At 51.3% G+C, this 70,847-nt stretch overlaps 1 protein-coding gene and 1 long non-coding RNA gene across 3 annotated transcripts; both read right to left on the bottom strand.

Moving 5' to 3' along the window:
* Positions 1-11,326: 11,326 nt before the first annotated feature.
* EFNA3 (ephrin A3) lies at positions 11,327-69,547 on the bottom strand. 2 transcript variants are annotated; one of them, XM_081841305.1, is made up of 5 exons: positions 69,061-69,547; positions 18,099-18,388; positions 14,471-14,536; positions 12,520-12,597; positions 11,327-11,571 (listed from the first exon to the last, which is right to left on the bottom strand). In XM_081841305.1, the coding sequence occupies exons 1-5, from the start codon at positions 69,507-69,509 to the stop codon at positions 11,450-11,452; spliced, it is 1,005 nt and encodes a 334-aa protein (XP_081697431.1). In that variant the 5' UTR covers positions 69,510-69,547; the 3' UTR covers positions 11,327-11,449. The 2 variants fall into 2 exon arrangements, with proteins under 2 accessions (XP_081697431.1, XP_081697432.1); XM_081841306.1 differs by lacking the exon at positions 12,520-12,597.
* On the bottom strand, positions 64,270-66,665 carry LOC309330181. The gene is made up of 2 exons (XR_014151351.1): positions 65,199-66,665; positions 64,270-64,500 (listed from the first exon to the last, which is right to left on the bottom strand). It is a non-coding gene; the product is annotated as an uncharacterized lncRNA (long non-coding RNA).
* Positions 69,548-70,847: the final 1,300 nt, after the last annotated feature.

Below are 70,847 nucleotides of genomic sequence, written 5' to 3'. Positions count from 1 at the left end.
GCAGGCCGCAGTAAGCCGATTCCCCCTTGGCAACACACTGGAGAAGAGGCAACCTTCGCAAACCTCCCTCTCCTCCTGCCCTTGCAAGTTTCGAACTGCCACAGGGAGCAGCGGCCAGAGCACATGCTTTGCGCCTCAGGTGGTAGGACTCAGGAAAGAGGACAGGTCCTGGGTTCGAGGGCCTTCCCGGCAAAGTAGGCTCTGGGAGGGTCCTCCGCTACGGTCTTGAGAAGAGCTCCGATGAATCAGGCCAGAGGCCTGTTCTGGTCTTAGCATCTGTTCCCACAATGGCCAACTCATTAGGAGCCCGCAAACAGGACCTGAGCTCCACAGAAACCCTCTTCTTGCAGTTCCCAGCCACTGGCTTCCAGAAGCACATCGCTGCCTCCAAACAGGGTCATTAGAAAACTAGCCGTTGTGGCTACGAGCCATTAATCTAGTCCAGATCTTCGCCGGGGGAGGACGTGGGGAAGGCTTCCTCAAAATTTGTGAGCTGGAGGCAGCAGTGCTACATCAAGCATATGAACATAAGAACATTGAAGATGGAGCAAGTTTCTTTTCCCCCCTCCTGCTTGAACCCGTGGCTTCAAGTCGCAAGAAAAGAGATTCCGACTAAACATTGGGAAGAGCTTTCTGACAGCAAGAGCTGTTCAACAGGAATGGTCTCCCTTGGGAGGTGGCGGACTCTCCTTCCTTGGAGGTTTTGAAGCAGAGGTTGGATGGCCGTCTGATGCCTTAGTTGAGACTCCTGCATTGCAGGGGGTCCCTTCCAACTCTACCGTTCTATGATTCTACGACAGTGGAGGGAGGACATAGCCATTGTTCCTAGTAGCCATTAGCAGCCTGATCCTCAGTGGATTTGTCTAGTACAGTGGTACCTCAGGTTAAGAACTTAATTCATTCTGGAGGTCCGTTCTTAACCTGAAACTGTTCTTAACCTGAAGCACCACTTTAGCTAATGGGGCCTCCAGCTGCCACCACACCACAGCTGCGCATTTTCTGTTCTCATCCTGAAGCAAAGTTCTTAACCCGAGGTACTATTTCTGGATTAGCGATGTCTATAACCTGAAGCGTCTGTAACCCGAGGTACCACTGTAGTCCTTTTTCTATTTCCATGCCCTATTCCGAGGCACAAACTTTTCCAGACTTTGCAAATCCCAAGCACGTGGTGACACTCCTTTCCCTTACTTCCTTCTCTCGTCCAGAAACACACCAGCTCCATCCGTTAGGCCATGGGTAGGCAAACTAAGGTCTGGGGGCCGGATCTGACCCAATCGCCTTCTAAATCCGTCCTGTGCATGGCTCAGGAATCAGTGTGTTTTTACATGAGTAGAATGTGTCCTTTTATTTAAAATGCGTCTCTGGGTTATTTGTGGGGCCTGCCTTGTGTTTTTACATGAGTAGAATGTGTGCTTTTATTTAAAATGAATCTCTGGGTTATTTGTGGGGCCTGCCTGGTGTTTTTACATGAGTAGAATGTGTGCTTTTATTTAAAATGAATCTCTGGGTTATTTGTGGGGCCTGCCTGGTGTTTTTACATGAGTAGAATGTGTGCTTTTATTTAAAATGAATCTCTGGGTTATTTGTGGGGCATAGGAATTTGTTCATTTTTTATTTTATTTTTCAAAATATAATTTCCCCCTCCACAGTCTGAGGGACAGTGGACCGGCCCCCTGCTGAAAAAGTTTGCTGACCCCTGCGCTAGGCATTACAGTCCCAGTTTTGAAAGCAAACAAATGTTTTCTCTTTCTGGTGCCACCTTCCTGAACCTAGGCATGTCAACGCCCCCCCCCCACTGGACCCCGTAGACTCCCCTTCCCTTCCCTCGAGCTGCCAAAAGGCATTCGTGCAACCTCTCTAGAGTTTTCTTCACACAGTGACCTTCTATAAAAGCAAACAGATAACAAGAGTTTATGGCCGGGGTTTTCACTCCCAAGGCTTTTTCCGCACGTCCCGCATGTAAGAAGAAGAAAACACGTAAGGCGGAAGGGGATCACTTTATTCCGGCTAAGTTCCCAGAAATTAAGACATAATTTCCCCCTTTGCAGGGCAGAAAGGATTTAACCAGTAGGTCATAATCTAGGGGGTAGGGCCGTGGAGGAGGGTAGCCTTGGAAACCCCCTTCTGTCTCTTCCCCCCAACCCCCAGAACTGTTTTAAATCCCTACACCAGGGATCTGCTGAACCCAGGGCTCACTTGTGTTCTTTGTCCAGGGGCAGGTGAGGGAATAATAGTGCCATGGAGCATGCACAGAATGCTCCCTTGCCAATAAAAACATAGATGTTCTGCAGTGGGGGAAACGATTTCCCCCATGTCTATGGGCATCCAGTGTGGCTTTCTGCAGTCCCAGTACCTCTTGCTTTTATGCCCCCTCGCCTGTCTGTTGTACCAGGTTCAAGGTTTCCGTGCTCATGACCGAAGTTTGACATCGCTCGAGTCCTCTTTCCCCATCTTAAGGGTGTCCAATAAAAGAGATCCAAACTGAGTTTCGATTGGTTAGCTGATGAAATACACTGACTGTCCAACTCTCGCCATTCCTGACCATTGGCCAAGCTGGCTGAGGCTGATGGGAGTTGCAGGGTCCAGCCACATTTGTCCTTTGCTGGACTAAAAGGGGGGGGGGGAATTATTTCATTTTAGATTAGACTTTGGTGTGTGGCAGCAGCTGCCATCTTGGGAGAGGCATTCCTCTTTAAAAAGGGCAGAACTGGCTGCAAAATTGGTGGTTCAAGGAACAAGGCCACTGACCTGCTGGAGCCACACGCTGGGGTGACCCACATATATCACATCGAAAGCTACCTTTTGAGTAGGTCCCAAGGACCCAGGGATCCATGACAAATGGCTAAAAGTTGCCATTGGAGCTGCTCAGTGGTCACCAAGTAATGTGCCCATTTTACACATGAGGAATGCTGAGGCTGAGAGATGCACAGCCCCCGTTTTTAGCCTGGAAAAGGCAGTAGTCCTTTCTGTCTATCTATCAGCTCTCCAACTATTTGTCTCCCAGGCCTAGAACAGCCTCTCTTTGCTCACAGTGCTGCCACGAAGGTACTTTCTGCAGACGAATTGGGATCTGACTGTGTCTGATCTCTCCTGCTTCCCGGCGCTTGTAAACCAAGCAAGATTTAGCACTTTAAAATGCATACAGTTTTAAAGTACTTCTTCCGGTATTGGGAAAGGCATAATAGGATTGGATCTTGTTGCTGGAGTGAGAAAAATGATTTATGGAGAGGTTTGGATCGATGGAGGGTCAGTTGATGAAAATAATCTGGGCTCCTGTAATTTTTCTCTCCTGTTAACACCTGTGCTTGGCTTCTTTGCGTATCACACAGCAAACCCAGCTCTCCAAATGCTAATTTTAAATTTTAAATTTTAAAATGCTAATTTGGAGAAGTGGAGGAAGGGCAATAGGGAGAGGAACCCAAGCCAGCATAGCCAGTAGTCAGGGATGATGGTAGTTGTAGTTCTGCAACATCTGGAGGGCAACAGTCCCTACCCATCTCCTACACCAATCATGTCCTAGCCAATCAGGGATCACATATTAAATGCATGGAAAGCAGGCATGGGGGAGTTGGTTGCCCTTCCAGATGTTCCTGGACGTCCACCTCCCATCAGCCCCAGCCAGCATAGCCAACGGCAGGGGATGATGGGAGTCGTTGCTCTGCCCAGTATACCTGAAGGAGCGTCTCCACCCCCATCGTTCTGCCTGGATGCTGAGGTCCAGCTCTGAGGGCCTTCTGGCGGTTCCCTCATTACGAGAAGCAAAGCTACAGGGAACCAGGCAGAGGGCCTTCTCGGTAGTGGCGCCCGCCCTGTGGAACGCCCTCCCATCAGATGACAAAGAGATAAACAACTACCTGACATTCAGAAGACATCTTAAGGCAGCCCTATTCAGGGAAGTTTTTAATGTATGACATATTAGTGTATTTTTGGTTTTTGTGGAAGCCGCCCAGAGTGGCTGGGGAAACCCAGCCAGATGGGCGGGGTACAAATAAAAAATTATTATTATTATTATTATTATTATTATTATTGCTCAGCAATGGTCAGAGGGCTGCAAGTGTCTCACTCCTGTCCTAGACCAACCATGTCCCAACCAATCAGGGATCACATATTAAACACACCTACAGAGGTGTAAAGCAGGGATGAGGAGCACATGGCTCTCGTGATACTGCTGGGCTCCCACTTCCCACCAGCCCCACTCAGGCAGTGTGGCCAGTGGCCAGGGATGATGGGAGTTGTAGTTCATCTGTGGCTTGAAGGTCCGGGCAGGTTCCTCCATCCCTGTGCGAAGACCACAGCAGGCCGGCACACACATACCCTAGAGAACAAGGGAGCAGTGCCAGCTTGGAGGCAGAGCAAGGGTGAGGCGAGACTTTACTCTATCGTAGCATTGTCAACAGAGTCACCAGGGGAGGAGTGAGATTTCTGCGTACGTGCACCTGCCCAGAGCAAGTACACAAATAGCCAAGGAGTAGTAAGGAGCATGTTTGCGTTGAGCTTGTAGTCGCAAGGGCAAGGATCTCGTGATCAACTTACTTTATAGCTCACAGGGAGTGAGGGCATTGCCCGGGTGAGTTGGCGGGCACAGGGGTTGTCACGCGGGCAGGTGGCTGGGCAAAGGGCACAGCAGCCCAACAAGGGCCCTGGCATGAAGCCAGGGCGCTTTGCAATTGGGTTCGAGTAGCTCTCGGGCTCGGAACATGGGCAAGAGCACTGCTGAGCATGTACAGAGGTCTCTCCCTTCTCTTGGGGAGAACACAGCCTCCCATTTCCCCAGAGACTGAAAGGGGCTCCTGAGTCCCACTGAACAAACCCGCCTGGGCTCACCTTAATGACTCTCCCCGACTCTCTCCACAATCCATTGCCTGGTCCTGGCTGGAGGTGGAAGGACCTGTCCATTTCAGGTTTTTTCAGATTTTCCCATTTTAAAGTTAGCTTTTCGTGTTTCTGCAGAAATTAGTGGGTTAAGAAAAAACCCTTATGAAAACTCGTCAGCGTTTTAATGTGAATTCCTCCTGATAAGCACATATGTGGTCATGGGTTTGAGTCCCACACTGGGTGAAAGATTCCTGCACTCCAGAGTTGGATTAATTACCCTCATGGTCCCTTCCAACTTGACAAATCTAGGATTCTATTATTTCTATGTGTAGATGCGGTTTTGAATTGGGTACCCATTTTTTTGCAAGCGGTCTTTGGTAATATACCGTATTTTTCGCTCTATAAGACGCACCAGACCACAAGAGGCACCTAGTTTTTGGAGGAGGAAAAAGAAAAAAAATATTCTGAATCTCAGAAGCCAGAACAGCAACAGGGGTCGCTGCGCAGTGAAAGCAGCAATCCCTCTTGCTGTTCTGGCTTCTGTGATAGCTGCGCAGCCTGCATTCGCCCCATAAGACGCACACACATTTCCCCTTACTTTTTAGGAGGGAAAAAGTGAGTCTTATAGAGCAAAAAATACAGTAATTCAGTCCTGATGTATTATTTTCACAAATAGATTCCTTTTATGTACAATTTTCCCTAATATGATGCATTTTTGTGGGGTGGGTGGGTGGGAAATGTTGGTTTGAAACCTGTGTCACAAAATCTGGATGCCCGAATTCTGCTTTGCATATTGTTTTGGGAGGTTTGGATTTGGTAGCGTTGCCTTTCATCGAATTAGGTAATTGTAGATGTGGAAGAGACCCCAAGGGTCATCTAGTCTAACCCCATGCTGTGGTGCAGGAATCACAGCTTCCACCTTCCCTTAAATGCAGGCCGAACCAATTCACTCCCTGATCCCTTTCCCTGATGACCATTTTTTGCCCAGGATGGAGACGTTCTGGGGCAGAGACTCCGTCTGCATCGCCTTACACCTTAAGGTTCTCTCCTACGCAAATGAGAGAACTCTTTACGGTTGAACCCTAGAGAGTTAAAAGCAGTCCTTTGAGGCCTCTCACATCCAAAGGAGCCACACCCACAGACTCAGACACAGCCAAGTTGGCGGGCAGAGACTTTGCCCCATGCCAAGGCTAGCGATTTCCCCCTCTTTTCCAGGCGGGGGATTCTGGGGGAGCCAGGAGAAGATTGGGGGCCGTCCCCTTCCTCTCTGCAAGAGGCTTTCCTCCCCTCTCCCCCCCCCCCGGCCCCTATCCCCTGCCACCAGGTCTGTGGGAAGGAAGCAGCCTCCTCACCCCCACTTCTGCTGACAAGACCCGTCCAGCCTGTTTGCCAGCTTCTCCCTCCCAGGGCAGGCTCTGACATGGCAGCACCCTGTGCATAAACCCAACAGTCACCTGGCCAGGCAGAAAGAGAACACAATGGCGCAGCTTTGCAGCTTAAGTGCATGTGCGGGGAAGTCCCGGGTTCGAATCTCGGTGCTCCTGCGACCTCAAGGTGGGATAAAGCATTTCGTGTAGCATCCTGCAGTCACAGTGGTCAGCAGGGCAAACAAGCAGGACTCGAACCAGAAACTGGCACTCAGGAGGCATCCTGCCTCCAGCAGTGGAGGGAGAACTTAGCCATCCCTCTCCTCCATGAATTTGTCTAATCCTCAGCAATGCTTCTGAATAGCGGTTGCAGGAGAAAGGGCTCTTGTGCTCTCATTCTGTTTGCAGGTTTCCCATAGGTATCTGGGTGGCCACTGTGAGAACAGGATGCTTGACCAAATGGGCTGTTGGCCTGATCCAGCAGGCTCTGATGTTCGTACATGTTGTTGTGTATGCAGTCAAACCAGCAGCCCACACACAGGTAAAGGTAAAGGGACCTCTGACTCGTGACCAACTCTGGGGTTGTGGCGCTCATCTTGCTTTATTGGCCGAGGGGGCCGGCGTACAGCTTCCGGGTCATGTGGCCAGCAGGACTAAGCCACTTCTGGCGAACTAGAGCAACGCACAGAAACACTGTTTACCTTCCCACTGGAGTGGTACCTATTTATCTACTTGCACTTTGACGTGCTTTCGAACTGCTAGGTTGGCAGGAGCAGGGACTGAGCAACGGGAGCTCACCACTGTAGCGGGGATTTGAACCACCGACCTTCTGATCGGCAAGTTCTAGGCTCTGTGGTTTAACCCACAGCGCCACCCACGTCCCTTACCCCACACACAGAGGTAGGGATTTAAGGAGCCAGACATTTCCATCACAGCCAGTACTGCTTCTCTTCTACCTTGGCCAAACCCTACGCTGTCCGTCTTGCTGCCTGTTGGGGCCAAAGCTGATGCAGTTAATTTTGTAGTGAGTTAATAAATTGACTTTGGTGCCTGGAAGGGAAACATCAAAAGTAACGCAGGCAGTAACACGATTATTTACGTACGGTTTGTGTTGTAAAGAAGCAAGAAGCAGCAGCAGCAGCAGCAATGGTAGTGAATACTGGCTTAGGCAGTTTGTGCTCCTGACCTCGGACGAATGTGTGGGTCACAGCAGTTTCAATTCCTGTTTCTGATGGAGCTTTCCAACACCCCTGGCTTGCAAGGGACCCCAAAGGTGGCAGAAATAGGAAGTCTTTATGTTGGGGGGGGGGAAATGGGACAAAAATTGTATGGGAACGGGGATACACCCCAAATTTTCTATGAGGAATAAGAGGCAGAGTGTTCAGGAAAAAAACATGGGTGCATGTGGATAACGGTTGGAGAGGGGGAACAAAACAAAGTGTCTGGAATCCTGAACACTGCAACATTTTGTTACAGTTCCGCTTCTAAGGTTCTTTATTATACAGTGGTACCTCGGGTGGTGCTGTGGGTTAAACCACAGAGCCTAGGGCTTGCCAATCATAAGGTTGGCGGTTCGAATCCCCACGACGGGGTGAGCTCCCGTTGCTCGGTCCCTGCTCCTGCCAACCTAGCAGTTTGAAAGCACGTCAAAGTGCAAGTAGATAAATAGGTACCGCTCTGGCGGGAAGGTAAACGGCGTTTCCGTGCGCTGCTCTGGTTCGCCAGAAGCGGCTTAGTCATGCTGGCCACATGACCCAGAAGCTGTACACTGGCTCCCTCGGCCAATAAAGCGAGATGATTGCCACAACCCCAGTCGTTTATGACTGGACCTAATGGTCAGGGTTCACTTTACCTTTACCTGGGTTACAGACACTTCAGGTTTCAGACTCCACTAACCCAGAAATAGTACCTCTGGTTAAGAACTTTGCTTCAGGATGAGAACAGAAATTGTGCGGAGGCGGCACGGAGGCCCCGTTAGTTAAAGTGGTACCTCAGGTTAAGAACAGTTTCAGGTTAAGAACGGACCTCCGGAACGAATTAAGTTCTTAACCCGAGGTACCACTGTATTTGCAAACAACAAGGACAGGTCTCTGCCACAAGGAACTTACAATCTAGAAACTGCTTCAGAACATGGGAGTCAAACAGAATAGCTGGGGAGCATGTGTGTGTAAAGATCAGAGACTGTGTTTAGGGGTGATTAGCATATGCCTGCAGATGGTAACGGTTGCCATTGTTTGTGTGGGGGAGCAACTTCACCCCCTAAAGTCTGAGCGATGGTCGTGCAATTAGGTGATTCAAGATGGGCACCCGAGGACTTTCTAGGTCCTCCCCCCCCCCCCCCGCTGTCTGGGCAGCCAGAATCCTTCCAGACTGTGACTCACTCAAGGGGAGGCGGGCGGATGAGGTGTCACTCTGCCCTTTGTGTCTAAGCCTCGGAGGAGCACCCTGACCTCTGGCTGAGCCCCAGAAGGAAAGAACTCAGTTTTCTAGTGGGAGCAGCAGTGAGCTGTTGGAAGGCGAGAGCGCTGGGGGTTCACTGCAGCTGGCGCAGGAGCCTTAGAGCAAGGAAGAGGGGACCCCTTTTCTCTTCTGCTCCTCCTGTAGGGTGAAAATCTCACAGGGTCTGCAGAAAACTGGGAAAGTGGGCAGAGCTTGTCCGATCTCTGTCCCCCTCCTCTGCAGGCTGCATGAAATCGAAGCATATGGAATTATTCCAAGCAAAAAACATTTCAGCCTGATTTGGGGGGCATAATTTCTTGGGGTCAGAAGGGTAGAGCATCATTACAAAGAAGGCTTTCTGACTTCTCTCCCGGCCCCGCCTCCCAAACTTGGATGGCTTTAAGAGGATTATACAAATTTGTGGCAAAGGCTAATGATGGCTACTAGACACGGTGGCCAGGCTCCCCGCTCTCAGACGCGTCGCACACCTCCGAATACCAGCTGCCGGGAATCAAAGGCGGGGCGAGTTCCTGGGGCGCTCAGGACTTGCCCAATGGAAGCCCAATGGCTTTCTTGTTGGCCATTTCAAGAAACTGCAGTGGATCAATGGCTACTAGCTAAAATAGCTATGCTTCTGCTACTAGTGATGTATGGAAGTGAGAGCTGGACCATAAAGAAGGCTGATCGCAGAAGAATGGATGCTGTTGAGTTATGATGCTGGAGGAGACTCTGGAGAGTCCCATGGACTGCAAGAAGATCAAACCTCTCCATTCTGAAGGAAATCAGCCCTGAGTGCCCACTGGAAGGACAGATCGTGAAGCTGAGGCTCCAATACTTTGGCCACCTCATGAGAAGAGAAGACTCCCTGGAAAAGACCCTGATGTTGGGAAAGATGGAGGGCAGAAGGAGAAGGGGAGGACAGAGGATGAGATGGTGGGACAGTGTTCTCAAAGCTGCCAACATGAGTTTGACCAAACTGCGGGAGGCAGTGGAAGACAGGAGTGCCTGGCGTGCTCTGGTCCAGGGCGTCACAAAGCGTCGGACACGACTAAACGACTAAATAACAACCTCTGCTACCTATCATCTCTCTCGCTTGCTGACAATCAAAAGAGAAGAAAGCTCAGGTCCTGTTTTCAGGTTTTCTGGAGGCACCTGACTGGGCACTGTGAAAACGGGATTTTGGACTAGCCAGGCTGTTCTTCCAGGATCAGACAAATTCACGGAGGACAGAGTTATGTTCTGCCTTTTTTGTCAGAGGCAGTGATGGTTCTCAATACTCGTTGCTGGAATCCACAGGAGGGGAGAGCGCTTTTGTGTTTGAATTCTGCTTGCAGGTTCCCCACAATTGTCTAGTTGGGAGAACAAGATGTTGGATCTAGAGGGGCCACTGGCCTGATCCAGCTGGGCTTTTCTATTCAGTGGGTCTCCTCTGAGTAGGAGCAGGAGTAACAGCCTTTGCGAAACCACCGCAAGGTGACGGCGCAGGGAAAAGACAACTATCTTTATATGTATTTTTTTTTCTCCACCTTTTATTTCATTTTTTTTTAATAGACTAAGAGCAAGTATATGAAAATCACCAGCCAAAGCTCTCATGGGGTGGGGGAGGAAGGGGGCACCAAAAAAAAAAAGAAAAAGAAAAAAAAAGGGAGAACCCTACCCCCACCTCGCCACCCCCAAAGTTCCTTTGCTTGTTTTTTTGTCCGTGTAGTTGGTTGGTTGGTTGGTTGTTTTTTTGCCCCCGGGAACGAAAAAAAAGTGTCCGTGCATTTTGCATAGGTTTGGTCTTCACAGAAGACAAAGGGAAGAATCGCGCCCCCACCCCACCCAAAAAAACCTAAAAAACAAAACCCCAAAAGACTCTGGCTTAGACAGGCGGGCCGGTGCCCGCCCCGTGCCCACCCCACTACATGATCAGTTTTTTTTAATATAATCTATAGACACGGATAATAGAGCCTCTCTCTCTGTACAGGACACATAAAGAGATATGTACAGGTAACCCCCCCCCTCGGGTTGAGGGCTAGGAAATCACACACCCCCACCCTACACGCACCCTCCAGCTTGAGAGTCACCAGGAAGACAGTGTATTTTGCTGCCGCCGCCACCTATCTCTGGGGTGGGCATTCCTGGGGCACAGTGCCCGCACCCCCTACGCAGGGCGCACAACTCTCCTTTGCAAAAGTTTTCTCAGGCCGTGCAAAACACTCCCCGTGTCCTGACCTGAGCCATTTTTTAAAAGTTCCTGAAGGTGGTTCTGTTTCTCCAGATGCCTTTTTTCTTTTTCTTTTTTTTTGCAGTGAGGGCATTGGAAAAGGCGGGCAGGTTGCCTATTGCTGCGGTCCTCAAAAGCGACTGGGAGCCCGGCAGGAGGAGGGAAATGCCATATTCTGGTTTTTTTTCTTCTCCGGGACACCAAAACAAAACCCTGGCCGCCCCTCCAAAAGTCTGCAGGAGAGGGAGGGCCTGCTCTGAAATACCCGCCATTCCCCTCACACACATGAGCAGCCCCAGTGAGCGGCAGACCGGGGGGGGGGGGAGAAAAATCGGAAGCGGATAACCCCCCGCCACTGGTGGGGAGGAGCAGGAGCAGGAAGAAGGGGCAGCACAGCCAGAAAGGTCAGTCGTCCTCCATCTTGGGGCCTTTCCTCCTCTGCATCACCTCAAGCTGCCTCCCTTTGGAATTGTATTTCTTTTGATATATAGATTAAAAAAAAGGTCTGGTGTTTTCTCTCTTTTTCTTGTCCTCAGAAACAAACCGGGCAGGGCCGCTGGCACAGGCTGGGTCGGTGAGCTTGAGTCGGGGCCCCTCTCCTGCGGCGACTCGCGGGCGGCTAGGAGGCCAGCAGGGTCATGAGGAAGAGGGCAGCAGCCACCGCCAAGGGTAAGTGTTCCCGCTTCGGACTCGTCCCGCTGATGCTTTTCTCCAGCTTAGGCATCTCGGGGTTAAAATTATCTGGAAGGGGGGAGAAAAAGAGAGAGAAAGAGAGAGAAAAGGGGAAGATTGGACTCTAGCAAGGAGTTGGGCACCCTCTCCCCTCCCCTGGCAAGTGCCTCCTGCTCAAAGCGCCTTCAAGATGGCGGGCAGCAAAGGATTCTGGGTATCAGGGAGGAAGACGGCTGCTACCCCACAGCTCAAGGGTCAGGGACCCTCTTCCTGCGGTGAGTGCCTCCTGCTGAAAGCACCTTCAAGATGGCGGGCAGCAAAGGATTCTGGGTATCAGGGAGGAAGACGGCTGCTACCCCATAGCTCAAGAATCAGGGACCCTCTTCCTGTGGCGAGTGCCTCCTGCTCAAAGCTCCTTCAAGATGGCAGGCAGCAAAGGATTCTGGGTATCAGGGAGGAAGACGGCTGCTACCCCACAGCTCAAGGGTCAGGGACCCTCTTCCTGCGGTGAGTGCCTCCTGCTGAAAGCACCTTCAAGATGGCGGGCAGCAAAGGATTCTGGGTATCAGGGAGGAAGACGGCTGCTACCCCATAGCTCAAGAATCAGGGACCCTCTTCCTGTGGCGAGTGCCTCCTGCTCAAAGCTCCTTCAAGATGGCGGGCAGCAAAGGATTCTGGGTATCACAGAGGAAGACGGCTGCTACCCCATAGCTCAAGGGTCAGCGACCCTCTTCCTGCGGTGAGTTCCTCCTGCTCAAAGCACCTTCAAGATGGCGGGCAGCAAAGGATTCTGGGTGTATTGGGGAAGGAGACGGCAGCTATGCCACAACTAGAGGGCTTTATTACCCAGTCCAGGACAGATAGAATTCTGGAGAAGTTCTTGCCCTTTTTCCAGCAAGTGGAGGGGGGCACTGCCAACAGGGAGGGGCTGGTGTTTTGCTGAGTCTCCGGGAGAAAAACAAGCGCCCTCTGCCGCCCCCACCCCAGCAGAGAGAGAGCACTGTGGGCATCACTCACCCAAGTCCTCGATCTTCACCTCAGGCCCTATAGTGAACTGCGGGAGGGTCGGAACCGCTTTCTCCCCAGAATGCGACGCTGTGGGCAGGAGAGGGTGGGGGGGAAGAGGGTTATGCCCAGGGGGGAGAGAGGACGGCGACCAGGCCCCAAACCCCACCGCCCCTATGTTGTGGTTTTCACCCACCCCACCCCAGTGAAGCTTGCTGCCCCCCAACCCTGGCACCAAGGAACTCCCAAACAAGCCAGGTGCCCCTTGTATGTGGTTGGGGGGGGGGGTGAGATGTCAATTGAGGCCACTGGGTCACGTGACACACAACGTAGGTTTTTGGGGGGAGAAAATGGAGCATGCACCAGGAGCGCTGTGGGTGTGTCAGAAATGATGAACAGCACCTTGTAGGGAGTGGAGTATTATGGGGTGCACAAAGAGCACAAATCTGTCACTGAGTTTCTTTTTGCTAAGCCATAGTGTGGATTATCATTAGCGGGCTGTTAAGCCTTAGTGTCCTTTTCAAATCGACGCCATCAGAACATAGGCAGCGGCCCTATTGAGAATCAGACCAATTGGTCCACCTGGCTCAATACTGTCTACACTGGCTGGCAGCAGTTCTGTAGCATTTCAGATGGGACATTCCCAGCCCTTCTTGGAGATGCTGAGGACTGAGCCTAAGATCTTCTGCATGCAAGGCAGGTGCTCTACTGCTGACCTCCTCTTAAATATAATAGTATTGTTCTAGTCCTCATGGTTTTGACCAAACGGCTGCTGTAGGAATGTATGGCACTGCCTTATTCTGATTCTTAGTCCATCTAGCTCAGGGATCTCTGCGCTGACTGGGGCTGATGGGAGTTGCAGTCCAAAAATAGCTGGAAGGCCCCAGATTATGGGATGGAGACACAGAGGCATGGCTGGTGCTGAGTGCCCTCTGGTGCTCACTGCGCCTATCCCCCCCCCCCCGAAATTATTCATGGTGCTCTGTGTCGGAAACGCTTTGGGTATTTTGATAGATAAGCCAGTGTGTAAATACGTAATACAGCAACCGTATCATTGCATGGAAGTATTGGGTAAATGGCATAGGCTGTGTAGAACGCGATTAATAAATTAACAGCGACGATAAATGTTATGAAATATTCAACGGATTTATGCACTTATTTAAACAGCCAGAGGTCAGTCTCACAGGCCACAGGGAAGGAGGGGCTGTTTGTCACTGGAAAGTGAGGAGAGACAACTGCCGCCGGGGTTTGTCTGCTCTCTCCGAACGCGCCCCCTGCGCCGAATGAGAGAAAAGTAAACATTACGAAATCCCCTTTTCATCTGGGCATGCCGGTGACCTTTCCTTCTGTTGCACCTCCATTTCACCACATGGGGGCGTGTTAGCAAGAGAGAGCGCAACCATGAGGACTAGCAGCTTGCTTTTGAAGGGGGGCGGGAGCAGCAGGTAAAATTTCTAAGAAGTATCTACACAGCGCCCTGTCCAAGAGGGCTTGCAATTCGCTTTGGAAAATAAAAACAGCACAATGATAATGAAGATTCTCAGCATGCTTTGCTTAGCACCAGGTTCTGTGGTGCAATTGCAGAAAGCATGGAAACACAAACAGAGTGAGAAAAAGTCGGCTGCTTGGAACCTCTGCAGGCTTTTGCACCCCAGATAATCCTTGCTCCCTTTGGTCAGGCACAGATATCTAGAGCAGCACAGAAGAAGAAAAATGAGGGGCTTGTATCCACTTCTCAGAGTAGACCCATTAACTTGAATGAGCATGACCATTTTTCCTAACAGGTCTACACTGAGTCGAACTTGGCTGGATGCAACGCAGTTGTGTGTTTGCATGGGATGAACGTGCTCAGAGCGTTTGGGACAAGGGATGTGTCTCGCGCACACAGGGGGTGACGGGGGTGCCCCAGGGAGGTGGGGGTGCCAGGTGGGGGATCAAAAGAGAAAAGGAGCCGGGCACTCACGGGAGGCGCAGCAGACAAAGACCTTCATTCGGAGGCAGGCCCGGCGGTGGTTGTGCGTTGGAGTCGCTGGAAAGGAACAGAAAGCAACATCAGAAGAGGCCGCTGGATCAGGCCAAAGGCCCATCCAGTCCTGGATCCTGCTCCCCCATTGGCCAGCTGGATGCCCCAATGGGAAGCCTGCAATCTACTGTTCAGTGGTAGACTGCCGTAGGACATGGAGGTTCTGCTCTGAACTGCTGTGACATCAGAAGAGCCCTGCTGGATCAGGCCCAGTGGCCCATCCAGTGCAGGATCCTATTACCCAGCTAGTTGTGGGGGGGGGGGCATTTTTTTCTACCTGCTTTCTTAAGAAAGAAAGGAAGAGGTATATTTGCAGAATAGGCACCCACACACCCAACAAATTCATAGGGCGGGAGTTCTATTAGCTAAGTCAAAAGGAACCTCCTTGGGCAAAGGCAGTCTATCTGAGACTGACCCTGCAGGCAGAAATCTCCCTGCCCCTGTCCAGGGCAGACAATACCGAGCTGGACGGGCCAACAGTCCGACTGCTTGGTTTATAAGGCGGCTTCCTATTTAAATCAGCCCTTCCTCCAGAATCTTGAGGCCTAGCATCTCGCTTTTATTTTGAGGGGAAGGGCACAGCTCAGCGACAGAGCACTTGCTTTGCATCCAGAAGGTGGAATCCCCAATGACATCCCCAGTAGGGCTGGAGAGGCACTGCAAGACAACGACTGGACTTAGATGGAGCAATATTTTGCATCTGTGTCAGCCAGCAGCTCCATGCTGCCCCCACCCCTTGAGGGGGGGCGCCTTGGCTGTTGCCCAACAGCCCGGATTTCTGGCGCTGGTCCCAGAAACGCACCTTCCACCTGCTGACATTCTGCAGATGAGAATCAGGGCAGCCAGCCTTGTTTACTTGATCCGTATCTGTTTGCACCCCGGAAGGATCACGGCCTGAACTAACCAACCCCCACCTTTGCCCGTTCCTCAAGGCTCCCCCCCCCTGCTCCTTGGCCGCCTTCGGGATCCGGCCCCTTGGCAAGGGACCCCTCCGCCTTTCAACGCAAGGAGGAAGCATTAGCAAATTGATCAACACGGTCCTCCGTCTCTCCTTCCCTTTAAAGAAGGCGAGGAGCGTAATCTCTAGTAAAAGGTTTAATCTCGTGCTCGGATCTGGTTGTACTCATTATAGACGTGCTCAGCAACATTTGCTGGCTGGATAGGCAGGGGGATTTTTTGAGGGGGGTGGGAGGAGAAGGGAAAGAGTCCACTGGCAAACTTGGGTCTTCTAGTTGGCCCGCTGGCTACAGCTACAAAAGCCAGTGTGTTGCAGAGGTTGAGAAAATGAGAGGGGGAAACAACCTATTTGATTATTCCATTTGCATTCCACTTTTTCTCTTATGTACAGTGGTGTCTCGCAAGACGAAAAGAATCCGTTCCGCGATTCTCTTCGTCTTGCGGTTTTTTCGTCTTGCGAAGCAAGCCCATTGACGGCTTAGCGGATTAGCGCTATTAGCGGCTTTTAACAGCTTTTAGCGGCTTATCGGCTTAGCGGATAAGCGGCTTAGTGACTTAGAAAAAGGGGGGGGAGGGAAAAAAAGTCGGAAAAACTCGCAAGACATTTCGTCTTGTGAAGCAAGCCCATAGGGAAATTCGTTTTGCGAAGCGCCTCCAAAACGGAAAACCCTTTCGTCTAGCGGGTTTTTCATCTTGTGAGGCATTCGTCTTGCGGGGCACCACTGTACACACATAAACTGGGATAGCTCTGCTGGTAGAGCACGAGACTCAATCTCACGGTTGCAGGTTCGAGCCCCACGGTGGACAAACGATTCCTGCATTGCAGGCAGTTGGATCCTTGTGGTCCCTCCCACCTCTACAATTCTAATGATTCTTTCCCTTTTCCATTTCATCCTCATTTCCATTTCAACTCTCTGAGGCAGGTTAGAGAGAGAGGGACTGGCCCCACGTCGCCCAGTGGGCTTCATAGCCGAGTGGAGATTTGAACCCTGATCTCCCAGGTCCTAGCCCAGCACTCGAACTGGTACTGTTGGCCTCCCAGCAGCCAGCCCAACCAATCATTAGGGATAATGGGAGTTATAGTCCAAGACTGGACCTGGAGGGCCACAACGTTCCTATCTCTATACCAGACACACATCCCAACCAATCAGGGACCACATATTTAATGAACTTAAGAGAGGTGTTAAACAGGGATGGAGAACCTTTGGCCCTCCAGATGCGGCTGGTCTCCAATGCCCATCAGCCCCAGCCAATGTGGCCAATGGTCAGGGACGATGGGAACTGTAGCCCAACAATGTTCTTGGGCTCCAGCTCCCATTAGGCAGCTAACAGATCCTTCCCTCCACCCATTCACGCTGGAGTCACCCTGTCCCATATCATGTGATTCTCAAGGTGTAGATTGGGCCTGAGCAAAGCTGCGCCCGAGTTTAGCCAGGGCTGCCCCCTGGTGGACCCTAGAAATACATGCGACCACTTAGTCCTGCCAGGTGACACGAGGAGTAAGAGGTGTGGAGGGCAGAGGAAATGTGTGCGTATGCATCTGAAAGGAAGGATTTCCTTTCAAAAATTGGTCAGGTGGAGCAGAGAATCAGCTGTCTTTAACTATCTTGACCTTTCAGCAGCCTTAATGGGAGATAGAGGCCTCATCTGCCCCAGACATTTATAGCACTATGATGCCACTTTAGATAGTCATGGCTTCCTTCAAGGATTCCTGGGAACCAAACCTTATTCAAGGGGCTAAGAGTCTTTAGGAGTGCTTTAATTTTAAGGCACAGATGCGGCCAAAGCATTTAAGATTGTTGGATTAGGACTGGGGAGGCCCTGGTTTAAATCTCCACTCAGCCACCGAGCTCACTGGGTGACCTTGGGCCAGCCACACTCTCTCTCAGTCTCAACCCTAACACCCCTTGCTGGGTTGTCGTGAGAATGGGGGGAAAGCAGGGTTGGAAAACTGTGTGCATCCTCAAGCTTCTCAGAGGAATGGTGAGATATAAACACAAATCAATCGACTCTACTGTCTACTCAAATCAGGAGCGGGAGATTAGACACAAGACCTTCTGCATGCAAAGCAGGTACTCTGCTACCAAAAAAAGATTCTAGTCCTCATTGTTCTGGATAAAAAGTTCACTTAAACAGGGACACAAGAAGCTGCCTTATCCTGAGTCAGACCACTGGTGCATCTAGCTCAGAAGATGAAGGGAACTGAACCCAAATCCTTTACCATTGAGTTTATGGGCCCTTTTCCAAAGACTTCCCGTGTTCACAAGATGTTTCCCTCTACTGAATAAGCCCTCTGCACCATCAATCTCATCCCTGTCTAGTCTTCTTCAACCATGGGCCCCCGGCCGATGTTTTGGACCTCAGCTGGCGCTGATGGGACTTGCAACCCAAAACCTCAGCCAGGCCCCAGTGCAAGAAGACTACTTCGGTTCTGACTAGCTGGGAGCTCTCCCAAACCCTTCAAGCCTCAGAAACAGGTCCTTCCGATCACTTGCTAACAGAGACCCTTTTCTCCCTCAACGGATGGTGTCAGGGACGGAACTCAGCCCCACCCCTGCACCCCACCCCTTGCATTTAAGGACTAGGGGACGGTTGCATCTCAAAGACTCACAGATGTAGTAATACTCGTGTCCGGCGTGGAACTCGTAGCCCAGCGAGAAGGCGCTGTAGCGCTGGAACTTCTCCGAGAACTTGATGGGGCTGTGGGGAGCGTGGGGCCGGTTGCACTCCCAGCGCTTGAAGCCCTGGCTGATGTTGCACGTCCGGTAGCCCTCGTGGTTCACCATGTAGAGGATGTACTGCTCCATGCGCCCCTCGGGCACAGAGGCGTTGTAGTGCGGGCAGTAGATGTCCAGGTAGTCGTTGACGTTCACCTGGACCGTGTAGCCTTCGCGACGCAAGCTGGGAAGGAGAAGGAGAAAGGGGGGGGGGAGAGTCAGGATTGGTCCCAAGCAAGCAAGCAAGCAAACAAACAAACCACAATTCACCTTTTCACCCCTTGCTTTTTCCTGTAAGACCTATTGCAGTCGGTCTACAGGCTCATCACAGCTATCTGCCAATCACCCATTCCCACCACCCTTCTGAGTAATACCCCTCCCCACCTTCTCACTATATAGAAGGGTCTGGAAACTTCTGTTTCAGTGTATCTGAAGAAGTGTGCATGCACACGAAAGCTCATACCAAGAACTGACTTAGTTGGTCTTTAAGGTGCTACTGGAAGGAATTTGTTTTGTTTTCACAATTCCTCAGTTTGTGGAAGGAGCATTCACACACGTGTGTCATTTTCAGATCCTGCACACAGGCGGAAATATTATTATTAAAATAATAGGAATCCAAAATAGGATATCCAAAATACTCCGAATCAGCAAAACGCAGCCAATATTAGAATTATAGAGTTGGGAGGGACCAATGAATTTAGATTCATTCATTTCGACAGGTCTGTGCTGAGTAGCTGGATACAACCCATGGTTGTTGTTATTATTATTGGCAATAATAATCTATGAATTATTAATAGTTAATAATGTCACTTTTCCATTGCCTCTCAAATGCCAACAACACAGTGACTAATTAATTATTCAATTTATCTCCTCCTTCCACCCAAAGGAGCCCAGCCGTTGGATAGCTCAGTTGCTACAGTATGAGACTCTTAATCTCAGGGTTGCGGGTTCAAACCCCACATTGAGCGAAAGATTCCTGCATTTGCAGGGGGGTTGGACTAGATGACCCTCGTGGTCCCTTCCGACTCTGCAATTCTATGTTTCTGCAAACGACAAAGCAGCAAATAAACCCAATTTAAAATAAGCACACCTTACAAAATCATGTAAAAATGATTAGGGGTGATGAAGAACATCAGATGTGGTATGCACTTTTTGGGGGGGCCGGGGGGAGGTGGAGAGGAGAGAGAAAACGCAAGGCTGCTACATGCAGGTTGTGGCTCCCTCCTGAAAGGTACCTGCTGTCTTAGATAACAAAGCACAGTCACAGCCCAAGTTTAAATTCATATAAAAACTGATCAATGTATTTAAAAGTGTTAATACATTTGCACAGGGACTACAGTCTGCCTCAATACCTTTGAATGTAAAAGCAAGGAAATGGGTATAAATGCCAGTACTTGACAACTGCACCCCCAGCCCAAAGGACCCCCCCCCCATCAACAGCAAGGAGTTTGGGGTTCTCCCAACGCCCAAGATTGGGATGAAGTTCCAAGAGGCGACCACTAGAGGCCGCAGAACGCAACCTGGCACCTTTTCCACCAGTTCGGGATGAGCTTGCCATTCATTTCAACGAAACACGTCCGCTGGGCCCTCCCAATACAAACAGCACCCCCAGAATCAGAGCCGTGTCTGCCCCAATTCCCTGCAGGAGCAGAGAATACAGTACTGGGGGTGCAGCACTCTGAAATCCCTCACCATGTTTGAGGTTGGAAGGGACTCCCAGCCCCATCTAGTCCAACCATCTGCGCTGCAGGAATCACAGCTAAGGAATCCCTGACACACGGCCACCAAGCTCTGCCTATGAAGGAGCACTTTCCGAGTGAGTCCGCTCCAATGTTACATAGTCCCACTCAGAGCAGGGCTAGAATTTGTCCCCCAGGCCCCTCTGTTTGTCCCTTGAATAATGGGGGTGGAGACGCTCCTTCAGGTATACTGGGCAGAGGCTGTTTAGGGCAGGCACAGGCAAACTCCGGCCCTCCAGATGTTTGGGACTACAATTCCCATCACCTCTAGCTAACAGGACCAGTGGTCAGGGATGATGGGAATTGTACTCCCAAACATCTGGAGAGCCGGCGTTTGCCTATGCCCGGTTTAGGGCTTTAAAAGTCAGCACCAACACTTTGGATTGTGCTCGGAAACGTACTGGGAGCCAATGTAGGTCTCTCAGGACCGGTGTTATGTGGTCCCGGCGGCCACTCCCAGTCCCCAGTCTGGCTGCTGCATTCTGGATTAGTTGTAGTTCCCGGGTCACCTTCAAAGGTAGCCCCACATAGAGTGCATTGCAGTAGTCCAAGCGGGAGATAACCAGAGCATGCACCACTCTGGCGAGACAGTCGGCGGGCAGGGAGGGTCTCAGCCTGCATACCAGATGGAGCTGGTAGACAGCTGCCCTGGACACAGAACTGACCTCCATGGACAGCTGTGAGTCCAAAATAAACCCTAGACTGCACACTTGGGAGGTGGTAACAACAACAACAACAACAAGGCACCTTTGAAGGTAAAATTGAAATCTGTTCCTCCACGCACTTTTCCCTCTGTCTTCGCCTACCACCAGCATGTGGCCCTCAGTAAGGAAAAGGCCTCCTTTGCTTTCAGACCCTCAGGACTAAAGAGCGTGGGGACATCATCTGACGCAACAGCAGAGGCCTGATGGGTGCCTGAACAAGCTTCCTGGTGGCTGGTGGCTGGGGTTGTGTTTGTGTGTGTGTGTGCATGCAGGGTGGAGATTCCGTCTCCCGCACAGCTGGCAAAACCAGAATAAAAAATAATGCAACGGCAGGAGTTATGTAAATGCACTCTCATTTGCACGACTGATACAGGCAAAAAAATTCAGTGCTGTCCTGCTGCGGGGGGGGGGGCGGGGGGGCGAGGAAAGACCCGGGTTCAAATTGCCACTCAGGTGGGTTTTCCTCCAAGCAACTGCTCTCTCTCATTCGGCCTGTCCTACCTCGGAGGGTTGCTGGAAAGCCGAAAAGGGAGAAGGGTTGGGAGACAGAATCATAGAACCGTAGAGATGGAATGGACCCAGGGGTCATCTAGTCCAACCCCCTGCAATGCAGCAATGAAGTACGTCACCCTTGCTTCTCGTTTGAAACAGTTACAGTGCTAGAATAAAAATAAAACGGTGCATTGTTTTCACACCCACACCATACAACGCAAAGCATCATTTATACACTTTTAACAGTTACAGCTCTCCCCCTCCCATGAATCATGGGAACTGTAGTTTGCACCCTCACAGAGCTCCAGCGCCCTTAACAAACGACGCTTCCCACGATTCCTTGGGGAAAGCCTTGTGTGCTTTAAATGAGTGGTGTGAACATTAGAGTGGCATCAGGGATGCTTTCCGCTGTGAGTTCTGCATTTCAGGGGGTTGGATTGGATGAACCTAGGGGGGAGGTCCTTTCCAACTCTTAAAACTCTTGTTGTTGTTGTTTAGTTGTTTAGTCATGTCCGACTCTTCATGACCCCCTGGACCAGAGCACGCCAGGCACTCCTGTCTTCCACTGCCTCCCACAGTTTGGTCAAACTCATGCTGGTAGCTTCGAGAACACTGTCCAACCATCTTGTCCTCTGTCGTCCCCTTCTCCTTGTGCCCTCCGTCTTTCCCAGCATCAGGGTCTTTTCCAGGGAGTCTTCTCTTCTCATGAGGTGGCCAAAGTATTGGAGTCTCAGCTTCATTATCTGTCCTTCCAGTGAGCACTCGGGGCTGATTTCCTTCAGAATGGAGAGGTTTGATCTTCTTGCAGTCCATGGGACTCTCAAGAGTCTCCTCCAGCACCATAATTCAAAAGCATCAATTCTTTGGCGATCAGCCTTCTTTATGGTCCAGCTCTCACTTCCATAAAGCAGCCTTAGTTGGACGCCAGCTGAACTGAAATTCTTCCAAATTTTGCTTGAGGCCAGGGGACAAGCAGTGCTGGGCGGTCATTTTGCAGGATGAGTTTGTATCCGTTTTATAATGGATATATTTTTTAATCAAGCCAGACCCTGCACCTACCATCCAACCCCCTCCCCGTCCCCCCCTCGGCCTGCTCCCAGCTCTGCAGGTTGCCCGTGTATAAATGACAGGAGTCAGCCTAACGCCATCGGGCGTCTAGGGCCACGTTGATTGACACCTTGCGAGATCGGTCTGGACAGCAACAGTCATCTCGATGCGCCTGAAACGGACGCGACCTGCAGATGCCGGGCTGGGAAGACTCTGGTGCCCCTTCCTGAGCCACGAGGTCGTCCGTGTCGTCCCCCCACCCCTCTGCCTCCCCTAGACCCTTCCAATCCTCTCGCTTGAACCCGCGCAAGGCACCCTCCCCATGTTCTCCTTTTCCAAGCTTGTGTCAAACGGAGGGCGCTGAACATCGATTGGCCACAGACACACATGCTGTGCAGATGCGCTCTGCAAATTATTTATGTATTTCTAATTTGCAAAACGCAACTTATGTTAAGACTCCTGGGTGGTGCTGGAGGCGGCAAGGGACTGAGGATGAGAGCCGGTAAGCTGTTGGAATAGGACCTGGGAGAGAGCAGGGTTCGAATCCCCACGCAAAAGGGAAGCATGCTGAGTGACAGCTGCTTAGGCTGGAAGTCCAGATTTTGGGGCAGGAGTCAGTAAACTGTGAGTTGCAGCTTTCGTTCAGAAAGAAAGCAAACTTCTCATCTATATAATCGGCATGTTTGTGGCCTCGGGCCAGTCACTGTCTCTTAGCCTAGCCTACCTGTCAAGGTGGTGGTTGGGAGGAGAGAACCATTTATGCCAACTTGGGTTCCTTAGGGTGTGGTAGGGGAAAGCGGTATATAAAATGCAAGAAAAATAAAAATAAAAATGGAGAGCAATGCAATTTTCTTGGCCCACCAAACATACTGGGGAATAAGTTTCCTACAATGTAGGGGGTTGAACTAGATGACCCTTGTGGTCCCTTCCAACTCTGTGATTCGAGATGTGCAAAGACGCGTGCATATAAGAACAACAACAACAACATTTATACCCTGCACGTCTGGGTTTCCCCAGCCACTCTGGGAACGGCATCCAGGAAAGTGCACACATTGGTGAAAATAAGATATAAAGTTTCCTTGTATTAGAGAAAGCTGCTTGCAGAATTGTATGAGCCAAAACTGCATGCATAAATGTGTTTATCAGGAGAAAGTTACGCAAAAGAAATGAATTGCCAATTGCTGTGGAAATGTGGAGAACTGCATTTAAGATTGGAAAAATTAAGAAAACAAAGCTAAACTGAAATGGACAGATTCATCCATCCAGGCAGGGGAGGGACTCTCTTTATTCCTCCACCTGTAAAAATGATGCCAACATATCCGCATATAATCAGTCAATGTGGACCACAACTCCCATTATCCCTGCCCATTGGCCATGCCGGCTGAGGCTGATGGGGGTTGTAGTCTGAGAACGACGTTGTTGTTGTTGTTGATTCAATTTATATACTGCCCTTTATCCAAAAATCTCAGGGCGGCGTACACAGCGTTAGAAATCCCCCTTGTTCTAGGCGCATTTTGCAATAGGGAATTTCATTAGTGTGATCTGTTTCTGAGCTCTGGGCGCAGTCCTGTGCCTAAGATTTCCGAAAACTGCAGAGTGGAAGGAAAGGAGGACCTTTTTCTGCCTCCCCACTTCCAGCCACTCTCTGAAGACTGGAGAAAAGACCCTCTTAAGAACATTAGTGGCGGGGGTGGGCAGAGGAAGAACTAGACCATGTGAAAGTTCATTCATTTTCAGCTTCGTATTCTTGTTATGAAAAAAAGCGTGCCTAGTTCCGTTGTTGCGCCCATAACCTGGGTTTGTGGTGCCATCTAACACTGGGTGTACACCATTAAGAACATTGTTTTTCACTGCATTGTTGAACTACAACTCCCATCATCCCTGCTTTACACCTCTGCAGGTGCATTTAATATGTGTTCCCTGATTGGTTGGGACATGTGTCAAGGACAGGGGTGAGGAACCTGCGGACCTCTGGATGTTGCTGGACTACAGGCCACAATGGCTGTGGCTGATGGGAGCAGGAACCCAACAATATCCTGTCTTTCAAGGTAATCACAGGCTGGTATCTTGGGGCCACTGCGTGAAGAGATCAGTCCTAAGCACGGGGAAAACACCATATTCAGGACCACCTTTCATGTTGTGATGGTGCACAAAACCAGACTGAAGTATGAACCAGGCCAGCCACTAAAAATCAGATCCTTCTCTGTGTCCCAACCCTCCTTCAGGAGGTGGGTGGCAATCGATTACGGGGCCTTTGTGGTGGTGACCCCCCAAAAGCATCCCCTCCAGAAAGAGCCACCGGTCTCCTACTCATTTTCCCCTTTCCACTCCCCATGTGCTATTTAAATGCTGCTGAGTGTTCTGTTTATAGCCCCATGTGTGTGATTTTAAAGATGGATTTCATTTTTAGTTTTTTTTAATCCCGTATCTAAATTTTACCACAAATTCTATAAGTTGTGCAGCCGCCCAAAAGCCTCGCGAAACAGGAGGAGGAAAGTGGGGTGTGGGGTGGTGGTTGGTGGATTCATTATTTACGTAAAACGCACTGCCAACTCTTGTGATTTGAAGGCAATCCCAGGAATGATTTTTTTCAAGGGGGGAAAAACACACCCACACACTTTCTGCCGAAAGGGAGAAAATTCCAGCAGCCAGAAGGAAGATGTGCCAAAGATAAAGGAGTGTGTGTGTGTGTGTTTGGGGGGTGGGGGTTATGAAGAACTTGAAAAGGGATGCTGAGGAGCGGGGAGGGGGAAAAGCCCTTTAAGCCGCTCTCCAATCTGTTGAAAGACAGGGAGGGAAGAGTTGCAGTCTAGCTCTAAGACAGCTTCCTTGCAAGGATAATGGCCTTACCCACCCAGAGGGCTAGGCTGCTGATGGGGACAGGCTAACTGCAAGCAGCTCACTCTGTTGCAGGATGAATCCCAAGCTCAGTTGGTAGAGCACGAGTCTCGTAATCTCCGGGTTGTGGGTTCGAGCCCCACGTTGGGTAAAATATTCCTGCACTGCAGGGGGTTGGATTAGATGACCCTCAGGGTCCCTTCCAACTCTAGGATTCTGTGAAGCTTAGATCAAACACTCTAAAATGTGGTTAAGGGCTCTTTCCAGGGAGAAGAAAGTTCATCTCTCCCAGCTCACAAGCCCCACTTAAGGTAGCCCGAGAAAGGCTGGAAGGAGAATCTTAATACAGTGGTACCTTGGGTTAAGAACTTAATTTGTTCTGGAGGTCCGATCTTAGCCTGAAACTGTTCTTAACCTGAGGTACCACTTTAGCTAATGGGGCCTCCCGCTGCCACCGTAGCACAATTTCTGTTCTTATCCTGAAGCAAAGTTCTTAACTCGAGGTACTATTTCTGGGTTAGCGGAGTCTGTAACCTGAAGCGTCTGTAACCCGAGGTACCACTGTACGTTTGTGTGGAAAGAGGAATTATTATGCTCAAGACAATCCGTCCTCTACACAATTATTAAGCTTAATAGACAATTTTATTTATTAGATTGAGGCTTCCTCCAAAGGAAGGAAGTGTATCCATGCTAACACAATTAAAACATATCAATCCTGATTCAATTAAAATGTCCACAAGGCAGTTTAGAACAACGTTCAAAACTTCTAAGAGCAATCACCTGGGTCACATTCGTGCCATACATTTAAAGCGCTGCGATACCACTTTAAACAGCCATTGCTTCCCCCAAAGAATCCTGGGAACTGTAGTTTGTGCAGAGAGTTGCTAGGAGGCCCCCCTATTCTTCTCACAGAGCTACAACCCCCAGAGTGGTTTGACAATCGATCCCTCCTCCCAGGGGGAACCTGAGAATTATGGCACTGTTGTGCTATAGGGCCTCCTAACAACTCCAGCAGCACCCATAGCAAACTACAGTTCCCAGAATTCTTTGGTAGGGGAAGCCATGATGGTTTAAAGTGGTATCGTGGTGCTTTCAATGTGAATGTGGCCTCGCTCTCCAGCCAAGAATTTCAGGACTGGCAGGGACAGGATGTTCAATCATCAAACGCCTTGGCAAACAGGAATGTTTTTTACATTTCTCCTCAAAGAAAACAGCGAGGGAGACTGACGCACCTCACCAGGGCAGGTGTTCGTTCCACAAATGGGGCACGGCCACCGAGAAGGCCCCGTCATGGGTCATCGCCAACTGGGGCAAATCATTTCAATAGCAAACTCATGTGGAAAAGTGTCAATGTCCCAGGAAGCTAAAGGGGGCCGGGGGGGGGGAGGGAGGTCCCATCATGTTTAGGGGATCCTCAAGATTTGCAGAATCATAGAATTGTAGAGTTGGAAGGGACTACGAGTGTCATCTAGTCCAACCCCCTGCAAAGCAGGAATAAGCAGATGTCCCATACGGGGCTCGAACCTGCAACCTTGGCGTGACCAGCACCAGGCTCTAACTCACTGAGCTATCCAGGCTGACTGTGGCGATCACACAGAGTTCCCGGACGTTTAACGGTCTATTGATCCCTGTGCCACCACTGTGATTGCTTTCCTGCTGCCACCAACCCGTTTCTCTCGGGTACACAAGGAGTCCAGACAGTTGTTAACATTAAACCAAATAAACAAGTTTATTTTATAAGCATTAACAAGTTTATGGTTTCAGATAATTTTTCTTGTCAGTTTCTTAATCTTAGTTTCTTTACTGGCCTATACCTTCCTAATAACTTCTAACTGATTATCCCAACTGTCTATCTGACTCGTCTTAACAGATTCTCTCACTCTCTCACGTCAAACTATCCCAACCCACAGACTTAACCTCCTTCTCCCTTCTCTAACACCAGATTGACCACACTAACTCTAACTCCTCCCCTTGGGTTCCCACTTGCCTATCACTTCACACTCATTTAACCCTTTCCTTATGACCCAGCATGATGTCACCTAAGAGGGCAAACGCCACACTGACCAAGTACAATTTTTATTTTTAAAAATCCAAGGGGAAAATCCTCCCCTAAGGAAGAAAAAAACACAATGAGAACGGACAGCTGTAGGCTGTTGCAAAATTTGCCCATTTGCAAAACTGGGGGAGGGATGGAATGGAGTACCCTGGCAGAAGGGCATGGCTGGCACCCTTAGGAGGCGGGAAACAGACCCACTTAATTGCATGTGTGTGTATTTTAGTGATGCATCTGTTCTTAAAAGGAATCGGGCCTCCCCTCTGCTTGATCTCGTTTATTTTCCAGGCCAGGAGTTGCAACTCCCAGCCTGGTGCGAACCCAGCCATTTGCTCAATTTGTAAAGCCGAAGTTGACAAGGGGAAGGCACAGGAATGCCGGCTGCGGCCCATCGTCTGTGTGCCCCCCCCCCCCGCGAAATAAATAAATAAATCCCGGCAGCTTGTTTTGCCAGAGCTGGCTGGCAAGGGGGCAGCTGAGTCTCCCCACATGAGCCTCCTCCTGCTGCCAGTGGCCAAATCTCAGGGGGTCGTGTCAGAGAACGCTCAGCTTCACACACCCCTCCCTGTCCGTTTTGCCCCTCCAGGGTGCCAGCTCCTAACAGGGCAAGAGGGATTTCGGCCTTTGGGCAGGCGCCAGGGAGTGCCCAAGGGGGTTGTGCTGTGCCAAAGCTTTCCCATCGGGGCTGCTGCTGTCACCCAGCAAGGGGTGAGTGTGTGAAAAGAGGAAAAAAGCTCACACAAGGGCCGCTGACGCTAATTGCATCCCACTGAGCAATTAAGATAACTTTGCTGACGAGCAAGAGCAAGGGCAGGCGAGAGCAGAGGTGGAGGTGAAGGGTGGGGTCCCTGGCAAAGAGAGGAGCAGGAAAGTGCTCCTCTACCCTCCTCCTCTCGTTTTCCTCTATTGAGGTGTGCTGAGAGAGGGGGGGGGGGAGAAAAACATACACATCTGTACAGAGGTCTGAGCTGAATGGCCACGTTAACGCACACACCATATCTTGAAAGCATGTTTTCACCTCCAAAGAATCCCGGGAGCTACAATTCCCAGCGTTCCCTGTGAAGAGGGACTGACTGCTAAACCAACTCTGGAAATTGCAGCCCTGTGAGGTTCTCTACCTCCAATAGCCAAGGCATGAAACCAGAGCAATACTTCCCCCACCCTCCCACCGTTGAGATGGTATTACCCAGAGACATTTGGGACAGAGAAGGATAGAGAAGGCTATTATTTGCATGACAGCTAAAACCAAACCATTGTGTTCAGGGGCAGTCTAAGACTAAGTAACAGTGCAAGAAACTCAGATATATAAGCTGATCACCAAATGGCACCTTAAAACTCGGTTACCATGACCACCACAACAGAATGTTTTTCTCAGTAAGTTGTATTATTATTATTATTGTTATTATTATTTGCATTTCTATACCGCTTTACATTTTAAAGAAAACATCTCAAGGCAGTTTAAAACATCAGATAAAACAATCCGGATTAAAACAAATGCAAACTTCCAGGAAAATATTTCAGATCTAAGGGACATTTTGCTTTCCCCATATTTATTTACCTCCTTAATTTATAGAGCTGCCCAATAGCAGAAGTACTCTAGGAAAGAAGTGTGGTGTAGTGGCTAGAGCGCCAAGCAGGGTGTGTGGCCGGGGGACAAGGGGCTGCCTGCAGCGCGTTCAAATCTCCGGTTTTTATGCATTTGGGGAGGCACAAACTGACTCTGGCCATTGCCTTCTCTGCCTCAAGGAACCTGCCCAAAACTGGGGGCAACTTGCAGAACGTGCGGGTGCGAGAGAGAGCCTTAGAAAAAGGGGAAAATCTAGTTTTCTGTGTGTGGAGTGCGGAGGAACGGCAGCCAACCCGCCCGTGACGCCCACCCCTTCTTCCCCACTTTCTCCACCACTGCTGGCACTAATCCTGTTACCCGTTAATGCTCTAAAAAGGTGCCCCTGGGGAGCTTCCATTACGCTGATCCTGCACCGCAAGGCCCCTCTGATGTGCTCAGGGGAGGCCCCAGCACTGCCTAATCCTGCCTGATTGGGAGCCCGGGCTTTGATAATCCTGACAGGCTGACAGGCCGCACACCAGCATGCATGCACGGCTCCGCCAATTAATTAGCCACGGTCTCCGCGCAGCACTGAACCGGCGGCACGGAGGGACGTAACCCTTTGCGCCTCCAACGGGGGGGGGGGGCGAGATGCAAGGCGCCAAAATGCCTCTAAAGACCAGGCGCTGGGGACAGATTCCAGGGGGCGGCTGGGCATGAGACACACGCACCCCAATGTGTGTGTAGGTGTGTCTCGTGCCATGGGGGAACTGGCTACGGGCTGCAATGGGGAAGCAGAACCTCCACAACCAGTGGCAGTGTATCTTTGACGGTCAGGGGAAATGCAACATTTGGATGAAAAAAGAGGCTGGATTAAAAGAAGCTTGTCTGGCCAACCCAGCAGAGCAATCCTTCTAAGGAGGGCTGAGATTCTAATTCATAAGCTGCTGAAAAGAGGTGTCTGCCATGGATGCTGAGAATGGAGCTTCCTCGTGCAATGGCAGTCTACCTCCAATGCCAGCTGCCAGGGCTTGGCTGCTGTCTGTGTGCCTGTTTTGTGAAGTTCTCAAGCGCTGGAGGCCTGGGATCCAAAAGAGAACGAGGCTGTTATATACTTCTGGCATGTCTCCTGTTCCCCAGTCTCAGAACCCAAATCTGATGCTCTTATCATGCAATGTAGTTCTGCTCTTGAGAACTTGCACACTGTAGCGGTGGAGACAGTAAGCGGTGAACCTGAAACTCAAGCAATCACATCTCTGCTCTGCTACTGTCTCAGGCCCCGAGGCCAGGCCTCCTTACTAGAAAACCTTGGTATTGATAGCACTCAGAAAGGAGGAAAAGCACTCATTACATGCTCAGGGGGCTCCCCCTCTCTTCTTACTTAGGTAGCCGTGTTTGTCCACTGCCCTGCACCCCAGGAACTGAAACTGATGTAGAAGGCTAATACCAACTGACCTAACAGCGTCATTGTAAGGATTATCAAAATCAAGAACACAAAGCACAGTGGAAGCTCAAAACGACTGCAAGCTAAGTCTGGTGGGATATTCTGCACTGTTGAACTACAACTCCCAACACCCCTGACCATTGGTCCTGCTGGCTGGGACTGATGGGATTTAGAGTCACACCTCTGAGTTCATTTAATATGTGATCCCTGATAGGTTGGGATGTGTGTCCAGTATGCAGTGGGGGAGCCTGTGGCCCTCCAGGTTTTGCTGGACCCCCATCACCTCTAACCACTGACCATGCTGGCTGGGGGTTGATGGGAGTTGCAGTCCGGCAACATCTGGAGGCCCACAGGCTCCCCGTTGCTGCCCAACAACAATTGTTCCGCATGACGTTCGTACATGGACAGTTCACCACGTCCCCGTTCTGTACCCATGCTAGGAAGCCGAGGGCAGGTTCACACACAAACACCCTTCAGCAACTCCCTGCTGGCCCATCGCTTTGCCACTGTCATCTCCTCCAGATTTCCAGCCCAACGAGCAAAAGCGCCTTGTGTGCACATCTTGAAATCGGAGGCCTTGGCAAGAGTGACAGGCAGCCTCTCTCTCCACCTTCCTTTGATGCATGAGGAGGGTCCGCCACACTCTGGCTGGAGGGGCTGCCATTGCCGCCTCTCCAACAAGTCCCGTGCCCAGGGGCAGGACAGCAAAGGACCCTCTTCTGCTGTTTAGAGGAACAAGGGTTTGCAGCTGATGCAAACTGCATCTCAAAAATGGTCCTCCACAAGCATCAAAAGCAGCATCTTTGCCCAGGGATGTGAGGTCTCTGGGGCCCTTCAGATGTGCTCAGACTCCATCTCCCATCAGCCCCCAGCCAGCATGGCCCATGGTCGGGGATGATGGGAACTGGAGTCCCAACAACAGCAGCAGCTGGCGAGCTTTCCCTGAGCTGAGGAGCCTAAAAAGTCCCGGGTTCAAATTTTGCCTCTGTCACAACCTCTCTGGCTGAATAAGCCATTGTCCGACACACACACACACTCACTCTCACACACACTATTAACATCTGGAGAACTGCAGGTTCCTCAGCCCTGCTCGAAGAAGCAGCATGGCTCAGTGGGTAGAGCATGAGACCCTTAATCTCAGGGCCATGGGTTCGAGCCCCATGTTGCGCAAAAGATTCCTGCATTGCAGGGGGTTGGACCAGATGCCCCATTCTGTGATTCAGTGCTGCACGGGAGAGATGCCAGAATGCCTCTCTTTGGAAGAGGTATTCGCTCTCAAGATAGGTGGATACCTCTTAAGGGCTGAGAAGGGAGACCTGCAGTTCTCAGGACAGTGCTGGACCCAAACTTCCAGCAGGGCTAATGGTCAGGGGTGCTGGGAACTGTAGTCCAGCGACATCTGGAGGGCTGCAGGTTTCCCCACACCTGTCCTTGGCACACCTCCCAACCAGTCAGGGATCACACATTCAGCTGCACCTACAGAGGTGGAAAGCAACCATGTCTTAAGACTGCCAGGGTACTTGTATAGAATTCTTTTAAAAGCACACACAGGCCCAGATTCAGGAGGGACCTCATGTTTTCGCCAGGGTACAGGAATCCGCAGCAATAATATGCATGTTCAATATGCATCTCCCCCTCTTTCCTGGTCCCCCCAGGAACCTGCAACGCGGCTTCCATGTTAAGATCTGTTTAAATAATACAGAACGGTGCCCACACAGCTCCCTCTTAAAATTTGGCAACGGGAGCTTTTTGCAATCAATGGCCTATTCTGTAGGCGTTTAAAAATCGATGAACGCTTACCCCCAAAACCCAAGAGGTAGAAGAGGATGAAGGGGAGGCAGAAGAGGGTTTGCAGCTGGAACAAATTCCAGCCTCGCAAGTCCATCTGCACAGGCTGGAGAAACACCGGCGATCGGGGTACAAGTGGGGCTGCTTAGAGCGGCAGGTCTCCAACCTTTACAGATCCAGGACCTGCCTTCAGCCCAGATGTGCATAGAATCACAGAACTGTAGAGTCGGAAGGGACACCCAGGGGTCATCTATCCCAACCCCCGGCAATGCAGGAATCTCAACTAGGTTATCCCTGACAGATGGCCATCCAACCCCTGCTTAAAAACCTCCAAGGAAGTTCTCTCGCACTCTGTGCTTCTCCCCCCACCGTCAGTTTCAGCTCCCCACCTGCTCCTAGATTTCCCCTGCATTAACGCAGGCCTGATGGGTTGCAGAAGACCAGGCCTCATGCCATGCACAGCCCACAGCTTTCACCACCCCAGGTTCCCAGCCTAGGAGAAAGCCACTCTGCTAGTGTTCAGAGGCACCATCCCTGGTTGCTAGGCCTGAGGTGGGGCAGCAAAGACGCAGCTTCCTTGGTCTGCCTGCCCTTTCTCAGGGCTGTGCCAGTTAGGCCCTTTGGAAGTGCGGGCAGCGCCACACAGGAGGCAACGCATTATCCCCCCCCCAACCCCACACACATCAAGGTGCAATGATCCGCCCCAGAGCGAAATGTTCAGCCTTCCATCACCGGCTGCCTTTGAAGTGGTGTGAAAACGGCGTCTTGTGAAAAGGGAAGAGGCCAAGGTGGGACGAGGGAGGGGTCAGCCCTCATTGCGCCAGAGGAGCAGAAAGCGGCTGGCAGAAGGCCGCAAATAAAGTCAGGCGATCCCGCCCCGGACTAGCCCCTCACCGCCACTGCCGCACCCAGCCAAGCGAAATTCCTAAGCCAGCACCTCAAAGGGCAGTGCCCGGATTTCTGCAAGAAGCCTTGGCCAGGCTTCCAGACCTGCCTGGGGCACACGACCAGGAATAATCCCAGGCATTCAAGATCCCTGACAGGTTGGGACCTGCTTGTGTTCATCAGAGAAGCGTACAAAGGTGCTGTCTGTTGGGTCCGGCGGCTCACCCTGTCAAGGCCAGCGTTGTCTTGTCTGGGCTGGCAGGGACTCCCCAGCTTCTCCAGCAGAGGGCAGGCTTTCCCTTTGCCTCCTACCCAAGTTCCCACATCAGGGGCAGGGACACTCTGGTCCACAGGCCTCACTCTCTTGCCCACAGATTTTTTTCCACCAGGCCCTGTCCCTCGCTGGCCAGTGCCCTGCCCCCTGCTTAGAACCATAGGAAGCTGCCTTTTGCCACCAATGGTCATTGAGCTCAGTGCTGTTTGCACTGGCTGGCAGCACCCAGCGAGGCAGGTTAGGCTGAGGGGCTCAGTGAGCTTCATGGCTGAGGGGGCAATTTGCACCTGGGTCTCCTCAAAGACCCATGTGCGTCATGGGTGGCGCTGTGGTCTAAACCACAGAGCCTAGGGCTTGCCAATCAGAAGGTTGGTGGTTCGAATCCCTGCAACGGGGTGAGCTCCCGTTGCTTGGTCCCTGCTCCTGCCAACCTAGCAGTTCGAAAGCAAGTCAAGTGCAAGTAGATAAATAGGTACCACTCCGGCAGGAAGGTAAATGCCATTTCTGTGCGCTGTTCTGGTTATCCAGAAGCGGCTTAGTCATGCTAGCCACATGACCCGGAAGCTGTACGCTGGCTCCCTCGGCCAATAAAGCGAGATGAGCGCCGCAACCCCAGAGTCATCCATGACTGGACCGAATGGTCAAGGGTCCCTTTACCTTTTACCTCCTCAAAGTACCAGGCATATGATGCAGAAGGCCCAGCTTGGCTGCAGTCAGTGTGGGAAAAGGACCCAGGCACTACCTTGAAGCTTGAATTTGTTTTATTATGGATTGCTTTATTTAATCTTTTTGATGTGTTGTAAACTGCTTTGAGTCTTTTCCTTTAGGATATAAAGCGGTATAGAAATGAAATCAACAACAACAGCAGATTTCATGGGGGGTGGGGAATGGCACCTAGACATTCTGTTGTAGCAAACGTAACCTAGGCTACAGGTGCCATTAGGCGATCAGCTTATATATCTGAGTTCCTAACGCTGCTTGGGCTATGCACCCTTTGCTGGGAATAAAGTCGCACTGAGCTCCCTTCTGGATGGGCATGCATAGGATTGCACTTTGTAGCTGATCCAAAGCTGAACGTAAGACTGTGTTTGGGGAGGGGGGACAGCATCCCTCATGCTCAATTGAAATTATATAGTGAGCTCAGATCACTGCTCTCTATCCTCTCGCCAGAGAAAGCTCCTTTTTTGCGCAGGGAAGACGCAGGCCGTAATTCAGCTCAAACACCGCCTCCCTTTTTTGTAAGTGAAGCTGCAGGCAAAATTCAACAGGGACAGCAACCTTTCCCCTCTACCCCAAGTGACGGGAAACATCCCCTGTTGAACCTCTGCCTGCATCCTTACCCTGGTAAGCAAGCAGGTTCCGACCCAGCCGCAAACTTCTACTTGGATGCAAAACAACAGCCAGAGTCCCAACCCTCGCCTCTCCCCATGGCTCAGGAGAGAGAGAGAGAGCGGTGCTGAGGGTGCAAAGCACCCCCCCACAGGGATTGCTTCCTGCAGTGGGACCTATTAGAACTATCAGCAGCCTGGTAAACAGTCTCAGGAATAAACTGAAGTGCTGGAGAGGAGAATAAATTTTTCTCAGGGCTAAAAATCGGAGGCTGAGCAGCGATTTGTCTAAACCAGGGGCAGAGGGGTAACCTGCGGCCCTCTGGATGTTGTTGGGACTCCAAACCCCATCATTCCTAGCCTGCATGGCTGGCGGTCGGGGTGATGGGAGTTGTAGTCCAGCAAAAAAAAAAAAACAGCAGGTCCCACATCACACTTCACCCCATTTCCAGAATTTAAAGGAATCCAACTACAGTGGTGCCCCGCAAGACGAACGCCTCGCAAGACGGAAAACCCGCTAGACGAAAAGGTTTTCCGTTTTGGAGGCGCTTCGCTAAACAAATTTCTCTATGGGGTTGCCTCGCAAGACGAAAAAATATTGCGAGTTCCCGCAGCTTTTTTTCGCCCTTTCCCTAAGCGCTAAGCCGCTTATCAGCTGTTCCGCTGATAAGCCGCTTCTCAGCTGATCGCTAAAAGCCGCTAGACCGCTAATAGCGCTAATCCGCTAAGCTGTCAATGGGCTTGCTTCGCAAGACGAAAAAACCGCTAGACGAAGAGAATCGCGGAACGGATTCTTTTCGTCTTGCGAGGCACCACTATAGTGCCAAACGGGGGGTTGGGTGATTTCCAATGGTTTATGTAAATGAGTCCATTCACATCCATGTGGACTAGAAACTGCCCTTTTCTGTTTTAGGTGAAAGCTGCAGTTTGCCTGCACTTCCTGTTGGGGCAAGGTCCTCAAGTCCACTACTCTACCACACTGAATATCCGGCTGTTGCCACTCATTCTTCCCTTGCAATCTCCCTCTGGGTAGTGGTGGTCACCTGAGGCTCTGGTCCATGTGCCACCTCCAAGGGAGACCCGGAAGGTGGAGAGCACTCCCCCCCAACCCTATTCAATTCTCTCCCCAGGGCATCAACTTCCTCATCACTTCTGGACCACACAATGGCATTTTTATTTTCCCAACCGTTCAGATAGCACAGATCAATTGATGTTATACAGTGGTACCTCTCTGGAGCAAACGCAAGCCGCGTTTGTGCATCTGCGCGGGCGCAGGTTGCGATTCGTCGCTTCTGCGCATGCGAGTGACATCATTTTGAGCGTTTGTGCATGCGGCGAAACCCGGAGGTGATGCGCGCCGTTACTTCCAGGTCACCGCGGAGCGCAACCTGAAAACGCTTAACCCAAAGCTACTTCAACCTGAGGTATGACTGTAGTCTTATGTTTTGGACACGCTGATGCACGTCAGGGGGAAGGGCTCAGGGGCAGGACGCCCCAAGTTCAATCCTCCAGGGAGGGCAGCCTGAAACCCTGGAGAGCTGCTGCCAGTCAGTGCGGACCAGCAGTTCCCAAAAGGGGGTGGCCAGTGGCTACTAGCCACAACGTCTATGTTCTCCCTCCACGCTCGGGGTCAGTGATGTGCCTCCGTTGCCGGGAGCAGCGAGTGGGGAGAGTTGCTCAGGTCCTCTTGCAGGATGATGGAGGAGACGGGACTTTGGCCTGATCCAGCAGGCCTCTTAAGTTATTATGACTCCTCTACACACACACACACACACACACACACACACACACACACACACACTGCAGTGTGGTTCCTTGCGCTTCCGAAAGGACCTTGAGGATGCTGGAGCCACACCTCGACTTCTCCAAAGGAGAGTGCAGCTGCAAACCGCCAACCACCACCCCAGCACCCCCCTCGGGCCAAATCCCCGCCCAGGATGACGCTCGGCTCCTGCCCAGGCGAGTACAACGTGCTGCTGTGCTCAGCCACTTGGATGCTGTGCTGAAAAGGACACCCCTTCCTGCCATAACTCACTTGCGCTGTGGCATCCCTTGGCTCTCGTCCCCGCATGGAGGGATCTTCTCTCCCCCCCCCCAAACCTCTCCCAACTTTGCAGCAGAGCTGGGGAAGGGAAGAGCTCTGTGGGTAGGCGAGGGAGAGGCTCAAGGCCTGGGACCTTCTCTGCACCATCCCACGGGATATGGAAAAAGTATTTTAAATAAAAGACAGAGAGAAAAGAGCTGGGGGCTGGCTACTATGCACCACACATGCCTATCAGTTGTTGGGTGCTATATAGCAGGGTATAGAGGAGGAGCTGATGACAGGCAGAACCTCCATGTTCAGACGCAGTCTACCCCCAAAAGCCGGTTCTCCCCAGATGCAGCTGCTGGGGCCTGCAACTCCCCTCGTCCCTGATTACTGGGTGACACTGCCCAGGTTGAGGGAGGCTGTGTTAGCAGGAGGGCCGTTTCTTTTGTGCCCTTCTTGGGGCAGATGGTTGGCTCCTTTCGGAAAGAAAATACTAGTGACTAGGGGGGACTCCTGCAAGAGGGCGGTCCTAATAAGGCACAGAAATGCCTCTTAAGCTCAACGCAGTGACGGTCAAGCATCCATGTCCAGAGATAGTCTACCATGGAATAAAGGTAAAGGTAAAGACCATTAGGTCCAGTCGTGGATGACACTGGGCTTGCGGCGCTCATCTCGCTTTATCGGTCAAGAGAGCTGGCATTTGTCCACAGACAGCTTTCGGGTCATGTGGCCAGCATGACTAAGCCGCTTCTGGCAAACCAGAGCAACGCACAGAAACGCCGTTTACCTTCCCGCCGGAGTGGTACCGATTTATCTACTTGCCCTTTGACGTGCTTTCGAACTGCTAGGTTGGCAGGAGCAGGGACCGAGCAACGGGAGCTCACCCCGTTGCGGGGATTCGAACCGCCGACCTTCTGATCGGAAAGTCCTAGGCTCTGTGGTTTAACCCACAGCGCCACCCGCGTCCCTCTACCCTGGAATACCGGAGGACAAACAGATGGGGAGGGCACAACATCTGCTTTGTACACAGAAGGTCCAAACCCCAACGGCCCCCCAGGTGGGAGAGAGACTCACTCGGGAACCCTGGAGAGTGGCTGCCAGTCAGAGCAGGCAGTACTGAGCTAGAACGACCAATGGTCTGACTTAGTATATAGCAACCACCTATGTAACTCCTGCGATTTCACGCTCTGCCTGTGAGTTTCCTGGGAGGGGTCTGGAGAGCCCCACCTGGACCCAAGATGCTGGAACCAGGACCCCCCCCCCCAACTACTCAGCAGCAGTTTTCTGTTAGCTTCAGCAGCATCTGGAGGTCTCCCTGCCCCTTCTGCCGGCGCGTGGAGGGTTAAGGCACCGCGGCGGAACAGGAGCGACATCGCTTCTGCACGGCTGGGTTTTTAGAACAGGCGCTTTCAGGGCAGAGGCACCTTCCATCATCCTGTCGGAGCCGGGCAGATGGATTTCCCCTGGCAGAACCGCCAGCGACGAGCGCTGCCCGGGCACGGCGTCCGGCAGCCCAGGAACCCGCCAGTGCCCCCTGAGATCGCTGGCAAGTGGCAGAGGACAGAGGGTGGGGGGGGTGGAAGGAGAGGTGCCAGGGGTAGCCCATCTGCCAGGCGAAAAGAGGGGCTGGTAGGGCAGTGCAGTGGGGACGGCCTGGTGCTCGCTGCGGCGATGGCAGAGGGTGGCCACGTGGCAACAGAGAAAGGGCAGGGCTCGGGGAAGCACTTGGTGGGCGGGAGAGAGAGGATTTTGTACCCAAAATGACACATTGAGGAGAACTGGGCTCTTGGAACAGGCCAAGAAACCTTCTTCCTCAATGCATTCCTGCTCAATGCTACAGCGGCCAATGAAAACGCCTCAGGGAGGGTTACCAGCAGGGCATGATGGGAATATCCTTCCCTCGTTATTAGGCTCAGCATCAGGCAAGACAGAAGCAGGACGTGGGGACTTGTGCTCTCCGGCAGCTCGTGGTTTAGTGGCAGAGCATCCACTTTGCACACAGAAGGTCACAGGTTTGATCTCAGATGTAGGACTAGGAAAGGCTGCTGCCTGGACCCTTGGCGAGCCCCTGCCAGTCAGTGTAGGCTGCACTGGGCTAGATGAGCCCATCGTGTGACTCAGTACGAGGGAGTTTTGGGGAAAAGAACATCTGCTTCACATGCAGAAGGTGCCAAATTCAAACCCCGGAGGTATCTCCGTATAGGACAAGGAGAGACCCTCTCTCTGAAACCAAGGAGAGCTGTTGCCAGTCAGTGGAGATAGTACTGGGCAAGGCAGACCAATGTTGCAAATAGATAAATAAACCCAGTGGCGGTAAGTTCCATAGGCTAAGTGTGCATGAAGAAGAACCTCAGAGTCCCATTTGCCCCTTGAGTTTTGGCAGATGGCTCAAACGCAGGTGAACGCCAAGCAGGCAAGGACAGGCTGGCGTTTAGGCCCTTGCTTAATATTCTGCTCATCCCAGACCTTCCCTGAGGCGTGATCCAGCTATGCTGCTGTATTAAATCTGACCTACTGATTTTGTGAAGTTGTTTTGTACTGGTTTTATGAATGTAATTCTATGGTTGATTTTATGCTGTTTATCACCGTGCTATATATATATATATTCTCACCAGGTCTGTGACCGCACAATAAAATTTGCTCTTGGGTCTGTGACTAGAGAATAAAATTCGTTGATGTTGCTAGATTTGTTGTTGTTGTGTGGGGTGGGTAGGTGTGTGTGTGTGCGTGCGTATATACACACACACACACACCAAAGGGTCTGTGCCCTTGCTTGCTCCACTCACCGCCCCCCTGCCATTCCGCCCCCCACTAAACCCCTATACAACCTGCCACCCTAACGTCCTGCAAATCTAGGATTGTGAGGTGCTGCTACAAATCCTCCCAAGAGGGCTGCGTGGTGACAGCCTTACATTTTTATGTATATAGGAAGATATACTTAGGTATTCTTAATGTCATTGAAAATTTTGCAGAATAAACAAGCACACCATCTACAGCCTTTCCGAGTACAGATCCCTCCCACATCCAGCCTTTTACCTCTTTTGAAAAACTTTCAGGCCATTTGTGCCTTTTAAGCTTTGTGGGTGGGGGGACCGGACACAAACAAACACACACACCTCTGTTGGCCTTCTAGCAGCGAGACATCGCAAAGAGCCAGTGCACATGTGGTTATGCCAGAGACTGTATGACACTGGCTCAGAGGAGACCTCCACCCCGCGGTGCAGGCGGCCACTCGGGCCTCCGCTCCAGCTTTGCCTTTATGCGTGGAGAGGTGGGGGGGTGGGGAGGAGGGTATTGATCGGCTAAGAGCAACACAGCTCATTGATTTTACACTTTCTTTCCCCGACAGAGTACACAGCAGCAGAGACTTTGCTGGGGGGGGGGGGGGAGGCGGGAGTGGGCAGGAGAGAAGAGGGGAACCTAGTTATTGGAGATGGGTGAAGGGTGGCTCACTTTCATGCCCCCCCAAAAAGCTGGGGGGGCACAGGTTGGCCTGCTGAGCTCAACTAGCCAACAGAAACACTGAACTGGAGATGAGGGACTTCAAGCCTGGAGACTAATTGTGACCCCCCCAGGCATCTCCATCAGGCCCTTGGGACCCACTGTAAGGCCCCCAGAACACATCCTTCAATAGGCTGTGCTCTGTACCTTCCTTAATGTTTTTTGCCTTGCTGGAATATGTCCATGAGCTCTCATAATGTTTCTTGCCTGCCTGGATGGAGGAGAAGACAGAGGGTGGGTGGGAGAGAAACTAGTCTTTTGTATAAAGGTGAAATTTACATTTGCTGCTCCACCCACCCTCTGGCCCCACCCACCTGCATGTGGCCCCTGGAAGGGAATGCGGCCCTCGGGCAGGAAAAAATACCCCCACCCCAGCATTAAAACCTAGGCTACCAAAGGACATTGGGAGAGAGCCCTGCCGGATAAGGCCTCATAAACAACCCCCTAGTTCAGCATGTACAGGGGGTATTCGGGGAGGGGTAGTACTTTTGGGGACCCACACATTGTGCTTCTTCTGGGCTACTTTGTTCACCTTTGGTCCCCACCCTGAGCTCAGCTCTCACCTGTGGCTCTTAGAAGCTGGCAGCATGCGACAGAGGCCACACCTGGGGAACAGCTTTGACTGGCTAACTAAACCAAGTCATGGGTCTCAAACCCTTGGTGAGTTAGGGACTTTGGTGCTGCTAACACAGCGGTTTGACTTCATCCCCCGGAGGCACACTCCATCGTCCAGCATCGTGCTCTCCCAGTGGCGCACCAAGACGCCTTGATGGGAAGCCTGCAAGCCAGACCTGAGAGTACCCAGCTACCCTCCCTGCTTGTGATTTCCACCCATTAGCCTTCAGAAGAACCTCTGCCAGAGAAGCCTGCCTGTCCGCCCCCCCCATCTCATTTATTGGGGAAGAGCCGATTAAAAGCTTCCTTGCCTGCCCTACCAATTTGAACAGGCGACCAAGCACGCTATTTACTACAAGCCGAAGTCGGATTTATTGCAAATAAATTAATTGATCTGGTTGATTTCTATTTAGCGAGGAAGAAAGCAGAGGCCTGCAGGGCGCAGGGAGAGGGCCTGACTTCTCATTTGTCTGCTCAGCCCTTTGTGTCTCCCGTAGGAACGCAGGAAGGTGCCCTATACAGAGTCAGGCCACTGGGTCCCTCTAGCTCAATAGTGTCTACACTGACTGGCAGCAGCCCTCCAGGGGTTCCGAAAGGGGACATTCCCAGTCCCTCTGGAGATGTCGGGAGATTGAACCTGGGACATTCTGCATGCAAAGGTGCTACCTTAATCTTTTGTTGGAAGCCACCTAGAGTGGCTGGGGAAACCCAGCCAGATGGACGGGGTATAAATAAATTATTATTATTATTATTATTATTATTATTATTATTATTATTATTATTACTACTACTACTACTACTACTACCACTGAGCTACAGCTAGATGACTCAAGTATATGACGCAGGTATGGTGTTAACACAGTAATAGCCAAATGCACAGTCCTCCAGATGGACTACAATTCCTACTATTCCCAGCTTGCGTGGTTAATGGTTAGGGATGATGGGAATTGCAGTCCAGGAGGACACCAACCCTTGGTGTAGCACAAAGGTGATGAACACCTGTGGCCCTCCAGATGTTGTCAGGATCCGATTTCCATCAGCCCCAGCCAGCAGGGCCGATCACCAGGGATGATGGGAACTGTAGTCCGTCGCCATGTGGGGGGCACCCTACAGGTTCTCCATCCCTGGAGAGTGTCAAGATCAGGGGCCAGGGGAGACCCAGGCTCTGCCATACAGCCTTGGGCACTGAGTCATTCCTCCTAGGCCACCTGGCAGGCTTGTCGTGGGAAGCAAACAAACCTTTGGGGAGGAAAGATGGGAGGAAAATGTTTGAAGAGCCAGAGGCAAAGGTTTGCATCAGGAATGACTTCGCTCCTCAAGTAAATACACCTCAAGTTTTGTGCTTTGGGGAGAGGGAAACAGAAAGCAACATCAGCCTGGCAAGAGAAGCAAACTAGAAACACTTTCTTTTATTTCCTCCCTCTCGCCATCGTCAGCCCAACAACAGCCACGCGGGTAAATCCCTAGTAAATCTAGAGGCTGCCCGCTTGGCTAACAAGATCAATGGGATTTTTAATTGAGTTTTAATTAAGCGATCAATCTGCAGCTGGCAACTCAATTAAGGGGTCCGTGTGGCACCAGGGAGAGCTCGGCTCACCCCCAGCGGCGCTCAGGTTGCCTGCCACAGGTGGGGAACGCCCGTCTGGACACCCCGGCCACCTGCGCTCAGGGACCCCGACACCCCAGTACTGCCCCCCCCCGGTTAAGCACTGCAGCCCCATCTCTCCCCCCGCACACATGTCTCCTTTGCAGGAACAGCTATTTGCACTCAGCAAGGCACAAGGCACCCAATGCCACACTGCAAGCCTTTTGCACAATTGCAAACTTAAAAGCAGACCTGCCGTATCACGCCAAAGGACCCAGCTACTTCAGCAAACTCCTAGCAGCAAAGCTGGTTCTTCCCCAAGTAGGGGAATGGGAAGTTCCTTTTTACAGAGGTCAGACAACTGTGTTAGAAATGAAGATACATAAGCTAGGTGCTAAATGGCTCCTTAAGCCAAGATTGCAGTCGCTAAAACGAAACGTCTACAGTGGACGCTCGGGTTGCAAATGTGATCCATGTGGGAAGCACGTTTGCAACCCATAGCGTCCGCAACCCGCAGCGCCACATCTGCGCAAGCACAGGTTGCGATTAGGTGCTTCTGCACATGCACAAGCCCCGGAAGCAACCCGTTCCAGTACTTCCGGGTTCGGTGCGGTGCGCAACCCGAAATCACGCAACCCGAGGTATGACTGTAGTTGCCATTTTTGGGCAAGACGGCTCTCAAGTCTTACTTTTCAAATGACGGACTGACTGCGATTGATTCTCGGTTAAACATCTGGCTAGTTCAGGTGACAACCTGAACATTTATCTTGGCTTGTTCTTAACTCTGCGGATAAAATATAACTGATCGAATTCTACAGGATGTGTCGCTAGTATGTGAAAAGCAGTCCAGATCCCATGATCCCCAGGCACGCACCTCCATCCTGGTGCCCAGGCATCTTCACTTGATCACAAGTGGTCAAAATGTGCCCGGGGCCTGGCTAATTTCAAACACTGGTCCACCTTAGTTCAGTATTGTCTACACTGACTGGCAGCTCTCTAGGATTTCAGACCAGGTTCTCTCCCAGCCCTGCCAGGAGATGTCAGGTATGGCGGAAACGTTTCTCAGCCCAAATTCTGGCACTCTTGACAGGCCCTGGGGCTCTGTCCTCGTTCACACAGGCATAAACACACCTCCTAACTCCCTTCGTTGACATTTTTTCCACTTTGCTCTGCAGAGACACCCAGTTACCAGCAGCCAAGTCCTGCTTGCTTGACACCCATGAGTCACGAGCTCAGTTTTGGGGAGCTGCCTTGTCCTCGGGGACCTAGTTCCACCTTCACCTGCTGAGAAAAGGAAGAAAGCACCACAAAACTGGGCGCAACAACCGGTCGACACCTTTGCTGATGAAAGGCATTTCGTTTTGAAGGATGGGGAAAACGCTGGGGAACAAACCCTGCCCAAAGTCAACACCCTCCTGTGCTTCTGAAATTCCCCTCCCTCCTCCCATGTGCAGGAGCTGGAGAGCAGAAAGGAAAAGCATTTTGCACATGCTCAGGAAGCACACGGTTAACTGTAACCTTGTTCATTGCTCCTGCTCAGGCCGCACAGAAAAAGCATTTTGGTTCCAGAAATTCTTTCCGATTGTGCAGATAAAATATAATCGATAGAATTCTATAGGGTGGGGTCTTGGTGTGCGAAAACAGTCCAGATCCAAGGATCCTCAGATGATGGAGATGTCAGGTCTTCACTTGGTCGCAAGTGGTTGAAAGCCACGTGCAAAATGCTCCTGGCGCCTGGCTAATTTCAAACACCGGCAGTGGCTCTCCAGGGTTTCAGACAGGAGACATTCCCAACCAGTGGCATAGCGTGGGTTGTCAGCACCCAGGGCAAGGCAAGTAATTTGTGCCCCCTAACCCGTGGATTTTAGTAGGGGCAGAGAGCTGCGAGTGCGAGCACCCCCCCCAGATGTTGCGCCCGGTGTGGCCGGCCCCCCCTGCAACCCCCACGCTATGCCACTGTTCCCAACCATACTGAAGATGCCAGGGACTGAACGTGGACCCTCTGTTTGCAAGGCAGATGCTTACCAACCCTTCCTTGGCTTCACCTTTCTCCCCCAGAGACACAGATCCAAGCCTGGAGGCTTCACTTTCTGCCTGCAATCCCCTTCATCCCTGGCCCCTGCCTGCCTCCCCCCTCCATAGATGGGGATTAAGGCCCCGGGCTTTTGACCTCTCTCTGCCCAGCATCAGTGGCAGCTGCGAGGCCATGGCTCTCACCTGCCCAGAGAGCGAGCAGCCAGCCGTTCAGGGCGCACAAAGGAGGCTGAGGCAGCGGCCCCCGCAGGAGCTGAGAGGCTGCCGCTTTGAAGGGTTCTCCATCTCAACAGCTTGCGGCCTCCAAACACACGGCTGCTGTGGAGCTCGAGCAGATAAGAGGCGCCTTGAAGTGGAAACGCCAGGCGCTGCTGCAGGCGGACAGGTCTCCAGTCACCAAGCGCGGCAGCAGAAGGGACCACGGGACGGGCGCTTAAACGCTCTGGCGCAGGGGCATCTCAAGAGGGAAGACGCTGGGCCGGAGGGGTGGAGGGGCAAGGTGGGAAAAGAGGGTGTTGTCTCACTCTCTTTCAAAGCCATCCAAGTTGGCCACTTCTTTCCCTTGTGTGAGCAAATTCCACAGTTTAACCGTGCAAAGAAGCGCTTCCTTTCGTGGGTCCTGATCAAAACGTAATAAATCCTACTAAGTCCCCCATATAGCGATCACACGGGCTGAGCACCAATAAAATCCACCCACCACAAAAAGGATTCACCTTTTTCCCACAGAACACAACACCAGGATGCCACCGCCCCATTCAAGATTCCTATTCTGCTGTGAGTTCTGGGGCTCCCGGACGTAAAAGTTCCTCAAACATGAATGGGATAAAGAAACCCAGCAATGTTAATAAAAGAACCTGTTGGATCAGGCCAGACACCTCTGGAAACCCCACAATTCCAGGACCTGAGTGCAACAGCAACTCTCCTTACTGGAGACCTCGGATATTCAGAGGTCTGCTGTCTCCAAAGCTGGAGGGAAATCTGCAGCCATCATGATTAGCCAGCCACTGATAGGCACTGAGTGTAGTCCTGGGGTCAGCAAGGTTTACCTCGCCTGGGCCAGTTCACTCCAGTGGAGATCCCTCTGTGGGCCTGATTGTGCGCACACATTAGCACATGCGCCCGCGATTTCCGGCGTCTGCGCAGACGTGATTTCCGGCACCGCAGAAGCGAGTCCCCATGCTGTGCTGCTTTAGCGCAGTGCGCAGGGACTCGCCGAACGGGTAGCTCAGTTCGGGGGCTGCTCGTGGGCCGGTTAAACGACCCCCATAGGCCGCTTGTGGCCCATGGGCCTTAGGTTGCCTGCCCCTGGTCTAGTACATCAAAGGACAAACAGCTTCCAGTGACTCAAGTAAGCCAATCTATTCACTCAAGAACATAAAAGCCAGGCCAGTGGGCAGTGTGAGAAACTGAGGTATATAAGCTGATCCCCAAATGGTACCTTAAACCTGGGTTGTGGTAACCACAACAGACTGTCTAGGTGCCATCCCTATCCCCCAATGGCATCTTCGCCATCACCATTTTATTATTATTATTATTATTATTATTATTATTATTATTATTATTATTTCCAATTTCTATACTGCTTTATATTTTAAATAAAAAAAACCCCAAAGCAGTTGACAACACCTTAAAACATCAAATAAAACAATCGAGAATAAAAGAAATACAAGCTTCAAGGAAACTATTTCAGATCCTTCGCTAAAGGACATTTGCCCTTTTCTCCATATTGATTTACCTACTTAATTTTGTAGTACTGCCCCACAGCAGAAGTACTCTAGGCGGCCAGGGTGCTGTAGTGGTTAGAGTGTCAGACTAGGACCTGGGAGATCAGGGTTCAAATGCCCACTCAGTCAGGAAGCCTGGCCTTCAGCTTCTTGAGTCCTTGGAGAAAAAGGTGGGGTTTAAATGCAATAAAGAGGCTCTTCTACTCACTGGCTTAAAAAAGCTGCAGGGGACAGCCTGATGGAGATGTCAGTCACCAACCAGGCATGCAGAGATCTCCACGGGGTTGCAATTGGACCCCTGCGCCAGTCGCAAAATGAGCCTGGCACCGGGCTAATTTCTAACACTGCACAGTAGTGGCCCGTCTAGTCCTGAATCCTGTTCTCACAGTTGCCAACCAGATGCCTCATTGTGAACCCCACAAGCAGGATTTGGCCACAGGAACACTCGCCATTCCTGCAGTTTCCCGTAACTGGCATTCAGAAGTACTACAGTGGTACCTCAGGTTACATATGCTTCAGGTTACAGACTCCACTAACCCAGAAATAGTACCTCAGGTTAAGAACTTTACCTCAGGATGAGAACAGAAATCGTGTGGCAGCGGCGGGAGGCCCCATTAGCTAAAGTGGTACCTCAGGTTAAGAATAGTTTCAGGTTAAGAACGGACCTCCAGAAAGAATTAAGTACTTAACCCGAGGTACCACTGTACTGTCTTCGACAGAGCCCAGCCGTTGTGGCTACTAGCCCCAGGAAGCCTGGTACTCCGTGAATTCTCTTCCCAGGCGCGGCCATCCCAGCTGAGCAGGAAAACCTCCCATTACCAGTCCAGCCTGTTGGTAACCCTGGTTCTAGTGCCGCAGGTTTTACCCAGAACCCTCCTCTTCTTCTCAGTCGCACCACCAGCCTTCGCTACCACCAGAAGCTGTTCCCTCTTACTGGACGGGGACCAATTCCTCTCAAAGACGCTTCATCGGCCTGACAAGGTAGATTTGAGTGTTGCTGACATAAACGCAAAGAGGCAAGGCTCTCTCCGCGGACGAGGCTGGCGCGCTCTCTGACCGCAGTGAGCCAATGTCGTTTCGAACGCTCACGGCGGGGCTGAACTCATTCTTACCTGGAAGGGAGAGGCTCCACCGCCCGACCCATCCCAGAAAAGAATCTCCTAAAAGGCTTGCAATTTCCACCCTCCCCACAATTAACTTACTTTGGGGGGCTTTGTGCGCTGGGGCTTTGGTATCTGAAGCTCATGGGGTTGTCTCTCAGCCTAGCCTACCTCACAGGGTTGTTGTGAGGACGATACTGGGAGAACCACATGCAACCAGCTCCTTGCTTGGGGTTAGGTAAGGTAAAGGTAAAGGGACCCCTGACCGTTAGGTCCAGTTGTGACCGACTCTGGGGTTGTGGCGCTCATCTCGCTTTATCGGCCGAGGGAGCCAGTGTACAGCTTCCGGATCATGTGGCCAGCATGAGGAAGCCGCTTCTGGCGAACCAGAGCAGCGCACGGAAACTCCATTTACCTTCCCGCCAGAGCGGTACCTATTTATCAACTTGCACTTTGACGTGCTTTCGAACTGCTAGGTTGGCAGGAGCAGGGACCGAGCAACGGGAGCTCACCCCGTCGCGGGGATTTGAACCGCCGACCTTCTGATCGGCAAGTCCTAGGCTTTGTGGTTTGTAATGCCATTAAAAAATATATGCTAGGATGAATAATCTCTACTGCAACATCAGGGCTGCGGATCCTTTTTCAGACTGAGGGCTGCATTCTGTTCTGGGGGCCGCATGCTAGGGGTGGGCGGGGCTGGAGGCAAAAGTGGGCGGGACAACACATGCAAATCAAACCTTTGTACTAGGCGGCTAGTTCTACACCTATAGACCCCTCGGTAGGAAGGGGTGTGGCATGAAGAGGCTCCCAAGGGCCAGACAGAGAGACCAAAGGTCCGAATGTGACTCTTGAGAATCAGGTTCCCCACACCTCCTCCAAGTAGTAGCAGTAGTAATTTGTATTACTACGCTTCTTTCAAGACAAAAGACTTCAAAGCGACTTACGGAAAGGGAGTGTGATTTCTGCAGAAATGGAAAATGGGGGGTTTTGAAGGACGCAGCTTCTCACCTTGCTTTAGGGGCCAGTGGAAATTTGAACGCAGGGCCTGCTTGCTCTGAGACACTCTGGATGACGGACCTCGGCCCTCCAGATGTTGCTGGATTCCAACTCCCACCAGCCCCAGCCAGCAAGGCCCGTGGTCCAGGATGATGGGAGGTAGAGTCCAGCAACATCTGGAGGGCCACAGGTTGCCAACCCCTGACCTTGACACACATCCCAACCAATCAGGGACCACATATTAAATGGACCCACAGAGTATATAAAGCAGGGATGGGACTCCCATCAGCCCCAGCTAGCATGGCCAATGGGCAGGGAGTTGTAGTTCAACAATGCTGCACATATTATGTTCTTAATGTTGTACACCGCCCTGGGATCTCTGGATAAAGGGTGGTATATAAACTGAATAAACAACAACAATGCTCTTGGACTACAACTCCCATCAGCCTCAGCCAGCACAGCCAATGCCCAGGGATAATGGGAGTTGTAGTCCACATTTGGCTGCCTGTACTTTGAGCTGTCTGGGGTCAATTCACCTTGGGCCATAAGGAGCTTTCCTATGTGGAAGTACTGTGCCCAGAGCTCAAAAACTGATCACACTAATGAAATTCCCTCTTGCAAAATGCGCCTAGAACATTGGGAATTTCTAACGCTGAGATTTTTGGATGAAGGGCAGTATATAAATTGAATCAACAACATCGTTCTCAGACTACAACTCCCATCAGCCTCAGCCGGCATGGCCAATGGGCAGGGATAATGGGAGTTGTGGTCCACATTGACTGACTATATTTGGATTATGTTGGCATTATTTTTACAGGTGGAGGAATAAAGAGAGCCCCCACCCCACCCTGGGCGGACGGATGAATCTGGCCATTTCCGTTCCGCTTTGTTTTCTTAATTCTTCCAATCTTAAATGCAGTTCTCCACATTTCCGCAGCAATTTGCAATTTATTTATTTTTTAAACCTTCCCCCCATGATGTCATGATGGCAGCTGGAGGGCCTCAGGTTACAGGACAGGGTCAAGAGACTGTGGGGACTTTTGTGGGATACAGAGGGGTCTTGCTGTCAAAGGAACTGGAGATGAGCCAAACTACAGGTGGCATCGGGGTGTGTGTGGAATCACAGAACCACAGAGCTGGAAGGGACCCTGAGGATCATCTAGTCTAACCCTCGTTCAATGCAGGAATATGCAACTGTCCCATACGGGGGTCGAACCTGCAACCTTGCCGTTATCAGCACCACGCTCTCACCAGCTGAGCTATCCAGGCAGACCAGAACTCGGGTCTCCAGCTACTCCTCACAACTTGGTCCAAAAGAAACAACTGCTCTCAAGGCATTATATAGAAGAGCAGACAGACAGACAGCTAGAAATTAAAAAAATACAGAAATCCCAGTTCTCAGAGATTTCTCTCCAAAAAATGCTAAGTTGGTAGTCCTCACTAATCACCCCTGTCAGTAATTGCAACTCAATGGAAAACAGCCTGAAATCTTACACCAAACGCTTGTTATCACTCATTCTGGAACATAGCTATGATGGAGGAAATTGCACAGAATTTGAGATTTCAGCAAGGACTACAACCTCCAGGCACTTTTCATGCGATCTGACATCCCTTTATTACATACACAGCTGAACCATCATTTTCAAGGCACCCGTCGTCACAAGCCTGGCAACTCTGGAACTAAACTTGACAATCAAATAACACTAATATTCTTTCTTTCTTTCTTTCTTTCTTTCTTTCTTTCTTTCTTTCTTTCTTTCTTTGAGGACAACTTTTGTTCTTGTTTCTTCTTTTTCCGTGACTGGGTCTTTGTGCCTCAGCCCATGTGGAACAGTACTCATTCCGCGTTGAGTATTTTATGGTTCTGTTTTTCATGTTTACGTTTTCAGCCACTGTTATAATTGTTCTACAGTGGTACCTCGGGTTAAGTACTTAATTCATTCTGGAGATCCGATCTTAACCTGAAACTGTTCTTAACCTGAAGCACCACTTTAGCTAATGGGGTCTCCTGCTGCTGCTGCTGCACTGCCGGAGCACGATTTCTGTTCTCATCCTGAAGCAAAGTTCTTAACCTGAAGCACTATTTCTGAGCTAGCGGAGTCTGTAACCTGAAGCATATGTAACCTGAAGCGTATGTAATCTGACGTACCACTGTATATTCATTATAAAATGAAGGGGGGGATCTGCCCCAGAAGGGCAGGGAGCAGCAATTGATTTAGGTCAGGGCCCCCCAGGAATTGCTAGATATCGGCTTCTGTCATCACTCCTGACAACTGGACAGGCTGGCTGATGGAGCCGAGCCCAAACACTACTCCTCACTACTCAAACCTGGGCCAGAAGCGCATAGAGCTGTTATTGATCTAGGCAGTGCCTGAAATTAGCCAGGCTCCAGATGTGTTTTGCGACTGGCGCAGGTCCAATTGCGACCATGTGGAGATATCTGGATGCCAGCTTGGCAAATGACATCTCCATCAGGCTGGCCCCTCCAGATTTCTTAAGCAGGTAATCAGAACAGCCTGTTTATTGCATTTATGATGTTGTTGTTTAGTCGTTTAGTCATGTCCGACTCTTCATGACCGCACGGACCAGAGCACGCCAGGCACTCCTGTCTTCCACTGCCTCCCGCAGTTTGGTCAAACTCATGCTGGTAGCTTCGAGAACACTGTCCAACCATCTCATCCTCTGTCGTCCCCTTCTCCTTGTGCCCTCCATCTTTCCCAACATCAGGGTCTTTTCCAGGGAGTTTTCTCTTATCATGAGGGGGCCAAAGTATTGGAGCCTCAGCTTCACGATCTGTCCTTCCAGTGAGCACTCAGGGCTGATTTCCTTAAGAATGGAGAGGTTTAGTCTTCTTGCAGTCCATGGGACTCTCAAGAGTCTCCTCCAGCACCATAATTCAAAAGCATCCATTCTTTGGCGATCAGCCTTCTTTATGGTCCAGCTCTCACTTCCATACATCACTACTGGGAAAAACATGGCTTTAACTATACGGACCTTTGTTGGCAAGGTGATGTCTCTGCTTTTTAAGATGTTGTCTAGGTTTGCCATCGCCTTTCTCCCAAGGAGCAGGCGTCTTTTAATTTCGTGACTGCTGTCACCATCTGCAGTGATCATGGAGCCCAAGAAAGTAAAATCTCTCACTGCCTCCATTTCTTCCCCTTCTATTTGCCAGGAGGTGACGGGCCCAGTAGCCATGATCTTCAATTTTTTTATGTTGAGCTTCAGACCATATTTTGCATTTATAGCACACCTTTTTCTCCAAGGTGTAGATGGTTCCCCCCCCCCCAGTTAATCTCCACAATGACCCTGTGACGTAGGTTAAGAGTCTGTGACTGACTCGAAGGTCACCCAGTGAGCTTTGTGATGGAGTGGGCACCCAGCCATTGTCCTGTGGTGACCATAACCTAGGTTCAAGGTGCCATTTGGCGATCAGCTTATATAGCTGAGTTTCTGGATCCAGGTCTGGATGCAGAACCCCAGTCCCTCCAGTTCCAAGGCTGATGGGAGTCCAATGTGCCTCCCCTGTCCCTGATGTGAGTTAACCGATTAGGCACGTGCCAAACTGACTGCCTGAAATCAATTTGAATCACCCACGAGGGGCTGCAAGAAAGGGCGGCTGTTATTTCAAGCTCCTTTCTCGCCGATCAAACACAGGTAGCCGTGTGAAAACATTAAGGGGCATGGGGGAAAGCAGGAAAATGTTCACAAGGGCCGGCCGGGCAAGGTGTTCGAGAAGAAAACAGTTCCTTTGGTCACAGCCACGACATACACTCAAAGCACTCTTACACCCCTTTAAGGGCCGTGGCACATTCCCCCGGAAGACTGCTGGGAACTGTAGTCAGTTAGGGGTGCTGGGAATTGTAGCTGAGAGTGGAATCCCCCCCCCAAAAAAATTCAGCCTACAATTCCCAGGATTGGGGAGGGGAGCAGTTGGAGGCAGAAAGGGAGGGATCCTGCACTTGGGTTCCGCTTGCTGGGTTCCCACTGGGACATCTATCTGCCCAATGTGAGAACAGGATACAGGGACTAGAAGGGCCACTGGCCTGATCCAGCGGGGCTCTTATGTTCTCAACCCAGGACCTTCTGCGCACAATCATGCACCTACTCTATGCATTGAGCAGCAACCTCTTCCCTTCAACGTTAGACATGAGCAGGGATAGGCATGGAAAGGGGCAATTCCCGGGGCAATTCAGAAAGAAAATAGGTTGAAAATATCCCTTTATATTGTACCCTGTTCAGCAAAGAACATTAGTAACATCAGAAAGATATCGTGGAATCCGATGACAGCCCTAACAAAAGACTTTGATTTATTGTTCCGGGGTATCTTTTTAAAAAAAACAACAACAAACAAACCCAAAGTAATAATAATAATAATCACCAAAACAACTTCCAGGCCTTACTCCTACGTTGTGGCATCAAATTCCCAGCCAGCATGGAGGCAGTCCTATGATACTTAACAACGCTGCCTCTAACACACGCCTGGGAGAAGCTTATTTATTGTCCTTCTAAGAAAACTGTACGATTCTTCTCGATCCTGGCTCAAGACTTCAGAGCCTGGCTGGGTCGGCTGTATGAAGAGAGAAAGAGAAAGAGAAAAAGAAAAAGAAAAAGAAAAAGAAAGAGAGAGCGCAAAAGGAGAATTTGAAAAAAGGAGGAGGAGGAGGAGAGGGGCTTTGCTTAACAGGATTAAGATGACTGTAAAAAAAATACCCTTTAATCTCCACCCTGGGGTTAATCTGGATTAAGGTTCCGTGCATTCCCCCCCCCCCCAACTTGCCGATCCGGATGGAGTGCTGCTCTCTTCCCTGCTCGCTGCAACTGGCACTCGCCTGGCGTGTCAAAACCACACCTCTCTGATCTCCCGCCAGCCACCACCATCTCCCCCCCCCCAAAAGTAATAATGATGATGATGAGAGCCCCACCTTGGCTGCCCTCAAGTTGATTCCTCCCTGTTGTTAAAAAAGGCCCAGCTCCTTGAACTGGTATTAAAATCGGGGATTTTCTGCTTCAGATGCGTAATCCCTCTTTAAACAGGTACAAATGGGTGGGATGGTGCTGTTTACACAGCGCTGGAGCTCTCAACCTCTCCTCAGTCTGTGTCCGGAGGCAGGGAAGGATGCGGCTGCTGCTTCCAGGTGACTCGGAGAGAGAAAAGACCTGTAGCTTGGCGGGAGCACCTGCTCTGTATGTAGAAGGACCCCGGCTCAATCCCTGGCATCTCCAGGTAGGACTGGGAATGAAGTCATAAATCAGCTCCCAATTAAAACCAGCCCATTCATCAGAAACAGGAGGACCAGAACCTGAACTTTATTCCATGGCGACGCATCTGCCTTGAATGCCGAAAGTTCCAGGTTCAGACCCTGGTGGCATCTCCAGGTAGGGAAACCATGGAGAGCTGCCGCCAGTCGGTTTGTAGGTGACACCGATGGACCAGTTGGACTGACTCTAAGGCAACCTTCTTCCTGCTGTCTGGAAGGGTCATAGATCATCAGTGGAGCTAATTGGATTTAGCAATGCGACGTCAGCAAACATTGGCGGGGAAGGGCTGCAGCTCAGCGGAAAAGAGTGCAGGTGACACCAGGTAAGGCTGGGGGTGCCCCCTGGCCTGAAATCCTGGTGGGTTAGATTCTGGCTCATTATAAGCCTGGTTCCCATGTTCCCCTGGCTTCTCACAAGGATGGAGCAGCCCTTCCTCCAAATTTAACTCGGAAGCATTTGGATATACAGTGGTACCTCTGGTTGCGAACAGGATCCGTTCCGGAGCCCCATTCGCAACTTGAAAGGAACGCAACCCGTGTCTGCGCACGCACGGGTCGCAATTCGCCACTTCTGCACATGCGCAGGGTGTCATTTTGCGCTTCTGAACATGCGGTGAAACCTGGAAGTAACCCTTTCCGGTACTTCCAGGTCGCCGCAGGATGCAACCTGAAAACGCACAACCTGAAGCAAATGTAACATGAGGTATGACTGTACAAACAGCCTGGCTGTTGGATCAGGCCAGGGCATCATCCTGCTCACACAGTGGCCAACAGTGGGTGCCCCAATGGGAAGCCCGCAAATAGGACCTGAGTTCAAAAGCAACTCTTCTCACTCGTGATTCACAGGAAACTGGTATTCAGATGCACATCACTGCGAGGGAGAGCAAAGCCATAGGGGCCAGCAACTATCGATTTGGCTTTATCCTCCAAGAAGTTGTCTAACTGGGTGCAAAAGCAGTAAGAGGAGCCGATCCGGTGCCAAGACAATTCCCTGCAAAGCAAGGGTGTGTGTATGTGTTGGAGGGATGATTTTAAGGATAAAACCAATCTGCTTATTTCACGGGGAGCTAAAATTGTGCCCTCCGAACTCCCATCAATCCCAGCTAGCATGGCCAATGGTCAGGGGTGATGGGAACTGGGGGTTCAACCATATCTGGAGAACAGAATGTTGGGTAACCCCTGGTTTATTTCCTTTCCATGTCCATTTCAGAATTGTTCATTCATAAGTCTGTTCTGTGCCGTGCCTGCACAAAACATATACTATCTTTATTTTTCAATTTTTAAAAATCCACAGAAAGATTAGCATTCGAATCCAGCTTTTGGGTTGGAGTCAATGTTAGTCATACTCAGGAGTAAATACATTGAAACTGATAGGAGTGACTAAGGTCCATTCATTTCAGTGGGTCGGCTCTTAAACATGACTAACCTCAGATAAAACCCGAATCCTTTTTGCATGCATTTCTAAACATGTTTTGTAACGTAAAACAACACTTTCTTAAACACATTTCTCTCCATATGAACCTACCCGGACCCTGGGATCACCTTCTGAGGCCCTGCTCTGTCTGCCTCCTCCACAAGAGGTCCTGAGGGTGGCAACACGAGAACAGGGCCTTTTCTGCAGTGGCTCCCCATTTGTGGAATGATTTCCCCAGGGAGGTTCGCCCGGTGCCTTCATTACACACTTTTAGGCACCAGGGGAAAACATTCCTCTTCAACCAGGCCTTTGGCTGATTAACATCTGATGCCCTTTTAAAATGTGTTGTGGAAGAAGGGATGATTGGGTTGTCTATGTTTTTGTTTTTATTACGTATCTTATGTTGTATATCTTGTGATTTTATGTTGTGAACTGACTTGAGATCTGTGAGTACATAACCTCCAACATTTCTCTGATGAAAATAGGGATACCCTATTCCCTAACAACAATAATAATATTTTTTTAAATTTATACTGTACCCATCTGACTGGGTTGCCCCAGCCACTCTGGGCGGCTTGCAACATATATAAAAACATAATAAAACATTAAACATTCTCTATACAGGACTGCCTTCAGATGTCTTCTAAAAGTTGTATAGTTACTTATCTCCTTGGCCTGGGGGGTCGCATAACTACATACCCTCCAACATTTCTCAGACCAAAATAGGGATGTCCTAAGGAAAAGCGGGACATTCTGGGATCAAATCAGAAAGTGGGGCAGCTTCTGTAAATCCGAGACTGTCCCTGGAAAATAGGGACACTGCAGTTATGGGGTGGCATACAAATTTAATAAACAAACAATAAATAGGGAATGAGGCAGCCCAGAACAGGGAATCATACAGAGACACAACAGGCAGGAGGGGTGCTCGGGCTCATGAAAGCCACAATTTCTTTCCAGACCGCTCAGCATTGGGGCACACACCGCTTGCGAGTTATTGAAGCAGAAGGCAGGTTGACAGGTTGGGACTTTGCACAGATTCCCATCAACTCACTTTCAATCATTTCTATGGCATGCGCCTTAGCAGAGAGAAAGCCAGGCAACTCGAAAAGATCCAAGCGGCTGGTTTTTGCTCGGCATTCCGCGGCAGGGACGCCACTGCACAAAACAAAGGAACAAGATTGAATTTAAGATCGGTCACGAGCAGTTAGGTTACCGTAGCGGAACAGAGAGCGGAAACGCGGCGTGTTTGGGAAGGGTCAAGGGGGCACAAAACCCCTTCCACACAAACGGAGGGTCGCTGTGGACAAAATTGCGCACCACAATAAAATGTGTTTATCTTTTTAAGACGGCGCCACACTCTCAGCGATTGCTTTTGCTACAGCCCAAAGCAATGATTTCCAAAGTGTGCGTTTGGGGCACATTAGCACACTGCAAGCAACACACCAAAAAATTATTTAAAGGCTCCCATGAGCGCCAACGGACCCACCCCCAGAATAAGAGGCAGCTGCCTCTGTAGGATTTGCTTCCTTCCAACTAGACTCCACTTTGGCTGTAAACCGGATGGCAAGCAGAAGGAGACGCCCTCAGGCGAGGCTGCCTGTTGCACCTCTGGAACAAGCCAGCCCAGAGCAGAGGCTCTTGCAGAGACACAAAAGGAGGGTAATTCTTCCCCATCTTTTTGCACTGGGTGAAATTAGGCTCCAGTGAGAATTACAAGCCCTGTAAAGAAGCTGAGCCTGTCGCTTCCAGAATGCTGTCTACGGCACTCCAAAGAGGGTGCTGACGAAGGGGCGTGTGTTCGGAAAAGGAAGACCGGTTGACGGAGAGGATCTGGAAAGCAACTCCTATGAGGAATAGTTGGGAACAGCTAGGATACTGCGGGAAAGGTTCAGACAAGGGCAACCAAAATGAACCAGTGGATGGAACGACTCTTGTCTGAGGAAAGGCTGATGCATTTGGGGATAAATTTTTTTTTAAAAGTTTAGAGAAAAGGGGAGCATTAGATTGTGGGTGTCGGGAGTTGTGTGTTATGAGAGAGTGGGAGAAAAAAATCCAATCCCGCTTGCAGAATTCTGGACGAGATAGGGCCTCTGGACTTCACCACCTGCCATGGTCCTGCCGTGACGCGGGTCAGGGTGGGTGGGAAGGCAGAAGAAAGAAGCATCTCTCCATTCAGGAATGCTACCCACGCAGCCACTGACAGATCAGCACACGCCCAGCCAGCCTGCTCTTCTTCACTCCCCACCCTGCTCTTGTGAAAGGTTCAGGAAGACTCAGGCGCACCCAGAGAAGAATCACAGGAGATGTTAAATAGGATGGTGAAAGCAGAGCAGTGATGTGCCAACAGAAAGGAAGTGTGTGTGTGTGTCTGTGTGTGTGTGTGTGTGTGTGTTTGAACAGAGACAGGCAGGGTTGTAATTAAGATCCCTGAAACACTGTGGTGTGAATTTTATGGGGAGAAAATTAGCCACAGACATTTTTCTGGAGAATTTTCTCAGCCACATTAGGCTAATTCCCATAAGGTCATTTCCACCAGAAGGTTTCGCATTGGGAAATTCATCGATGCCCTTGTGATCTAATTTTGCAGATTTATTTTATTTGTATTTAGCAAAGGAAAGCTGAAAACTTTTGAACCTGCCAGCCGCCGTGTAATAGGGCACTGGCAATCAGCATTTGTTACTAATGATGTTATGAAAAAGGAAAAAAATTCCAGAGAAAAAATTAGCACAGGAAAAATATATATATATTTGGCAGTGGAGTGAAATCCCATTCAGGAAAGTTTTCTACCAGTCAGAGATTCCCATAGGATATACCCTTGACCACATTTTAATCCATGGTGTATGGATTGAGCCCAGAGCCAAAACATCACAGAAACCAATTAAACCTACACAGTTTTTCCAGAGGGTGAACCGTGTTATGAGGCAAACTCTGGCCCATGAAAACCGATGCCATAATAAATTTGCCTGGGTTTAAGGTGCCACAAGACTTCTTGTCAATGGTTTTTACACAAAGTTTCAGTTCTTAAACTCAGGGTGTGTTTGTGTTAAGCCTCATAGCAAATGGGCCAGGAGGAAATTTATCAAAAGACCACTCTCCTTGGTGACTTCTAGCCGCCATTGCTCCACACAACTGACGTCTTACAACAATGTCATGCTTGTAGACCAAAGGTCACAAGTCGAGCTCCAAGCGATGCCATGCTAATAATCTGCACACCCTCTAACACTTTGAAGCCAAAATCTGGGACGCCATCTTCTGGACCCCATGTTCATATTTTTGTATTGCGGGAACACGGCAGCCATTTTGGTTGCTGTGATCTTGCGTGATTTCACATCACAGTTTCCCAAAAAAAGAGAGTGCTTTTGGGGGCACCATGCCCCCAAAAGTATCTTAGGGGGTACTGTGTGCCCCCCAATCATGTTTGAGGGGAATCGTGCTGTGAAATTGCGTGAGAGAACATCAACCAAAATAGCCGCTGTGCTCTTGTGATAAAAAACAGGATGGGGAAAGGGGTAGCAGAAACTTCAAGATTCTGGAAGTTGGCTGTCAGTTGGAGGAGGGCAGGGATGGGGGGACCTGGTCGTCTTCCAGATGTTGCAGGACTCCAATTCCCATCATCCCTGACCATTGGACATTGCAGGGGCTGATGGGAGTTGGAGTCCAACAACGTCTGGGTGGCCACAGGTCTCCCCCCCCCCCTTACTAAAGGCCCTTCTCTGGCTTTAAGCCTGATTAAATAAGCACAAATTGGACTCAAAGCACCCACAACCAGCCAGGCAAGGCACAACACAAGCCCAGAGGTAGACCTCAGAATTGACACATGGGCCTCAGAAACTAAGGCAGGCTGCACACAGTTCGTCTTGACTCTTAGGCAGAGGGCAGCTGGTGCCTTTTGACCATTAAAAAACCCCACAATTTTACTACCAATAATGCTCTGCTGCTCTGCTACAGATTCATTGCACTTAAACAAAAAACTATTCTAGTAGGCTTATATTTTAAGTAGCATTTTGCATTACAAGACAAACACACACATATGTTTTCACTGCCAGGTTTTATTTCATTAAGCCAGAGTATAAAAATATTGTAGTATATATAGATATTAGGAGCTGTGCCCCTGCTTGCTCCATTCCCCGGCAATGCCTCCTAAATGTTAACCCACTACAGCAGTGTTTCCCAAACGTGGGTCTCCAGCTGTTTTGGGACTACAATTCCCATCATCCCTGACCACTGGTCCTGCTAGCCAGGGGAGGGGCAACAGCTTGGCTTCATCCCCTGCTTGGTTCCCTGGCTTCATCCTCAGCAAAAACAAGTGCGAGGCAACCAGTGCCCCCCAGATGTTGCTGAACTACAACTCCCAGCCGCCTCTGCATGGTCAACAGCCAGGGATGGTGGGAGTTGTAGTGTAGCAGCATCCAGAGGACCAAAGGTCCCTCACCACCCAAGTTGAAAGGATCAGGCGGAAGGGGCAGGGGAGATCCTTCGCTGCTTGGGAACCTGCAGAGCAGCATTCAGTCAGAGCTCACCAAACCAGGCTGGACGAGTCAAAATCACTCAGCCCAGGACAGCCTCCTATTTCCCCCGTTTCATTACGGCACCCTCCTGCACATCAGCCCCCTGCCAATAATTCATGCACTGATGCTTGATATCACTGATTCCACATGGAGCATTGACACGGTGAAAGCTTTTTAACAGTGCTGGAGAGAAGGCAATCCTGTTTGAAAGTGGCCCTAAGAGCGATCTGGGCGGGTGGAAGGGGGAGAGCAAGGAGCAAACCTCTCCTGGGTGTGGAACATCTTAGAAGGCGCAGCAGAAACAGATTTTCCGAAAGCTCCTTCATGGCAACAACTCCCTCCCCCCCCCCAAAAAAAACCCCCATCCTGGCCTGCAGTAGCCTGACACATCATGTGAGGGTGAAAACATTTTCTACCTCTGCCCCTAATCAGCTCATCTGTTGAATCATCCCAAAATCGGGAGACCACATTCACAAGAAGCACGATGGGTTGGCTGGTTTTTTAAAAAAGGAAGCTTTTGCATTATACAGTGGTACCTTGGGTTACAGGCGCTTCAGGTTACAGACTCCGCTAACCCAGAAATAGTACCTCGGGTTAAGAACTTTGCTTCAGGATGAGAACAGAAATCGTGCTCCGGCGGCACGGAGGCAGCGGGAGGCCCCATTAGCTAAAGTGGTGCTTCAGGTTAAGAACAGTTTCAGGTTAAGAACGGACCTCCGGAACAAATTAAGTACTTAAGCCGAGGTACCACTGTACCAGGGATGAGCTGAACCCAGAATGCAAGTGGAGATTTACCCGATGGAAATTATCCTCCATCAGAAACCATTCCCTTCATAGAGAAAGCTAGCTTCTCAGGGAGAAGTGAGGCTATAACCTGTCTCCCTAGTTTTCTACCTGCAGGGAATGTTTGTTTGTTGCCACTGGCAAGTGGACGCTCACTGGAGGTCTGGAAGCAGTGCAGACAAGGCACCTACTCATCACCTCAAATGAGAACTAGACCTTAAAAAGAAAAGAAAAAAAATCCGGAAAGTGTGTCCCTAGCAACAGGGAAAAGGATCATCTACACAAAATAAATAACTGCAATCCCATGGGACCAGCAGTCTGATTAAGACTGGCTTTTTCTGGCATTCTGTGTGTTACATAAAAGAAGATGCTCTTAGGAGCAAATGTGCTTTAGCATGTAGCGAAGAGAGCTGTGCTGGGTTGGGCCACTGGCCCGCCAAGCCAAGCACCCCATCTCCCAGGATCCTGAGCAGCGATGCTGTCAGGGGCAGAAGCCACACACACACCCTCAATGCAGCAGGGATGCTGGCTTAGTTCCTAGAGGACAGGATTATCCATGGCTGTGTTCCTACATCGGCTGCCAGAGACAGTGCGCCGCTGAATGCCAAATGCTAGGAATCGCAGGTGGGGAGAGTGGATGCTGCTATGCTCAGGTTCAGTTGGGGGCTTCCTACTGGTGCGTCTGTCTGGGGGCCGTAAGAACAGGAGTCTGGACTGGATTAATGGCTATGAGATACGAAGACTGTGTCTGCTTTGGCTGGGGCGATATATCAATATATCACCCAGGACCGGTATGAGAAGCAGACCGTGATGTCGGCTTCACTCAGCGGTATATCGCTGGTGAAACGGTCACCGCTCCCTCCGGCGAGCGTTGCTAGCAGAGGGTCTCAGGAGCGGTGGCGGTTTTACCAGCGATATACGGCTGAGTGAAGCTGACATCCCACTCTGACCTCATAACTGTGCACAGGGAGAGAAAAGCTACATTGCTGAGGCACCAATACAGCTTGTTCCTCCTTCTGGATCTTTTAACTGCTCAGCTCAGAAGTGTGTGGTTGCCACTCCCCTCCAAACAATTAAAGGACCCCCCCAGCCCGGCACTGGCACCCACCCACCACAAGCAAGGGCCGGGACACTGGGGATGGTGAAAGCTGTGGCAATTTCACCTGGCACCTTGCAGGCTAAGGCCAATGCAGCTTATGTTTCCAACACCACGGTATATCGCCAGATGTTTGGCTGGTGATATACTGCAATGTTGAAAAACTGTTATTGCCCAGCCCTAGTCTGCTGTTGGAGAGTGTAATGTAGTACTCAAAGTCCTGCTTGTAGGTTTCCCATAAGCATCTGGTTGGCAGTGTTAGAAATTCAGGTATATAAACTAATGGCCAAATGGCACCTTAAACCTAGGTCATGGTTGCCACAACGAAATGTCTAGATGCCAGGTTTTTTGTTTGTTTGTTTTTGCAATTGGACTTATTATTATTATTATTCATTTCATTTCTATACAGCTTTACATTTTAGAGAGCAACTCTCAAAGTGGTTTACGACACATTAAAACATAAAATAAAACAATCCAGAATAAAACAAATTCAGGCTTCAAGCAGTGGCGTAGCGTGGGGGGTGCAGGGGGGGCCGGCCGCACCGGGCGCAACATCTGGGGGTTAGGGGGCGCAAATCCACGGGTTAGGGGGTGCAAATCCACGGGTTAGGGGGCGCAAATTACTTGCCTTGCCCCGGGTGCTGACAACCCACGCTACGCCACTGGCTTCAAGGAAAACATTCCAGAGCCTTCTTTTCTAAATGGCATTTGGTTTTCCCTAGTCGCCAGCCTGGCATCCAGAGATCTCCATGTGGTTGCAATTGGACCCACGCCAGCGGCAAAATGCGCCTGGCACCTAGCTAATTTCTAACACTGCAGAGATCTATGGAAATAGGATGCTGGGCATGATAGGCCCTGATCTAAGCCAAAAGGCCGAGAAGCGATCAGGGCGAAGATCTCAGGGTAAGAATACTGGATAAAAACCACAAAATATATAGTTAAAATAAAAACAAAAGAATAACCCGCCCCCCCATCCCACAAAAACATTTAAAAGGCCATAGAATCAACCAAAGGCCTGGTAAATCAGAACATTTTCGCCTGGCACCTGAAGGTATATAATGGAGGCACCAGACATTCCACGAATGGGGAGAACATTCCACAAACGGGGAGCCACCACAGGAAAGGCCCGTTCTCGTGTTGCCACCCTCCAGACCTCTCGTGGAGGCGGCACATGAAGAAGGGCCTCAAAGGATGATCTCTGTATCTGGGTTGGTTTATATGAGGAGAGGCGTTCTTTGTGGTCCTGAGCCATTTTACAGAACCATAGAATTGTAGCGTTGGAAGGGACCACAGGGGTCATCTGGCCCAAACCCCAGCAATGCAGGAATCTTCTGCCCACGATTAAGAGTCTCATGCTCTACCAACTGAGCTATCCCAAGGATGAGGAACCGCATTGCTGGACTCCAGCTCCCATTGTCCCTGGCTACTGGCCATCTTCCTTGAGCATCGGCCAGGCTAGCTGGGCCACAGCTTGCCCAACCTTGCTGCAGGGTGTTGAGCGCTGTGATTGTATACACAGGCTGTGGGTTTGAGATATGCATCACATCTGAATCCTGCCTTTCCTCCGGGGAGCTCCTCCTCATGGTGTGCACATGGGGTTAGGAGCCCAGCCTCACCAGCACGTCCACACAAGTTCCTAGTCCACAACATCTCCTTTCCTAGCTGGTCTGGCTGCCCAACTTTATGTATAAATAATTGCGGGTCTGAAAGGAAGACAACCGGCTTTTGTGTAGCTTCTCTGCATCATCTCCTGGAAGGGATTCCAAGTTGCCACCAGGAAAATGGCCTTGTATGAGCCTGTAGATCAGAGAAGGGGAACATTTGGTCCCCCATACGTTGCTGAACTGCAACTCCCATCACCACTGGGCATGGGCAATGTTTGATGGGGCAGATGGGAGCTGAAGTCCAGCAACATACAGAGGGCCAAAGAGTCCCTCCCCTGCTGTAGTCAGTCCACCACAAGCCCATGAGATAGGCAAGGCTACCTGAAGACGCCACAGATTGAACTTCTTCCCAGGGACCTGTGGGAATTGTAGCTCTATGTGGGAGTGCCTCCTAACAACTCTCAGAGCCCTTAAACTACAGTTCCCACGATTATCTGGGGGACACAGTGGTATCAGAGTGCTTTAAATGGATGGTGAGGATGGGGTCTGAAATGCTCAGCACACAGCACACATGCGCAAGCCATGTGAATCCACATGCGAGAACACAGCTTGCAACAATCTTCCCGCGGTTTGTGTGTTAATTTCCTGCGTAGAAATTCCTCCACAGGAGGAAGCTGTGAATGTGACCTAGCAATATCCCGACCCGCCAAAAAATCCCTCTGTGCCAAAGATGGAGAATCAGTGGCTCTCCAACTCCCATCATCCCACTCCAGCACAGTTATGGATGATGGGAGTTGTAGTCTGAACACTTCCGGTGGGACACAGATTCTCCACGCTTGGCTCAACAGGGCTGCAAAACACAGATAACCCCATAAAGAATATTGGGGGTATTTCCACACACACGCCCACAATCTTACTCAGATGTCTACCCACTAAAATGTGGCAAAATTTAAGCTGGTATTCTTCTCCCTCCTGTTAAGATAATGCCAGTGTTCCACATACCCCCATACTATTGATGTTTCGAACACTGTTCCCTGCTTGCAGAGGATGAGGACTAGAAACCTTCCATGAATAACATGCCAGCCTGTCTTTTAAAAAGAAAATGGTAAGAAGTTTAAAGGTTTCCTAATTCAAGCTATTCCCCAACCGACCCCAGTTGGCTCTCTGTTTTGAAAGGGGCAGGGAGCGTTTGATCCTCGTCTGAAGACTGAGAAATAAGGCTGAGAGATGTGTGGAGCTTTTGTATGCAGGACCCTCTAAAGAAGACCACCTCCCAACCTTTCCTCCGCCCATCCTGGACCAATCAGCAGCTCTGCAGCTCATCAGCACACCAGTCACATCTGCCCTTGTCCGGAAAAACACACACAGATACACACCAGTGTGACACAGGGACCTGCTTAAAAAGCAAGAGGGGCGTGGACCCCAGAGATTTTTGGGGAGCGGAGGACACCTTTTCTGCAGGGAGTCTGAGGACAACAATAACAACCACCACCATAATCTCGGAGCAGGCATGAGAGACTTAAAAATAAAAGGGATGGGAGACCAAACTGAGGCAGGTGGCATCAGTTTCATGTCTAACACAATATTTGGAGGAGAGGATCGGGTTGTGTTGATGTCCGATCTGGGAAAATCCCAGGCTGCAGTTCACCCAAGTGCCTAGAAAAATGTAAGAACCATGGCTCTTTTGGAACTCTGCAGCCAATTTTTATTTATTTATTTTTTAAAAACCTATCAAACTCCCAGAAATGCAAAGCGTTTCTTCGACCTAAGGGTAATCCACTAAGGCCATGCCGGTTACTGAAAGGTGATGGGACGGGTGATGGAGCGAAAACCTAGCGTTGAAGCCATCTTGGAGCCTCCAAAACCAATGGCAAACCTCCATCTCGTTGTGGGTTTACAGGAAATGTGGTCCTGAGGAGAGTGGCACACATAAGTCAAAGCAGGCAGAAATAGACCAGTGGGGCACGTTCTCTCTCTCTCTCTCTCTCTCTGTGTGTGTGTAAGACGCTGCATTGATGAAACGGGTTTGGGGGCGGGGGACAGGGCAGACGTCAAAAAACTCATTCCCTCCCCGATCCTGGATAATAAGAGCAACCTGCTTCAGCAGCAGTTGGAATGAGAGGAAAACTGGATATTCATAAACACAAACAAGCTTTGTATGGAGGGGAAGAAATGCTCCCTAATGTCTCTCCAGGGGTATGGGGGAAAGCAAGCAGCTTCTCAGAGGTGGAAGAAATGGGGCATCGTCTCGTCTTCATTCCAAGAAGGGCTACTGCGCTCTTTCTCAAAGCCCAGCACCCTAAGGCCGCAGGAACAGCTTTCAACGCTGTCAGGTCAAAATGTCTCCAGAGCAACCTCATCCCTATGACAGGTGTCTCGCGGGGGTTTGTTTATGGCTTGTCTAAACACCCGGTGGCCGGGGCCCCACAAGGACCAATTCCACCGATAATTTATCCCCAAAATCCCGGCGCGCAAGGCTATGTACGGCGCGTGCGGCTGCAGTGAAACCAACACTGCCGCACTGCTCCGCCATAAATATCCCCGACGCGCCGGCAACTCGGCTCTGCGGCAGGGACCCCCCGCCCCCCCAACAACACGCCTCGGCTCACCACAAAAGGCGGGGGCCCAGCACCCACAGCGCGGTTGGCGGGGACGTAAAGACCGAAGGGAAAGGGAGCCAAACCGAAGCCTTTCCCCAACACCCCAGCAAAGGCAACCATCGAATGGCTAGGCCCCCAAAAAAGAGTCCGTGGCACCGAGTGGGGAAAGGTTTGGTTTGGGGTGCCGAGGCCTCACGGGAAATAAGCCAAGCCAGGTGAGCTAGGCCCGTTGTGACCACTGCCATCACTGCCGCCAAGGCAGCCCCAGTGCATTGTGGGTCAGGCTCTGCAGAGCAGATCTACCTGAGCCCTTGATACGGCTCCTTAGCAACCATCCTCTCTCTTCAACTGCCACCCCCACCCCTGCGCCGCACACACATGCACACATATACACACACACACAACCACTAAAAGTCAGGCCAGGTTAGAAAGCTTTTTAGCTGGAGGAAGGGGGCTGGGTGTGTGGGGAGGTCCCCCCCCCCAGCAAAGGGCCCCGCGTCCGCTGCTCCGCCATTGTGTGGCGCCCGCCAGCGCCCAATTCAGAGGCGCAATTTATGGGGCCTGGGCTTCCGCCTCAGAAGACATTCTCAAAGGAGACGGTCCTCCCTCGAGGCACACAGAAAGGAGGCGCGGGAGAGGGAACGGACAGAGGGCGTGAGACCCAGACGCACCAAGGACGGACGGACGGACAGACACTGGGGAGCAGGAGGGAGAGAAATTTGCAGACAGCCGGGCACACGTGGACTCCAGGCTCGACCCGTCCTTCCCAGCGTCGGTTAACGGCCAAGTCCCAGAGAAAATGGAAGCCACAGACGCAAAGCGGCATGGATATGCCACCGGGGAGTGGGAAACAGGCGCTAGCCTGAGTGGGCCTCCAGAGGGTCACCCTGTTCCCAAGCCATGCCAGCACCCATTTTTAGGGTCCTGTGCCTGGCGCCGCCCACTTACGCTGCCACCCTGGTCTCCCCACGGCAGCCATGTCCCTTCCTCCGCTTCACCCCATGGGCAGAGCATTAGAGATGCAACACACAGGCGCTGTTAACTCCCCCATTGATCTGGCTCCCTGTGGCTCTGTTCGGCGGCCATTACAATTTCCAGATTATTACTTAAAGCCCCCATTGATTGGGTTATTTTTTTAAAAAAGCGAAGGGTGGAATCACACAGAGAAACAGCGACTCGGCAAGGTGTCCCACCTTGCAAAATAACACTTTTCTGTTCAAGTCTCTAGATCTGGGCCACTCATGGCACCAGCAGCCACCGGTCAAGCCAAATGCACTTGGGAATCAACGCCGCTGCTCGTTGGAGGTTCGATCCCGGAGCTACACACGTAAGTAAAAGGGGGGTAGGCGTCCTACCCAAGCCGAGAACCACGTCTTCCTCAGCCAAGGATTGCTGCCACACAGCAGGCCCTGCCTGGGCCCTGTAAAGAAATCAGGTGGCTTTGTTGGTTAATCAGCCTCCCACCACATGAGAGAGAGAGAGAGAGAGAGAGAGAGAGAGAGAGAGAGGGAAAAAAACATTGCTGGCCACCAGGACTCCACCAGGAATTCAAGTGGACCACACATGAATGAATAAAGAGGGATAGGCCAAATTATATACCGCCCCCCATCACACTTCAGCATCACTTCAAAATACAAGCGGCAGGCCCGTGGAAGCAGCTCTGACTGACTCATATTAAGCAAACTGGGGGGGGGGGTGTACAATCCCCCTCTCACTTGCTATCTATCTCCAGCGTGTAAACACGGAGCCCAGCAGTCAATAGAGCTGGCTAAATGACGCTCCTTCTGAAACAAAAGAGAATCAAGAGATGGTGTGTGCGATAAATATCTCTCAGATCCCTCCCACTTGGGAAAACAAAAAAATATGGAGCAGGAATGCCCTTAATGCCTCCAGCTTTCAAACCTTGCGGCTCCCCACTGTCAGCCCCCCTGGTTAAACCCCCCACACACACACACACTACACACCTTCTCTCTGTGTGTGTTCCCAAGCACTCACATCCAGGCAACCCGTTTCTTTTGTGGTGTCCTGGCAAATTTAAAAAGGAAGGGTCAGGCAGGTGAGCCCCTTTGGAAAGGGTGAAAAGGTGACGCTGAAAGCCCTCAGCTGAGCAGGAGGAGCCTCTGTCCTTGCATGCAGGTGGTCCTAAGTTGGATCCCTGGCATCTCCCTGCCTGAAAGAGCTGCTGCCGGCCAGTGTAGACCGCACTGAGTTAGAAGCACCAAGTCTCTCTGTGACTCGAGAGAAGGCTATGCTAGGATGAACACCGGCCTTGCCTGCCTCGGATGGTTTTAAAAGAGGCATTTTAAAAAAATAGGTGGGGGGTGAGAAATGATTAGGCATCAATCAGGCAGCTTCCGTCCCTGCAAACACACACACACTCCAAATCCCTGCATGAATGTTCAAGAGAGACAGATTCTCCCTTGGCACTTTGCCTTTTTCTTTGCAATAAACACCCCACAGCCTTCCCTCTCTTCTTGCTAAGCAGCAGCCAGTTAGGAGGAGGAGGAGGAAGAAGGGGAAAAAACCTCGCCCAGTTCCCAGAGGAGCCCCGGCACTGCCTGGGCACGTGCCACGGGGTGCTCCGGGGATGCAAGGCGGGCAGGGCGCTCGACGTCCCCCCGCATCTGCCGTGCCTACAGATCGGTAGGCGTGTGTCTTCTCTGCCAGTCTCGCGGCTCAGCCCCACAAACAGCCGGGGAACCCGTGCCAGGGCTGGCGAGGGTTTGGCACACGGAGTCACACCTAGGCTCGGATATATAGGTCATGCCACACACACACACAAGATCAAGGTTGGGCATCCTGTCTGTGGCGAGAGTCCTGGGGGTAGCAGCAGGCATGGGGAGATCTCGATCGGGAGGGTTATATTAAAAAAAGGGCAGAGCGTGCCCCCCCCAAATAGTGTGTGCCACCCAAGTTTTGGGTGCTGGTAGTGCCCACGGGGGTGCAAAGGTCACGTTGTCTCTCTCTCTCACACACACACACACAGGACTCTGTTGCCCTTCAACCGCGATCTGATCGAGCCCCCCCCCAAAAACCCCTGAACTAAGGAGAAATTGTCCTTTTAAAAAAAAAACGACGGTCAAGGAAATAAACAAATAAACTCGCTCGGAAAGCGCAGACGGCCCCGCTCCCCCTCTCTAAACACACCTCACTATGGAGGCCACGGTGCCTGGATTTAGGGGAATTTGGCGGCGGGGGGGGGGGGTAAGAAGCGGAGCAAAGCTGAAATTGCAAAAACTAGAGGGGAGAAACAGACGGTGGGGGGACGGAGACGGGCAAGGAGAGACGGGGGTGCCGGTGAGTTGCGGGGTGGAACGAGAGAGAGAGAGGAGAGAGACTGGGGTCCCAGTCCAGACAGCCGCCAGACTGGGGGAGGGGGCGATTAGGAAGGAAAGAGGGTGGAGAGAAGGGGGGGGCAGAGGAAGCTTCCTATTCTGCAGGATCTCTCCCGACGCACAGACAAAAAGCAGACAACCCCGCTCCCTCCCCCCCCCATGAAATCTCTGCTCCCCCATCCCCAGGTTCCGGCGACGCGCGGACCCCGATCCCCACCGCGCACGTGCCCTCGCCCCGTCCACGTGCACGCGCACCCCCTCCTCCCAGACACCCACTCCCCCCCCCTTATGCAGTGCACGCGCGCCCTCTCCCACCTCACCCGCCGACCCCTCTTTGCCTAACACCCCCCTTCGCCTCCCGCGCCGGGGCAAATTCCGGGGGTCCAGGGATATACAGGCGCAAACGGAGCCCGATCTCTTCTCCTTGAGCAACCCCCCTTAAAAAAAAAAAGACCACCGTCGTCCCCCCATCCCTTCTCCCGCGACCCCACTCCCACCCCCCCCCACCCCCCCACCCCACCGGCTCCGGTACTCACTGCGGGTTGGAGCTGTTCCAATGCACCGCGTGCCGGTTGCCGAGGCTGCCGGCGGGGCCGTGGCACAGCAAGCAGAGCAGCGGGAGGAGCAGCAGGAGCGGCGGGGCAGGCGGCGGCAGCGGCGGCAGCAGCAGCAGGAGCGCGGCCATCCCGCCGGCCGGGGCAGCGCAGCGCCAGGCGCGACCGGGCACGAGAGGCGAAGCCGCCGGAACGGAGAGCGAGGGCGAGAAAGAGATCCAAAGGCGATCGGAGCCGCCGCCGCCGCCGCCGCCGCCGCCCTCCTCCTCCTCTTCGCCGCCGGAGCCCCCAGCGCCGCCGAGGCTCCTCCTTCCCTCCTCCTTGCGCGCCTCCGGCCCCGGGACCGCCCCCCTCGCGCGCTCCCTGCACGCCGCGCGCGCCCGATCTTTCCCACGGGCTCCCCACGCTGCGCGCCCGACGCGTCTCTCCATCTATTGGGGGACCCTTTCCTGGCGCGCCCTTTGCTTTCGATTACAGGCGGGGGAGGCGTGTCCGTGTCCGGCCACTACGCCCCGCCCCTTTTGAAAGAACCCCCCCCCTCTCGCAGAACATCTGGAGAACCCCCATCCCTTTCAAACACACATCTTTCCTTCCTCCTTCTCCCCCATATAAAATATTACATTTGTGCCAAGGCTGTTTTGAATTCTGCCCGGAGTCAAAAATCACAGGGACAGGCCCCTGGGCATGGGCAGAGTGCCTTTGCCTCAACATTTCCCCGGGGGCTTTGTCCTTGGGACTCACTTGTGAATGAGAGAGGGGCTGATGTTAAAAACCAATAATATTTTTAATTCCGTGGAAATAGGGGAAGGAAAGGGCCTCTGAGTGCACCTTATCTGCAAAGGTTTAAAAGGTGCCTTTGAATGCCACAACTTTGCAGCGCTCAGTATGTGGGGAAATCCAGCGGGGACGCAGCCTCTGAGCATGGGCAGAGGGCCTTGCCATCAGCAGCCACCGGACATCTGGGAAGTGGAAGGAAAGTCAGGTTTATAGGGCAACAATTTCCCGGCTGGAGCGAGAAGGCCCCCCTCGGCCCCTGGCAAACTCTACAGTTTAGGAAATAATTGTTGCCAGGTGGCGAACATCTGGAAGAAAGCTAGAGGTTGTCTTTTATCTCCCCACTCTCCAGCCATCCCCCAAACAGAACTAGGAGCAGGCTTCATCCTGAGAGGTGGGGGGACAAACCACCATACTCAGCTGCAGAACTACGTAGTTTCTATGCCGGGGGGAAGGGATAATGAGAAGAGAAAGGTGCCTCTGAGGTGGTGCAGAGCGCTGTTTCCCTTCCTTCCTCATGGAATGGCAGCCGGCCTCCCTGTGTTCTGAGATCAGGAACCACAGCTTCCAGGGGAGAGGGTGTGGTTTGCTTGGCACCTATCCTGTTAAGCAACCAGCAAAGAATGTCCTGGAATGGACTCCGGAGTATGGAGTTGGCCGGGTCCTCAATGGCAGAGAATCTGCAGGTTTGAAACTCTCCACCACCACCACCTCCCCCCTGGCTACTGTGGTCTCATGCGGCAAACTGGGGAGGCCTCCCTGTGATCCCCAAAAAACCTGGGAGGCAGACAACACCTTCCCGCCCACTGGGGAGAAAATCAACGCCAGCCGGCAGGGCCCAGCCCTTGCCTGAACATGTCTGGGGCTGTGGCCATGGCTGCGACTCAGGCGCGTCAGGAATGTCGCCCCAGGTCCTGGGCCAAGGTGCGAATGCTGGCCTGGGACTGAGAAAGGAACACTGTGCCAGGGTGACTCCACCCTTCCCTTCTGCTTGG

The sequence above is a fragment of the Podarcis erhardii genome (genome assembly GCF_964252035.2).
Source record: "Podarcis erhardii genome assembly, chromosome: 15".
In the NCBI taxonomy this organism is placed as follows: Eukaryota; Metazoa; Chordata; class Lepidosauria; order Squamata; family Lacertidae; genus Podarcis; species Podarcis erhardii.
The sequence above is the reverse complement of the archived record's forward strand: the minus strand, read 5'-3'. Positions and strand labels throughout refer to the sequence as shown.

Excerpts from the sequence above, each read along its gene's own strand:
- EFNA3 (XM_081841305.1), bottom strand. The coding sequence starts at position 69,509 with ATGGAGAGACGCGTCGGGCGCGCAGCGTGGGGAGCCCGTGGGAAAGAT. Across the intron at positions 12,598-14,470 it reads CTTTGTCTGCTGCGCCTCCC|CGTCGCATTCTGGGGAGAAA; the intron begins GTGAGTGCCCGG and ends TCCTGCCCACAG. Across the intron at positions 11,572-12,519 it reads GGTGAAGATCGAGGACTTGG|ATAATTTTAACCCCGAGATG; the intron begins GTGAGTGATGCC and ends CCCCCCTTCCAG.